This window comes from Oncorhynchus clarkii, chromosome 12 (assembly GCF_045791955.1).
Source record: "Oncorhynchus clarkii lewisi isolate Uvic-CL-2024 chromosome 12, UVic_Ocla_1.0, whole genome shotgun sequence".
In the NCBI taxonomy this organism is placed as follows: domain Eukaryota; kingdom Metazoa; phylum Chordata; class Actinopteri; order Salmoniformes; family Salmonidae; genus Oncorhynchus; species Oncorhynchus clarkii.
This window is the reverse complement of record NC_092158.1, coordinates 67,187,767-67,259,855: the sequence shown is the minus strand read 5'-3', so window position 1 is coordinate 67,259,855 and position 72,089 is coordinate 67,187,767. Positions and strand designations below refer to the sequence as shown.

General features: G+C 41.8%; 2 protein-coding genes across 3 annotated transcripts; both read right to left on the bottom strand.

Moving 5' to 3' along the window:
- Nucleotides 1-16,127: 16,127 nt before the first annotated feature.
- LOC139421083 (uncharacterized) lies at nt 16,128-33,358 on the bottom strand. Of its 2 annotated transcripts, XM_071171610.1 has the most exons (8): nt 33,084-33,358; nt 29,854-29,883; nt 29,161-29,481; nt 28,691-29,002; nt 28,094-28,390; nt 18,316-18,636; nt 17,998-18,135; nt 16,128-17,812 (listed from the first exon to the last, which is right to left on the bottom strand). In XM_071171610.1, exons 1-8 carry the CDS (start codon nt 33,112-33,114, stop codon nt 17,556-17,558), a joined length of 1,707 nt encoding a protein of 568 aa, XP_071027711.1. In that variant the 5' UTR covers nt 33,115-33,358; the 3' UTR covers nt 16,128-17,555. The 2 variants fall into 2 exon arrangements, with proteins under 2 accessions (XP_071027711.1, XP_071027712.1); XM_071171611.1 differs by lacking the exon at nt 28,691-29,002 and having other exon boundaries at nt 28,094-28,330; nt 33,084-33,352.
- Nucleotides 33,359-50,347: 16,989 nt separating this feature from the next.
- On the bottom strand, nt 50,348-71,778 carry LOC139421082 (uncharacterized). Its single transcript, XM_071171609.1, has 9 exons — nt 71,648-71,778; nt 67,282-67,311; nt 65,019-65,324; nt 64,543-64,851; nt 63,304-63,627; nt 56,747-57,070; nt 56,449-56,580; nt 56,030-56,165; nt 50,348-51,170 (listed from the first exon to the last, which is right to left on the bottom strand). Exons 1-9 carry the CDS (start codon nt 71,685-71,687, stop codon nt 50,936-50,938), a joined length of 1,836 nt encoding a protein of 611 aa, XP_071027710.1. The 5' UTR covers nt 71,688-71,778; the 3' UTR covers nt 50,348-50,935.
- Between the last annotated feature and the right edge of the window lie 311 nt (nt 71,779-72,089).

Below are 72,089 nucleotides of genomic sequence, written 5' to 3'. Positions count from 1 at the left end.
GTCTGTGGGTCAAAACATAAGAAAAGAGACACCTAATTCTGGAATCACCTAACACAATGTCACGGAAACATGGCTCACTCGAGAGACTCTATCGGAGTCGGTGCAGCCAGCTGGTTTCTTCACGCATCGCGCCGACAGAAACAAGCATCTTTCTGTTAAGAAGAGGGGCGGGGGGGTATGCCTTATGATTAACGAGACGTGGTGTGATCATAACAACATACAGGAACTCAAGTCCTTCTGTTCACCTGACTTAGAATTCCTCACAATCAAATGTCGACCGCATTATCTACCAAGGGAATTCTCTTCGATTATAATCACAGCCATATACTGTATATTCGCCCCCCAAGCAGACACATCGATGGCCCTGAACTAACTTTATTTGACTCTATGTAAACTGGAAACCACATATCCTGAGGCTGCATTCATTGTAGCTGGGGATTTTAACAAGGCTAATCTGAAAAGAAGACTCCCTAAATTCTATCAGCATATCGATTGCGCATCCAGGGCTGGTAAAACCCTTGTTATTCTAACTTCCGTGACGCATATAAGGCCCTCCCCCGGCCTCCTTTCGGAAAAGCTGACCAGGACTCCATTTTGTTGCTTCCAGCATACAGACAGAGACTAAAACAAGAAGCTCCCGCGCTCAGGTCTGTTCAACGCTGGTCCAACCAATCTGATTCCACGCTTGAGGACTGCTTCGATCACGTGGATTGGGATATGTTCCGCATTGCGTCCAACAACAATATTGACAAATTTGCTGATTCGGTGAGCGAGTTCATTAGAAAGTGCATTGACAATGTTATACCCACAGCAACGATTAAAACATTCCCAAACCAGAAACCGTGGATTGATGGCAGCATTCGCGCGAAACTGAAAGCGCGAACCACTGCTTTTAACCAGGGCAAGGTGACCGGAAACATGATCGAATACAAACAGTGTAGCTATTCCCTCCGCAAGGCAATCAAACAAGCTAAGCGTCAGTATAGAGACAAAGTACGGCTCAGACACAAGAGGTATGTGGCAGGGTCTACAGTCAATCACGGATTACAAAAAGAAAACCAGCCCCGGCGCGGTCCAGGATGTCTTGCTCCCAGACAGACTAAATAACTTTTTTGCTCGCTTTGAGGACAATACAATGCCACTGACACGGCCCGCTACCAAAACCTGCGGACTCTCCTTCACTGCAGCCGACGTGAGTAAAACATTTAAACGTGTTAACCATCGCAAGGCTGCAGGCCAAGACGGCATCCCCAGCCGGGTCCTCAGAGCATGTGCAGACCAGCTGGCTGGTGTGTTTACGGACATATTCAATCAATCCTTATCCCAGTCTGCTGTTCCCACATGCTTCAAGAGGGCCAACATTGTTCCTGTTCCCAAGAAAGCTAAGGTAACTGAGCTAAACGACTACTGCCCCGTAGCACTCACTTCCGTCATCATGAAATGCTTTGAGAGACTAGTCAAGGACCATATCACCCCCACCCTACCTGACACCCTAGACCCACTCCAATTTGCATACTGCCCAAATAGGTCCACAGACGATGCAATCGCAACCACACTAAACACTGCCCTAACCCATCTGGACAAGAGGAATACCTATGTGAGAATGCTGTTAATTGACTACAGCTCAGCATTTAACACCATAGTACTCTCCAAACTCGTCACAAAGCTCGAGACCCTGGGTCTCGACCCCGCCCTGTGCAACTGGGTACTGGACTTCCTGACAGGCCGCCCCTGTGGTGGTGGTGGTGAGGGTAGGTAACAACATCTCCTTCCCGCTGATCCTCAACACTGGGGCCCCACAAGGGTGCGTTCTGAGCCCTCTCCTGTACTCCCTGTTCACCCACGACTACGTGGCCATGCACGCCTCCAACTCAATCATCAAGTTTGCGGACGACACCACAGTGGTAAGCTTGATTACCAACAACGACGAGACGGCCTACAGGGAGGAGGTCAGGAAAAGAACCTCACACTCAACGTAAAAAAAAACAAAGGAGATGATTGTGGACTTCAGGAAACAGCAGAGGGAGCACCCCCCTATCCACATCGACAAGATAATAGTGGAGCGGGTCGTAGGTTATAAGTTAATCGGCGTACACATCACGGACAAACTGAATTGGACCACCCACACAGACAGCGTTGTGAAGAGGGCGCAGCAGCACCTCTTCAACCTCAGAGGGCTGAAGAAATTCGTCTTGTCACCAAAAGCACTCACAAACTTCTACAGATGCACAATCGAGAGCATCCTGTCGGGCTGTATCACTGCCTGGTACGGCAACTGCTCCGCCCACAACCGTAAGGCTCTTCAGAGGGTAGTGAGGTCTGCACAACGCATCACCGGGGGCAAACTACCTGCCCTCCAGGACACCTACACCACCCGACGTCACAGGAAGGCCATATTCTTTATCCCTTTACACTTGTGTGTATAAGGTAGTAGTTGTGGAATTGTTAGGTTAGATTACTCGTTGGTTATTACTGCATTGTCGGAACTAGAAGCACAAACATTTCGCTACACTCACATTAACATCTGCAAACCATGTGTATGTGACAAATAAAATTGGATTTGATTTGATGTGATCCAGAATAATCATCAGAAGGCCATAGAGTGAACCTTTAGAGCAACTGGACCAAAAGCAGCAGCTAAATTCAACCATTTAATCAATATCCACGTTGGCTGGATGTCCTTTGGGTGGTGGACTATTCTTGATACACACGGGAAACTGTTTAGCGTGAAAAACCTGAGTCAGTGTGCAGGGGGAAAGGGCTAGTTGAGGTAACCTACATGTAGAGATTACCTCAACTAGCCTGTACCCTTTCACACTGACTCGGTACCGGTGCCCCCTGTACATAGCCTCATTACTGTTGTTCTTATTGTGTTACTTTTTATTATTACTTTTTATTTTAGCCTACTTGGTAAATCGTTTCTTCTTCTTGAACTGCACTGTTGGTTAAGGGCTTGTAAATAAGCATTTCACGGTAAAGTCTACACTTGTTGTATTCGGCACATGTGGCAAATAAAGTTTGATTTGATTTTAAACTGTTGAGCATGAAAGACCCAGCAGCATTGCAGTTCTTGACACAAACCGGTACGCATGGCACCTACTACCATACCCCGTGCCTATAAATATTGAATTGAATTGAGAGAGAGAGAGAGAGGTTTGCCCCATCCTCCATGACAGATCACTTAAGATAGACAGAAAGCAGGCTGTGGCTTGACACCACTGTCAAAGGTTCAAGTAGTTTTACTAGTTCCAGTATGACTGTGGCTAGATACCTCTGTCAAGGGTTCCAGTAGTTTTAGTAGTGTCAGTATGACTATGGCTGGATACCGCTATCAAGGGGCAGGGTTTTAGCAGTTCCAGTCCTACTGTGGCTAGATAACACTGTGAAGGGGCAGGGTTTTAGCAGTTCCAGTACTACTGTGGCTAGATACCGTTGTCAAGGGGCAGGGTTTTAGTAGTTCCAGTACGACTGTGGCTAGAGACCGTTGTCAAGGGGTAGGATTTTAGCAGTTCCAGTACGACTGTGGCTAGATACCGTTGTCAAGGGGTAGGGTTTTAGCAGTTCCAGTACGACTGTGGCTAGATACCGTTGTCAAGGGGCAGGGTTTTAGCGGTTCCAGTACTACTGTGGCTAGATACCGTTGTCAAGGGGCAAGGTTTTAGCGGTTCCAGTACTACTGTGGCTAGAAACCGTTGTCAAGGGGCAGGGTTTTAGCGGTTCCAGTACAGCTGTGGCTGGATACCGTTGTCAAGGGGCAGGGTTTTAGTGGTTCCAGTACTACTGTGGCTAGATACCGTTGTCAAGGGGCAGGGTTTTAGCGGTTCCAGTACAGCTGTGGCTGGATACCGCTGTCAAGGGGCAGGGTGTTAGCAGTTCCAGTACGACTGTGGCTAGATAATGCTGTCAAGGGGCAGGGTTATAGCAGTTCCAGTACGACTGTGGCTAGATAATGCTGTCAAGGGGCAGGGTTTTAGCAGTTCCAGTACGACTGTGGCTAGATAACGCTGTCAAGGGGCAGGGTTTTAGCAGTTTCAGTACGACTGTGGCTAGATAACGCTGTCAAGGGGCAGGGTTTTAGCAGTTCCAGTACGACAGTGACTAGATAACGCTGTCAAGGGGCAGGGTTTTAGCAGTTCCAGTACGACTGTGGCTAGATAACGCTGTCAAGGGGCAGGGTTTTAGCAGTTCCAGTACGACTGTGGCTAGATAACGCTGTCAAAGGGCAGGGTTTTAGCAGTTCCAGTACGACTGTGGCTAGATAACGCTGTCAAGGGGCAGGGTTTTAGCAGTTCCAGTACGACAGTGGCTAGATAACGCTGTCAAAGGGCAGGGTTTTAGTAGTTCCATTACGACTGTGGCTGGATACCGCTGTCAAAGGGCAGGGTTTTAGTAGTTCCATTACGACTGTGGCTGGATACCGCTGTCAAAGGGCAGGGTTTTAGTAGTTCCATTACGACTGTGGCTGGATACCGCGGTCAAAGGGCAGGGTTTTAGTAGTTCCATTACGACTGTGGCTGGATACCGCTGTCAAAGGGCAGGGTTTTAGTAGTTCCATTACGACTGTGGCTGGATACCGCTGTCAAAGGGCAGGGTTTTAGTAGTTCCATTACGACTGTGGCTGGATACCGCTGTCAAAGGGCAGGGTTTTAGTAGTTCCATTACGACTGTGGCTGGATACCGCTGTCAAAGGGCAGGGTTTTAGCAGTTCCATTACAACAGGAAAATACCATCCTGTATTTGTTTCCATCCTACGTCATGGGGAGGCCAGGGATGATCCGTCGGCATGCCCAGTTTCCAAATGTTGAGCAAGGGGAAAGGGTGTAGAGTTTTACTGTGTGCTTTGTGGCCGTTAATCATGCTTGTGTGTGTTTGTGCGTGTGTGTGACAGAAGCCAAATTCAGTGGTCTGTTCCTAAAGCAGATTCATAATTTTAAAAAATACATTCCTGTTAGTGAGATGAAAGGAATTCATGTGAATTATACTGGAGGCTATGAGGACATCGAAATAAGACTTCATAAAGTGAAATCTATTAAACTATTGGGTTTCTGGCAAATAATTGCTTGTTGGACTTGATTTAAGTTGCATAATTCATATTTCTTGGTCTGTCAAACATAATTCAATATAATGAACACATTGTTAATTAAAAGTTGATATGTTCACGCAGACTTCATGTCACATGAAATAAACTCAGCAAAAAAAGAAACGGCCCTTTTTCAGGACCCTGTCTTTCAAAGATAATTTGTAAAAATCTAAATAACTTCACAGATCTTCATTGTAAAACGTTTAAACACTGTTTCCCATGCTTGTTCAATGAACCATAAACAATTAATGAACATGCACCTGTGGAACGGTTGTTAAGATACTAACAGATTACAGACAATAGGCAATTAAGGTCACAGTTATCAAAACGTAGGACACTAAAGAGACCTTTCTACTGACTCTGAAAAACACCAAAAGAAAGATACGACTGTGGCAGGGTCCCTGCTCATCTGTGTGAACATGCCTTAGGCATGCTACCAGGAGGCATGAGGACTGCAGATGTGGCCAGGGCAATAATTTGCAACGTTCTTACTGTGAGAAGTCTAAGACAGCACTACAGGGAGACAGGATGGACAGCTGATCGTCCTTGCAGTGGCAGACCACGTGTAACAACACCTGCACAGGATCGGTACATTTGAACATCACACCTGCAGGACAGGTACAGGATGGCAACAACAACTGCCCGAGTTACACCAGGAACGCACAATCCCTCCATCAGTGCTCAGACTGTCCGTAATAGGCTGAGAGAGGCTGGACTGAGGGCTTGTAGGCCTGTTGTAAGGCAGGTCCTCACCAGACATCACTGGCAACAACGTCGCCCATGGGCACAAACCCACTGTCGGTGGACCATACAGGACTGGCAAAAAGTGCTCTTCTCTGACGAGTCGCGGTTTTGTCTCACATGGGGTGATGGTCAGATTCGCGTTCAACGTTGAAGGAATGAGCGTTACACCGAGGCCTGTACTCTGGAGCAGGATCGATTTGGAAGTGGAGGATCCGTCATGGTCTGGGGCGGTGTGTCACAGCATCATCGGACTGAGCTTGTTGTCATTGCAGGCAATCTCAACGCTCAGAGCAAGAACTGGCAAATCTGGTTTAGTCCATGAGGAGGAGATGCACTGCAGTACTTAACTTCTTCGATATAGGGGGCACTCTTTTAATTTTTGGATGAAAAACGTTCCCGTTTTAAACAAGATATTTTGTCATGAAAAGATGCTCGACTATGCATATAATTGACAGCTTTGGAAAGAAAACACTCTGACGTTTCCAAAACTGCAAAGATATTGTCTGTGAGTGCCACAGAACTGTTGCAGAATGTTACAGAAAAACCCAGATAAAAATACAATCAAGAAGTGCCGCATTTTTTGAAACCGCCTCATGGCAATGACTCCTTATATGGCTGTGGAGGAGCTAGGAGTCAGCTTACCTTTTCCACGTTTTCCCCAAGGTGTCTGCAGCATTGTGACGTATTTGTAGGCATATCATTGGAAGATTGACCCTATGAGACTACATTTACCAGGTGGTCGCTTGGTGTCATCCGTCGCAATTATTGCGTAATCTCCAGCTGCAGTATTTTTCCGTTTTCTTCGGATGAGAAGCCAGCTGCCACCACCACTGATAGATTATCGAATAGATTTGTGAAAAACACCTTGAGGATTGATTCTAAACAACGTTTGCCATGTTTCTGTCGATATTATGGAGCTAATTTGGGAAAATATTTTGCCGTTGTAACTGACTGCGTTTTCGTTTTTTTTTTCTTAGCCAAACGTGATGAACAAAACGGAGCTATTTCTCTTACACAAATAATCTTTTTGGAAAAAATTAACATTTGCTATCTAACTGAGAGTCTTGTCATTGAAAACATCCGAAGTTCTTCAAAGGTAAATTATTTTATTTGAATGATTTTCTTGTTTTTGTGAAAATGTTGCCTGCTGAATGCTAGGCTTAATGCTATGCTAGGCTATCAATACTCTTACACAAATGCTTGTGTAGCTTTGGTTAAAGCATATTTTGAAAATCTGAGATGACAGTGTTGTTAACAAAAGGCTAAGCTTGTGTTTCAATATATTTATTTCATTTCATTTGCGATTTTCATGAATAGGAAACGTTGCGTTATGGTAATGAGCTTGAGGCTATGATTACGCTCCCGGATACGGGATTGCTCGATGCTAGAGGTTAATGCAGCTGGCTGCCACACCAGATACTGACTGTTACTTTTGATTTTGACCCCCCCTTTGTTCAGGGACACATTGTTCAATTTCTGTCAGTCACATGTCTGTGGAATATGTTCAGTTTATGCCTCAGTTGTTGAATCTTGTTATGTTCATACAAATACTTGCACATGTTAAGTTTGCTGAAAGTAAATGCAGTGAGAGGACGTTTCTTTTTTTGCTGAGTGTATTACCTGCAAAAATTACCTGTATTACCTGTAACCCGCCTCACCCAATCTGATACGGACCTTATAGCCAGAACCTCCATCAGAAGCTAGCCAACAGGGCCTCCCTGGTGGTGCAGTTGTCTAAGGCCACCAGAGACTCTGGGTTCGAGCCCAGGCTCTGTCGCAGCCGTCCGCGACTGGAAGGCCCATAGGGCAGTGCACAGTTGGCCCAGCATCGTTAGGGAGGGTTTGGCCGGCAGGGATATCCTTGTCTCACTGCGCACTAGCGACTCCTGTAGTGGGCTGGGCGAAGTGCACACTGACCAGGTCGCCATGTGTACAGTGTTTCCTCTGACACATTGGTGCGCCCGGGTTGGATGGGCATTGTGTCAAGAAGCAGTGCAGCTTGATTGGGTTGTGTTTTGGAGGACGCATGGCTCTTGACCTTTGTCTGTACGGGAGGTGTAGCGATGAGACAAGACTGTAACTGCTACCAATTGGGGGGTAAAATAATAAAAATAAAAAAAGCTAGCCATCAGAGGCTAATTAGCTACTAGCTATTTAGTCATTGTCAGCCACTGCTAGCGGCCGTTACCTTCTGCACAGACACCAGACGTTTTTTAGCCTGGATAATACTTTCCAGCCTGCCAGTATCAGACTGTTTTCTCCACTACAACGCTGGATTCCTGCCGTAAGCCCTGGACCATTACTCCTGCCACTGAGTGACCCAGCCCCGAAGCTAGCTCTGAGCTAGGCCCACCTCCCGACCTACTCAGTGATCACTCGGCTACACAGCTGATGCCTCCAGGACTCGACCCTAACACGTCTAGAATCCACTACTCCACCGGATCCTTGCTGTAAGCTCTGGACCTTTGCATCAGATCATCGCTGCTAGCTAGCTGCTACCGAGTGGCTATAAAACGCCCCTGCCCCGAAGCTAGCACCAGTTAGCCGCGAGCCAGGCGCATTTCCCAGCTAGCAAACGAAATCACTACAACTACAATACCTCTTTCGCCATCTGGCTTGGACCCTTTGTCGATACGGCGCCTCGTTGTACCACCACGACTGGTCTGCCGACGTAACTCCATCCGCTGTGCCCTCAACCGGCCTTTGCCAGACGACGGAGCAGACGCTTCTACTAAACCTGGCCTGCTAACTTTAAATGCAGTGTCTCCTGTGTGCTAGCTTGGTAATGACCACCCCCCAACTTCCTTGTTCCATCTAGTGCTGTTGACTGGACCCTATGATCACTTGGCTACATAGCTGATGGCTGCTGGACTGTTCATTAATCACGGTACTCCATTTTGTTAATTTTTTTGTTGATCTGTTGGCCCCAGCCTCGAACTCAGGCCCTGTGTGTAGTTAACCGACCCTCTCTGCCCATTCATCGCCATTTTACCTGTTGTTGTTGTCTTAGCTGATTAGCTGTTGTTGTCTTACCAATTGTTGTCTTAGCTAGCTCTCCCAATCAACACGTGTGATTGCTTTACGCCTCACTTTATGTCTCTCTCAAATGTCAATATGCCTTGTATACAGTTGTTTACGATAATTATCATTGTTTTAGTTTACTGCGGAGCCCCTAGTCCCACTCATCATGCCTCAGATGCCTCCTTTGTCCCACCTCCCACACATGCGGTGACCTCACTCAGCATAACTAGCGCGTCCAGAGATGCAACCTCTCTTATCACTCAGTGCCTGGGTTTACCTCCACTGTACCCGCACCCCACCATACCCCTTTCTGTATATTATGCCCTGAATCTATTCTACCATGCCCAGAAATCTGCTCCTTTTATTCTCTGTCCCCAACGCACTAGACAACCAGTTTTGATAGCCTTTAGCCATACCCTCATCCTACTCCTCCTCTGTTCCTCGGGTGATGTGAAGGTTAACCCAGGCCGTGCGTGTCCCCAGGCACTCTCATTTGTTGACTTCTGTAACTGAAAAAGCCTTGGTGTCATGCATGTTAACATCAGAATCCTCCTCCCTAAGTTTGTTTTACTCACCGCTTTAGCACACTCCCCCAACCCTGATGTCCTTGCCATGTCTGAATCCTGGCTGAGGAAGGCCACCCAAATACAACATTTCCCGTCAAGATAGAACTGCCAAAGGGGGAGGTGTTGCAATCTACTCCAAAGATAGCCTGCAAAGCTTCTAATTTAAAAAATTCATCTCTCCAGAAATAAGTCTCTCACTGTTGCCGCCTGATATAGACCCCCCCAGCTCCCAGCTGTGCCCTGGACACCATATGTGAATTGATTGCCCCCCATCTGTCTTCAGAGTTTGTTCTGTTAGGTGACCTAAACTGGGATATGCTTAACACCCCGGCAGTCCTACAATCTAAGCTAGATGCCCTCAATCTCACACAAATGATCAAGGAACCCACCAGGTACAACCCTAAATCCGTAAACATGGGCACCCTCATAGATATTATCCTGACCAACTTGCCCTCCAAATACACCTCTACTGTTTTCAATCAGGATCTCAGCAATCACTGCCTCATTGCCTGCATCTGCTATGGGTCCACGGTCAAACAACCACACCTCATTACTTTCAAACGCTCCCTAAAACACTTCTGCAAGCAGGACTTTCTAATCAACCTGGCCCGGGTATCCTGGAAGGATATTGACCTCATCCTGTCAGTCGAGGTTGCCTGGTTATTCTGCCCCATTCAAAAAAATTTAGAACTAAGAACAGATATAGCCCTTGGTTCACTCCAGACCTGACTGTCCTCGACCAGCACAAAAACATCCTGTGGCGGACTGGGGAGTTTGGTAGGTTATGAAATGTGTAAATGATTAATCAACATGCTTAACTGCCCGAGAAGCACCAGTACATCCAGTTCTAGGGAACTCTGTAGATTGCTTTATATACAGTGCCTTGCGAAAGTATTCGGCCCCCTTGAACTTTGCGACCTTTTGCCACATTTCAGGCTTCAAACATAAAGATATAAAAGAAGAATCAACAACAAGTGGGACACAATCATGAAGTGGAACGACATTTATTGGATATTTCAAACTTTTTTAACAAATCAAAAACTGAAAAATTGGGCGTGCAAAATTATTCAGCCCCCTTAAGTTAATACTTTGTAGCGCCACCTTTTGCTGCGATTACAGCTGTAAGTCGCTTGGGGTATGTCTCTATCAGTTTTGCACATCGAGAGACACATTTTTTCCCATTCCTCCTTGCAAAACAGCTCGAGCTCAGTGAGGTTGGATGGAGAGCATTTGTGAACAGCAGTTTTCAGTTCTTTCCACAGATTCTCGATTGGATTCAGGTCTGGACTTTGACTTGGCCATTCTAACACCTGGATATGTTTATTTTTGAACCATTCCATTGTAGATTTTGCTTTATGTTTTGGATCATTGTCTTGTTGGAAGACAAATCTCCGTCCCAGTCTCAGGTCTTTTGCAGACTCCATCAGGTTTTCTTCCAGAATGGTCCTGTATTTGGCTCCATCCATCTTCCCATCAATTTTAACCATCTTCCCTGTCCCTGCTGAAGAAAAGCAGGCCCAAACCATGATGCTGCCACCACCAAGTTTGACAGTGGGGATGGTGTGTCCAGGGTGATGAGCTGTGTTGCTTTTACGCCAAACATAACGTTTTGCATTGTTGCCAAAAAGTTCAATTTTGGTTTCATCTGACCAGAGCACCTTCTTCCACATGTTTGGTGTGTCTCCCAGGTGGCTTGTGGCAAACTTTAAACAACACTTTTTATGGATATCTTTAAGAAATGGCTTTCTTCTTGCCACTCTTCCATAAAGGCCAGATTTATGCAATATGCGACTGATTGTTGTCCTATGGACAGAGTCTCCCACCTCAGCTGTAGATCTCTGCAGTTCATCCAGAGTGATCATGGGCCTCTTGGCTGCATCTCTGATCAGTCTTCTCCTTGTATGAGCTGAAAGTTTAGAGGGACGGCCAGGTCTTGGTAGATTTGCAGTGGTCTGATACTCCTTCCATTTCAATATTATCGCTTGCACAGTGCTCCTTGGGATGTTTAAAGCTTGGGAAATCTTGTTGTATCCAAATCCGGCTTTAAACTTCTTCACAACAGTATCTCGGACCTGCCTGGTGTGTTCCTTGTTCTTCATGATGCTCTCTGCGCTTTTAACGGACCTCTGAGACTATCACAGTGCAGGTGCATTTATACGGAGACTTGATTACACACAGGTGGATTGTATTTATCATCATTAGTCATTTAGGTCAACATTGGATCATTCAGAGATCCTCACTGAACTTCTGGAGAGAGTTTGCTGCACTGAAAGTAAAGGGGCTGAATAATTTTGCACGCCCAATTTTTCAGTGTGGCAAAAGGTTGCAAAGTTCAAGGGGGCCGAATACTTTCGCAAGGCACTGTATGTGGTGCTAAGAAAGCTAATTTACCTAACTGAGGAGACCGAAGGGATTTCCCAGAACCGGCATGGTAACTTGTATGTCTAAAGGTTATTAATGATGTGTATTTACTGCGGGAGTTTTTGTAAAAAATATTGAAAAATAAAAAAAGAGCAAAGAATCGACCTACATGACTTCAAAAGATGGCCAGCCTACTTTCTGGGAAAAGAATGCAGTGTCACCCGTAATTAAACGAAGTGTGCTATGGTAAACTGCATCTAACTGCTTTAGTGAAGTGGCAGCGGCATTCATATTGTTGATGTCGCCATAGTCTAGGACTGGTAGGAACGTTGATCAAATGATCTGCTTTCTACTATAAGGGAGAGGCAGGACCTCTTTCTTGAGAAGGAGACCATTTTTATTCTCAGCTTCTTAAATCAATATATTTTTCAAAAGCTTGCTTATCGTCTATCCAGATGCCAATATATTTGTATGCAGGGACTCGATCAATTGGGGCACCATCATTAGACTCATTTTTAAAAAAAAAAACACATTCTGAGGTTTACCCGCATTAAATACACATTTAAGGTCAATAAAGTTTTTCTGCAAAACAATGAAAGTGAGAAGTAGCATACGGTCCACAATATTCTTTACTAATGATTGTAACGTCTGCTTCCAACTCACACTCTCAAACACATAGATCCGCTGAACGCAGCTCACTCTCCAGATGCCATTTACCTGAATTCTGATCACCTGTTCACACACCTGTATGTCATTATCACACTCTATTTAGTTCAGTTCTTTGCACCCCATCATTGTGAGGTATTGTTTGTTTTGTGACACACTTCTAGTTGGCGCTCTGGTTTTCCCCTATAATTTACTCCTCCCATGTAGGATAGTTTTTGCCTGCCTCACTTACGACGCCTATTCCCTGCCTGTACCTTAGCCTATTGGATTTCCTGTTATCAACCTATTGCCTGATCTCCTGGATGACGTTAATAGCCTTTTCCCTGCCTGTCCTGTTGCCGTTTTGGACCCCTGTGTATATGACCTTCTGCCTGCTCTTGGACCCAACTACCTACCTCTTCCTGTGACCCTTTACAATAAACACCTGCTGGGCTCTGCGCTTGAAACCAGCTCTCTGTCTCCCATCAAGTTCATTACAATGATTCATGTCTTCATTCACATCATGTGACACTGCAGGGTTCACCTCATGTTTCAGCTTGATAATGCATGGGCCCTTGTTGCAAGGATCTGTGCACAATTCCTGGAAGCTGAAAATGTCCTCGTTCTTCCATGGTCTGCATACTCACCAGACATGACACCCATTGAGCATGTTTGGGATGCTCTGAATTGACGTGAATGACATGTTCCAGTTCCCGCCAATATCCAGCAGCTTCGCGCAGCCATTGTTGAGGAGTGGGACAACATTCCACAGGCCACAGTCAACAGCCTGATCAATTCTATGTGAAGGATATGTGTCGTGCTGCATGAGGCAAATGGTGGTCCCACCAGATACTGACTGGTTTTCTGATCCAGGCCCCTACTTTTCTTTAACCCTTGTGTGGTGTTCGGGTCTGTGGGACCCATTTTCAATGTTTATTAAAATAAAAATTATACAACACATATTTTTTTATCCTGAGACTCATTGGCCTTGGCTAATTTCTGTGAAGAACATGTAAAATAACACATTTTGATTGAGTGCACACTGTGCACCCCCCTACACATTTATATTACATATGTGGTGTTCGGGTCCACTGTACCCCAGGGTAACAAAAGTGTGTGTGTAGGTGAAAACAAGTACAAATTAAACTAAAAGGTTTGGTGTGTGCGTTCACTCTGTCTTCCTCCTCCCTGTGCCTGCTGTTTCAACATAGCAACAAGAACCTGTCTCCCTGCCTCTCCCTGCCTCCACTCTTTACCCTTTGTAGTGTGTGAAACTACACAATGTCTCATGGGAACCTGCACAATGTTATTACAATACATTATTTCAATTCATTGTAAAATAATTCTGTATTTTCCCACACTCTACCCCAGCCAGGTGCAAATTGGGGGAGGGACACAACAAATAAATAGCTTTGCATGTGTGGCTCCTTAGCACAATCAATCAGTATGGCAAACATAATCTCTGCTCAGAGGGCCTTAGAATTTTTTTTGCAGAGTGGGAAACTAGTGTGGAAGGAGCGTCTTTCACTTTGGAAGAAGAAGAATTTTCCAAATACGAGGATCATGTCTCTGTCAATTCGAAGTCTGACAGTGAGTTGGAAGAAGAGGATGAGATTGACCCTCAGCCAGCCCCAGGACCAGCCCCAGGACCAGCCGTCAGCAGCCAGCCCCAGGACCAGCCCATCAGCTACCAGCTCATCAGCAGCCTGTAGGCGGAGAAATATGGATGTAAAAAAAATGCCCAAGGAATGAGCCACCCTGCATGGCTGCCAATGTTATAAGGATGCAACTAGGGCCAACGAGGATGGCGGTTAGTCGTGTGCAGGACAAAAAGTCTTCTTTTGAACTGTTCATCCCAGACACCATCCACAAAATCATTCTGGACTCTACTAATTTGGAGGGAAGGCATGTTTTGGAGAGAGATGGAAGGAGATGGACCAAACTCATTTACCTGCATACTTTGGGGTTTATATTATTGCTGGTGTTTTCAGATCCAATGGGGGAATCCACAGCATCTCTGTGGGATGCGGAAATTGGCAGAGAACTTTTCACCGCAACAATGTTTCTGGAAAACTTCCACATTATTTCCAGGATTATCTGCTTCGATAACCGAGACACCAGACCAGCTCCGCAGCAGAGAGACAAGCAAGCTGCAATCAGGTCAGTGTGGGACAATTGGGTGGACCACCTTCCCCTGTTTTATAACCCTGGGCCCAACGTTACTGTTGATGAGCAGCTTATGCCATTTAGAGACCGCTGCCTCTTCAGGCAGTACATACCATCTAAACCCGCAAAATATGGAATCAAGATCTTGGCTGCCTGTGATGCTGATTCATAATATGAGTGGAACTTGCAAGATTATATGGATAAGCCAGCTGGAGGAGTCCCTGAGAAGAACCAAGGGATACGGGTTGTCCTGGACGTGACACAGGGACTCCGTGGCCACAACATCACATGCAATAACTTTTTTTTTACTTTGCACAAGATGGGACAGGAGCTCCTCAAGAGGAAGCTGACGATGGTAGGAACAGTATGAAAAAAAGCCAGTTCTCCCATCTCAGCTGATGAATACACAGAAGAGACCTATCAATTCCTCTAAGTTTGTGTTCACGTCAGACACATCGCTAATTTCCTACGTGACAAAGAAAGGCAGAAATGTGGTAAACATGAACACACTGCATATGGATGGGAGAATCTGTGACCAGGAACATCAAAATCCAGAAATCATAATGGATTACAATGCCACAAAAGGAGGGGTTGGCAATTTAGACAAGCTGGTGACTGGCTACAGCTGCAAAAGAAGAACCCTACGCTGGCCACTTGTGATATTCTTCAACATCTTGGCGTACAATGCGTTTGTCATCTGGATGGCATTGAACCCAGATTAGAACAGAGGGAAGCTCCAGAGGAGATGGCTCTTTCTCCAGAGGAGGCAACATATCCCAAGGACCCCAGCTTCTGCAGCCGTCATGAGGAAGATTCAGGTGGAGGATGCTGGTGCCCCATTTGCCCGGCCCACAGAACCAACAACTCCAATACCAGAAGTAAGTGTGAGTGATGATGTTGTGTGTGTGCGTCTGACTCTCCTGCCTTAGCCTGCTGTAGCCATATATGTGAGTGAGTGAGATGTTAGTCAAATTCCTGAACTAAGTGTTTTCATCATTCTATATTGCAGCCGTTAGCAACAAGAAGAAGCGCGGCGATGTGTGTGGACCCAAGAAGGACAGGAAGACACAGTACACATGCATCAAGTGCAAGAAATACATTTGCAACACACACACACAGTAAAACTCTGTCCCTCATGTGGTGTGTAGATCGGCCTTAATTTGTGTTCAATAGGGCAATTTATAATTTCCATAAAATACTACGTAAAATTTGCCTTTCCAATTTGTTCAATTCAAAGCAGTAAACATGGATAGTGATGAAAACCTTGTTTCTTTTATGTTTGTTCAAGATAAACATGATTTATTCCACCAATGTCTTGATTATCTAATAAAACAAATCGCGCTGTTATTGATAAATGTGATCTACCAGGGATAAATGCCAAATTTGAACCATGTATGCTGTCTTTGTTTGTAAATGATATAAGTCAACATCTAAGTATTGAGTATTTTTACCTAAATTGTTATGGCTGTATTGTTTAAAAAAAACAATACCGTTGTGGGGCCATCAGACTCGCAAACGTTCGGTGAATAACAAAAACACCACACAAGGGTTAAAATATCTGTATTCCCAGTGATGTGAAATCCATAGATTTGTGCCTAATTCATTCATTAATTGCAATTGACTGTAACTCAGTAAAATCTTAGAAATTGTTGCATTTTTTGTTCAGTGTAATAAAGCGATTTCATGCATCTACTATCGCATTTGCGGACTAATGCAATATATGCTACTATTGCTAATGTGATGAGTAGATTTCAGTCATAATTTAGGTTAATCACATAACTCAATCACTGTAAGCAAAACAGATAATTCTGAACAGTGCATTTCTGAGCGCGTAATGACATAGTGTAGGATTAAACAGAGACGTTTCTTCTCCTTTCTTTGCACAGGAAAAATGTGGCCTTTTTCTAAACACATTTTATGCAATTCTAATACACTTTATATGACTGGAGGAATAAGCAACATATTTTTCAATACGACAAAATTTAGTAGCCTACTCTGCTGACACTCACAAACAGATGAGTAAAAACAACTATCAACTATGTAACTATCTAATCTAGGCCTAGAAAAAGGAGAGTCACAAATTCTACAATATGACATCCATCTAGCCTGGAGGAGGGAATTAGTCTCCCCAAATGTTTGGGGATCCAATGATAAAGGCAAGTGAATATGGTGCACTCATTGGGGATGTGGTTGATGCTCTCCTCTGGTGCCAATAAGATGCTACTGTTTACTAAGATGAGTTGAGAAGACAAATTAGAGCCTTTTCTTCTCAGCAATAGCCATTTGCTTTCTAAACTATGTTTTTCCCGTGATTGTATTTTGAAATATTGAGATCGGCCTAAGCCTACTAAACTTCTTTCCACGGACTGCTGCAACTCAACAATCAACTATTTTGTAGGCTATTTTCCGCCTGCTGCCCAAATGACTCATTTCAATAAAAACAGCTCATTTTTAAAAGAAACTAATGAATCTCTATGGTCAAATCATATTCTCTGGTGTAGTATTTGTAATGTTATTTATTTCTGTATAAGGCACAAGTAATTATGTAGCTAATTTTGGAAATGTCATTCTATTGACATTAGGCGAAGCTTATCTTCCCCTAGCCTACCGGATGCGCCGCTTATGCCGACATCAATGTATAAGTAGCAGGTGCATAAAACTGGCTGTGAGGCTTACAAGGCCGAGTTCAAATGCCGACATCAAATTCAAAGCAATCGGCGAACTGCCGAAATAGGGTGACCTCAAGCAAGCTGTTGGGTACTGTCTCTGCTCAATGCTGAGAGAAAGGCACACAGGCCCTCCGAGCTAATTGCTGCGTAGTCCTAAAGCCAGCCCATAGATACGCTAAACAGCCGTTGCATTTTAATGGCGGATTTGAATGATTTTAGTCAACTTTTTTTGTAGCCTACTTTTAACTTTTTGGTCTTAAAGCTATACCCAACTGACACACCTGCCTGTGCTACAGCATTGTCCTAAGCAGAGACATTAACATAATCATTTTCATCATCTTCACTGTTAATTTTCTCATGAGACCCCCCACAAACACCATTTCTTTGAGTGTTTCCGTCCTCGTTGTCATAGACGTCCTCTGATTTCCCATAGCTGTGCCCTTTTTCCTTCTCATTTTTCTTTGCACCCTCCAGACCTCTCTGGTAACAGACGTTTTCAACATTAACATAGTCCTCTTCCTCTTCGTTGTCCTCCCCTCTGTTGTGTCTGTTGTCAATACCTGTTGCATAACAGTTCGCTCATGAATATTCGTTACAGGAAACTCAAGGGGGAAAAAGACTTAAAAAGAAAATGATTTCAAAAGTATTTCGGCCAAATTTGAGATGCTGCTTAACTTGTCAGGCTCAAGGCATAAATCAAGTTCATATTCAGCCTTTGAGTTTACAGTATAGTGATATCACTTACATTCTCCCTGGCCAGTCTCTATAGATGGCTTTCTGTTCATCCTCGTCCTCCAGCTGACTAGACACATGACTAGAAGAAGCAGAATTAGCAGTCCTACCCCACCAGTCCCTCCAGAGACAATGATGGGGACCATGAACGCTGAAGAAAATGTAGGTATTTCAAGGTTTAGATCTACAGATCAAGACTTGTAGATGGCAAATTCATAGGATATAAAAACAAACAAAAAAAAGTGACATGAAGGATTACAAATCTTACAATACTATGATTCTTCTCTCACAATTTTAAATATGTTTTTTTTTAAAGCATGTTTTACTTTACCTCTAATGGTGACAGCTAGTTCACTATTATCCGACCTGAATGACCAGGTGGAGACATTGACTACATAGCTGCAGCTGTATTTCCCCTGGTCTTTATACTCTGCAACAGGGAAGTGGAAGGAGGCAGAGTGGTTCACTGCTGGCTTAGTTTCAGTCCTGTTGGACCCAGAGAAGTCCAGATAGAAGAGGCCTCCAGGATACTGTGGCTGAATGGAGCAGGTGATGGAGAAGCTGTGGCCCCTGACCACCTCTGGGCCCTGAGATTCCCAAAACACCCCTCCATTTGGAGGACTGAGAGAGATGTTGGGCTGTAGCAGGACCACTGGGAAGGAAGTAAACAGCAATTTGAAAGTCATGTGATTCCATATTCACACCTTCTGAATGAGAAATATGTGTGTGATGGACAAGGTAATCAGTCTCTCGTCCCTATCAAGGCTCTGAATTGTATATATATATATAAATATATATAGTGAGCTCCAAAAGTTTTGGGACAGTGACAAATGTTTTGGCTTTGTATGTTATGTTTGTGTGCGTGTTTGTTCTATTGTTCAGGCTGTTACTGACTGCCGAAATTTTGTTGCCGGGTTTTGTTATTACGCCCATTTATTTCGTGATACCGCTATTTTTCCCGCACCGTAGTATTGTGTTTATACCTGTGTTGTCTTGTATTAAATACCTTGTCCACGCATCTCAGTTCTCCTGCGCCTGACTCCTTTCACCAGTTACCCACAGCCTTGACAATAAGCAAATAGGTAAACTGTGATATGACTAAAGAGTTAATCAGGGTGATTTTTCCACAAATAAACAGGTATTTTCCCTTCCATGGTAGCAAGATCTTATCTATTTTTGCTAACTTTATATAAAATGTATTGGAGTGAGATCATTTCTTTCTTTCGGGATATGTATACCGAGTATGTTCACATCCCCGTCAGACCCGTTTATTGGGAAACTACATGGTAATGTAAAAGTTGTCTTTTTTAGTGATTCAATACGTAATATCAAAATTTGGTTTTAATCCAGGGAGGTTAGCAAAAGTATCTAGATCCCCTTTGAGGCTGTGGAGGGATTCTAATTGTGGGTTTAAAAGAAAATATGAATCATCAGCGTACAATGACACCTTTGCCACGGCTATCTAATCCATTAATATTATTGTTAGATCCTATTCTAACAGTTAACATTTCAATGGCAATAATAAATACATGTTGATAGTGGACAACCTTGTTTTATTCCTCTTGACAGTTTAAAACTTTCTGAGATGTAGCCATAATTGACTATTTTACACCTAGGGTACATGCATAACTTTAACCCATTTTATAAGCGATTCTCCAAAATGTAAATATTCTAGGCATTTATATATACAATCCAATCGTACTTTATCAAACGCCTTTTCAAAATCAGCTATGAAAACCATGACTGGTTTCCCCGAAATGTCATAGTATTCTATTGTTTCCAGTGCTTGTCTTACATTATCTCCAATGATTCGTCCATGAAAAAAAAAAAATCTGATTAGGATGAATAATATCTGACAATAACTTCTTAATTCTATGCACCAAATACAGTGCCTTGCGAAAGTATTCGGCCCCCTTGAACTTTGCGACCTTTTGCCACATTTCAGGCTTCAAACATAAAGATATAAAACTGTATTTTTTTGTGAAGAATCAACAACAAGTGGGACACAATCATGAAGTGGAACAACATTTATTGGATATTTCAAACTTTTTTAACAATTCAAAAACTTAAAAATTGGGCGTGCAAAATTATTCAGCCCCCTTAAGTTAATACTTTGTAGCGCCACCTTTTGCTGCGATTACAGCTGTAAGTCGCTTGGGGTATGTCTCTATCAGTTTTGCACATCGAGAGACTGACATTTTTTCCCATTCCTCCTTGCAAAACAGCTTGAGCTCAGTGAGGTTGGATGGAGAGCATTTGTGAACAGCAGTTTTCAGGTCTTTCCACAGATTCTCGATTGGATTCAGGTCTGGACTTTGACTTGGCCATTCTAACACCTGGATATGTTTATTTTTGAACCATTCCATTGTAAATTTGGCTTTATGTTTTGGATCATTGTCTTGTTGGAAGACAAATCTCCGTCCCAGTCTGATGTCTTTTGCAGACTCCATCAGGTTTTCTTCCAGAATGGTCCTGTATTTGGCTCCATCCATCTTCCCATCAATTTTAACCATCTTCCCTGTCCCTGCTGAAGAAAAGCAGGCCCAAACCATGATGCTGCCACCCCCATGTTTGACAGTGGGGATGGTGTGTTCAGCTGTGTTGCTTTTATGCCAAACATAACGTTTTGCATTGTTGCCAAAAAGTTAAATTTTGGTTTCATCTGACCAGAGCACCTTCTTCCACATGTTTGGTGTGTCTCCCAGGTGGCTTGTGGCAAACTTTAAACAACACTTTTTATGGATATCTTTAAGAAATGGCTTTCTTCTTGCCACTCTTCCATAAAGGCCAGATTTGTGCAATATACGACTGATTGTTGTCCTATGGACAGAGTCTCCCACCTCAGCTGTAGATCTCTGCAGTTCATCCAGAGTGATCATGGGCCTCTTGGCTGCATCTCTGATCAGTCTTCTCCTTGTATGAGCTGAAAGTTTAGAGGGACGGCCAGGTCTTGGTAGATTTGCAGTGGTCTGATACTCCTTCCATTTCAATATTATCGCTTGCACAGTGCTCCTTGGGATGTTTAAAGCTTGGGAAATCTTTTTGTATCCAAATCCGGCTTTAAACTTCTTCACAACAGTATCTCGGACCTGCCTGGTGTGTTCCTTGTTCTTCATGTTGCTCTCTGTACGGACCTCTGAGACTATCACAGTGCAGGTGCATTTATACGGAGACTTGATTACACACAAGTGGATTGTATTTATCATCATTAGTCATTTAGGTCAACATTGGATCATTCAGAGATCCTCACTGAACTTCTGGAGAGAGTTTGCTGCACTGAAAGTAAAGGGGCTGAATAATTTTGCACGCCCAATTTTTCAGTTTTTGATTTGTTAAAAAGGTTTGAAATATCCAATAAATGTCGTTCCACTGCATGATTGTGTCCCACTTGTTGTTGATTCTTCACAAAAAAAATACAGTTTTATATCTTTATGTTTGAAGCCTGAAATGTGGCAAAAGGTCGCAAAGTTCAAGGCGGCCGAATACTTTCGCAAGGCACTGTATTTAGCTAGATTTTTTGCAGCACAGCACTGTGGTGTAAGAGGCCTCCAATTTTTTAAATGGACTGGATCTATCTATATATATATATATATATATACAGTGGGGAGAACAAGTATTTGATACACTGCCGATTTTGCAGGTTTTCCTACTTACAAAGCATGTAGAGGTCTGTAATTTTTTATCATAATTACACTTCAACTGTGATAGACGGAATCTAAAACAAAAATCCAGAAAATCACATTCTATGATTTATGAAGTCATTCATTTGCATTTTATTGCATGACATAAGTGTTTGATACATCAGAAAAGCAGAACTTAATATTTGGTACAGAAACCTTTGTTTGCAATTACAGAGATCATACGTTTCCTGTAGATCTTGACCAGGTTTGCACACACTGCAGCAGGGATTTTAGCCCACTCCTCCATACAGACCTTCTCCAGATCCTTCAGGTTCCGGGACTGTTGCTGGGCAATACAGACTTTCAGCTCCCTCCAAAGATGTTCTATTGGGTTCAGGTCTGGAGACTGGCTAGGCCACTCCAGGACCTTGAGATTCTTCTTACGGAGCCACTCCTTAGTTGCCCTGGCTGAGTGTTTCGGGTCATTGTCATGCTGGAAGACCCAGCCACGACCCATCTTCAATGCTCTTACTTAGGGAAGGAGGTTGTTGTCAAGATCTCGCGATACATGGCCCCATCCATCTTCCCCTCAACATGGTGCATTCGTCCTTTCCCCTTTGCAGAAAAGCATCCTCAAAGAATGATGTTTCCACCTCCATGCTTCACGGTTGGGATGATGTTCTTGGGGTTGTACTCATCCTTCTTCTTTATTTTTGTCTCATCAGACCACATGACCTTCTCCCGTTCCTCCTCTGGATCACCCAGATGTTCATTGGCAAACTTCAGACGGGCCTGGACATGCCCTGGCTTGAGCAGGGGGACCTTGCGTGCGCTGCAGGATTTTAATCCATGACGGAGTGTGTGTTATTAATGGTTTTCTTTGAGACTGTGGTCCCAGCTCTCTTCAGGTCATTGACTAGGTCCTGCCGTGTAGTTCTGGGCTGATCCCTCACCTTACTCATGATCATTGACGCCCCACGAGGTGAGATCTTGCAAGGAGCCCCAGACCGAGGGTGATTGACCGTCCTCTTGAACTTCTTCCATTTTCTAATAATTGCGCCAACAGTTGTTGCCTTCTCACCAAGCTGCTTGCCTATTGTCCTGTAGCCCATCCCAGCCTTGTGCAGGTCTACAATTGTATTCCTGATGTCCTTACACAGCTCTCTGGTCTTGGCCATTGTGGAGAGGTTGGAGTCTGTTTGACTGAGTGTGTGGGCAGGTGTCTTTTATACAGGTAACGAGTTCAAACAGGTGCAGTTAATACAGGTAATGAGTGGAGAACAGGAGGGATTCTTAAAGAAAACTAACAGGTCTGTGAGAACCGGAATTCTTACTGGTTGGTAGCTGATCAAATACTTATGTCATGCAATAAAATGCAAATGAATTACTTAAAAATCATACAATGTGATTTTCTGGATTTTTGTTTTAGATTCTGTCTCTCACAGTTGAAGTGTACCTATGATATAAATTACAGACGTCTACATGCTTTGTAAGTAGGACAACCTGCAAAATCGGCAGTGTATCAAATGCTTGTTCTCCCCACTGTATATCTATCTATATATATATATATATATATATATATATATATATATATATATACACACACACACAAACACCCCTTGGATCCTGTTTCAGTAATAATGAAACCAGACCTTCTTGTTGTGTGCTCAATAATCTAACGTTTATATAGGAGTGGTTATAACATGCTAATAATGGTCCTCTGAGTATATCAAAAAGTTTGGAGTTTTCCTAGCCTTAAAGGCTTTAATTGCATCAAGACGTTCCTCTGTAATTTGGCTTTCACATGAGTATTTCTGTACAGATGTTAATTTTACATTATTAATAGGAAGAAAATCCATACAATTAGCTTCGGTTAGCGGAAACTGAAACGAAAACATATTCTTAAAGTACTTTACTTCCTCTTTCAAAATATCATTCGGTGAATCATGTGTGACGCCTTCATTTGTAATACGTTTCAATAAAAACGTTGGTAGCATTTCTATGTTGAAGATTGAAGAAGAATTTGGTTAATTTTCCCCCATATTCTATCCAGTTCGCTTTATTTTTATAATATATTACACTGGATCTTTCTTGAATAATTTCCTCCATTTCTTTTTCCTCAAACTTATTCTGTGCCTCTATGGTACAGTTTTTATTGCTGTCTAACTGTACTGTTAGATCTAAATTAATTTTGTTTTATAGATGAGTACTGAATTGCATGGCCCCTAAAGGCACATTTAAAAGTGTCCCATACAATAAGGGGATCTGCTGTACCTATGTTATGTTGGAAAAAGTAAGTTATAAATTCTACTGTCCTAGTTATAAACAAGTTATCATGCAGTAGGCTTTGGTTCAATTTCCAAAATCCTCGCCCACGTGAAAATTCTGTAAGAGTGATAAATATACCAACTATGTGATGATCCGGCCGCATTCTGTCCCCTATCAACACTTTTTTAAACGTTTGGTGCCAGAGAGAATGACATAAGAAAGTAATCAAGACGACTAGCTTAATTAAGCCTCCACCATGTGTATCTCACTAGGTCAGGGTATTTAAGCTTCCATATATCCACTACTTCCAAAATGACAATCACGATTTCCTTAAGTGTGTCACGGCCGTTGAAAGAACTGGACCAAGGTGCAGCGTGGTGAGCGTACATATTCTTTTATTTAGAAAAGACGCCGAACAAAACAATAAACACTACAAATCAAACCATGAAGCTAGAGGATATGTGCCATAAACAAAGTCAACTTCCCACAAAGACAGGTGGAAAAAGGGCTACCTAAGTATGGTTCTCAATCAGACAGACAGCTGTCCCTGATTGAGAACCCTACCCGGCCAAAACATAGAAATACAAATAATAGAACATAGAATACCCACCTCAATTCACACCCTGACCAAACCAAATAGAGACATAAAAAGGATCTCTAAGTTCAGGGCGTGACAGTACCCACCCCCTAAAGGTGCGGACTCCAGCCTTAAAACCTGAACCTATAGGGGAGGTTCTGGGTGGGCATCTTTCCCCTGTGGCTGCTCAGGTGCGGGAAGCAGACCCCGCTGCCTCGTTGCGGACCCTGGACTGGGGACCCTTGTAGCGGGCCGCGGACTGGGTTCCCTCGTTGCGGGCCCTGGACTGGGCACCCTCGTTGCGGGCCCTGGACTGGGCACCCTCGTTGCGGGCCACGGACTGGGCACCCTCGTTGCGGGCCACGGACTGGGCACTCTTGTTGCGGGCCCCGGACTGGGCACCCTCGCTGCGGGCCCCGGACTGGAGGCCGTCTCTGGAGGCTCCGGACTGGAGGCCGTCGTTGAAGGTTTTGTGCCATAACTACTTACTGGAGGCTTCGTGCCATGGATCATCACTGGAGGCTTCTTGCCATGGATCATCACTGGAGGCTTCGTGCCATGTATCATCACTGGAGGCTTCTTGCCATGGATCATCACTGGAGGCTTCGTGCCATGGATCATCACTGGAGGCTTCTTGCCATGGATCATCACTGGAGGCTTTGTGCCATGGATCATCACTGGAGGCTTCTTGCCATGGATCCTCACTGGAGGTTTCGTGCCATGGATCATCACTGGAGGCTTCATGCCATGGATCATCACTGTAGGCTTCTTTCCATGGATCACTGGAGTGGAGAGACACACGGGAGGCCTGGCTCTGGGAGCAGGCACAGGACTCACCAGGCTGGGGAGACATACAGGAGGCTTAGTTCTTTGCAGAGGCACCGGATAGACTGTTCCGTGGAGGCGACTGGCGGTCTCAAGCGCAGAGCTGGCACAACCCGTTCTGGCTGGATGCCCACTTCCACCTGGAAAATGCGGGACGCTGGCACAGTGCACACCGGCCTGTGAATGCTCACTCGAGGCACCGTGCTATGGGGTGACGTGCACATCACCCCATAGCACGGTGCCTGACCAGTCACATGCTCGCCACGGTAAGCACGGGGAGTTGGCTCAGGTCTGAATCCTGACTCTGCCACACTCCCCGTGTGCCTCCACCCAAACATTTTTTTGGGCGTGGCCTCCCGGTCTTCAGTGCCAGCTGTGACCCTGTGTAAACCTGGGCCTTCTTTCTCGCTGCCTCCACCTTCCTTTCTGCTTCCAGCTGCTCCCACGACAGGCGATCCTTTCCCGCCAGGATCTCCTCCCATGTCCAGGATCCCTTGCCATTTAGGATGTCCTCCCATGTCCAGTCCTCCTGAACACGCTGCTCCTCCTTACCACGCTGCTTGGTCCGTTTGTGGTGGGAAGTTCTGTCACGGCCGTTGAAAGAACTGGACCAAGGTGCAGCATGGTGAGCGTACATATTATTTTATTTAGAAAAGACGCCGAACAAAACAAACACTACAAAACAAACCGTGGCGCTAGAGGCTATGTGCCATAAACAAAGTCAACTTCCCACAAAGACAGGTGGGAAAGGGCTACCTAAGTATGGTTCTCAATCAGAGACAATGATAGAAAGCTGTCCCTGATTGAGAACCCTACCCGGCCAAAACATAGAAATACAAATAATAGAACATAGAATACCCACCCCAAATCACACCCTGACCAAACCAAATAGAGACATAAAAATAATATCTAAGGTCAGGGCATGACAAAGTGCCTGAGGGTGATAGTTTGTAGGGTGATTTCCTTTACGGTCCATAGAGGTATTTTAAAACCCTATTAAAATCCCCCACCATGATAATAGAGTCTACTGTTGCTTGTAGAGTTGATACATTCTTATATATATTTTCAATGAAGCTTGGATCATCATTGTTTGGACCATATAGGTTAATAAGCCAAATCTGTTTACTGTCCAATAACATTTAAAATAATCCATCTACCTTGATGATCTGTTTGGACAATTTGCAAATTTGGATCAAAATTACTGTTATTTAATATCATCGGCCCTTTTGAATATCTTTGCCCATGGGAGAAATATATTTCGCCCCCCAGTCCTTTTTCCACAAAACTTCAAATTGTTGAATGAGTTTCCTGTAAACAATAGGTATTATATTCCTTCTCTTTTTGCCAGGTAAATACCGATCGTCTTTTCTTATTATCTGCTAAGCCATTATAACTGGCTATACTTATTTCACCACTTACCATAATGAGTCACAAGTTTCAATTCTATTTATCAAAATATATGTTTGTAAACGTACCATTAAAAAGTAACATGATGAATGAGTGTCTGTGTACCACGATATTTGCATTGCTAATAAATAAACCTCCAATTCCACCCTCCATCCCAATGCCCGGCAGACCAACCCCCGGATCCCACAGCCCCGGAGAGACTGGGACCTATCCTTCAAAAAGAGCACAGTGCCACCTGCAGAAGAGAGGCAGATCAACCGCCAAATGCATTTCCATCGCCCTCACCTCGATTTGTATTATATATAGCCATCAAAAAAATCTAAATATATTTTAAAATCCTGTTTCTTATTTTCCATAATTAGCTATTAATAGTTGTAGTAATGTAGGTAATTTATGCAAAGGATTTTTACCTCTCACCAGTCTCACCATTACCAAAATTACAGTATGGCAAGCGGTTATTATATTAGCTAACAATTATTGTGAATCATCCTGTATTGTCTCTAACATCTTTTACTCCCTCGCAAGAGTTGTGGGATACACACTCACACACTCAACCCCTTTCCCCCACAACAATCATAGACTCAGATTCTCAGCAGTTGCACCATCCCAGAGCCCAAATCAAGAAAGGTCTTGATTTGCAAATGCATATACAGTTGCAGCTGTATGAAACAAATGGGCAGAAATGGGGAGATTTAATTAACCATTGTCACGTCCTAGATGATGGAGGTCAGATATACCCCCTTCCCCTGAAACACACACAACATGGTCCCCTGTAGTGACCATTTCCCAAGCATCTCCATGCAGTCAGACCTTTGATTTTGTGCCACCAGGGCCACAATAATACGCCCAATAGAAATGAATGGTAAGTGCATTGTGTCATTTTGGATATACCTTTATTTTAAATAAGAATAGAATATGTTTCTAAACACTTCTACATTAATGTTCTACCATGTTTACGGATAGTCCTGAATAAATTGGGAATAATGATGAGTGAGAAAGTTAGACACAAATATCATACCCCACATAATAATCTGAAACACAACCAAAACAAACAGCAAATGCGTGATCACAAGCGTGATGTAATCATTGCATGCTAGGAATATGGGACCAAATACTCAACTTTTGATTACTTTAATACACATACTGTATAAGTGAATTTGTCCCAATACTTTTGGTCCCGTAAAATGCGTGGACTAGATCCCAAAAGTACTGTAATTTCTAAATGGTTCCCTGATATGAATAAACATACCCTCAAATGAAAGCTGACAGTCTGCACATTCACCTCAGTCATTGTATCATTTCAAATCCAAAGTGCTGGAATACAGAGCCAAAACAAAATATTTGTCACTGTCCCAATACTTTTGGAGCTCACTGTAGATTAAGCAACACTTGTTTCCCAACTACCACCTCACCTTTAGTAATGTTGCTGTAAGGGGAGCTGATGGCTTGGCTGTTGGAGAGGGTTCTGTAGAGACAGCGGTAACTGCCCTGGTGTGAAGCATCCATCTTAAACTTTGTTAAAGTAGCCCTGGGCTGTGAGGATCCAACGGTCACAGTCATGATGGAGTCTCCATTCAGATAGAAGATGAACTCCACAGCATTACAGAGGATACGGGATGGAAGAGTGCAGGTGAGTTGGACCTCCTCTCCTTGCAAGAAGGAAGAATATGATTGGTTTGTGGAGAGTGAAGGCGTCTGCAAGACAACACCTGTTGGTCAAAGACATGTAGTTTAGTTAGGCAACAGTAATCACAACCTATCTACTGGGTCTTCATACTGTATTAGACACCTGCTCTGATCTAGGCTGCCCCCATCTGGTCACATAGCACCAAGTCTGGCATGGGTTAAGATTCTTTATGCAACAGTCAAGTCTCCACTAGGTGGCAGAACAGTCTATAATACTGCAGTAATATGCTTTTTAGGATTTTCTCTCTGATGAGACATTTTTGTACAATTCAAACCATTCAAACCAAAACTCAAGTCTAGACAAGGAAAAGAGACTCCCTTACCTGAACAAATAACACCTGCGTCGTTACCATGACGACAGTTATGTGTTCCTCCTGTGTGTGGGCACTGTGTGATGGAGCACTCACTGCCAGAGCAGCCAACATCATCCTGCCAGATGGGCCCACTGCCCTGACCAAAGTAAGCCCTCTCTGTGGAACTAACAGCTCTCCCACAGCCAAGCTGTCTGCATGCCACAGCAGAGTCATTCAAATCCCATATGTCATTACACACGGTTCGCCAGTGACCAATTTGATAGACCTCCACCCTCCCAGAGCAGAGGTCACTCCCATTGACCAGTCTGATATTATGTTTAACTAGGAATTAAAGAAAAATGTAAAACATTTGACAATGTGGGAGAAAATAAATGCATTTCAGTATCATATTCAACTAAATCAATGCGAAGTTGACACACGTATAATCAATTGTATTTTGACTTTCATTAACCACAATAGCAACACAGAGGGGCTTTTACCTGAGCAGACAACTTTGGCATCTTGAGACTGTAAACAGTCATGGTGTTTCAATCCTCCATGTGAGCATTCTGTGAGGGAGCTCTCACTGCCTTTACACCCAACATCATCCAGCCAAGTCGGCCTGCCACCACTACCCTGACCTAAGTGGACGCTACCTTGGGCACTCACAGCCCTCCCACAGCCCAGCTGGCCACACACCACATTGGCATCGTCGACGTCCCACTTCTGACCACACACTCTTCCCCACTGGCCCTCGTAAAGAATCTCCACTGTCCCAGAGCAGCGACTAGTGCCATTGACCAGCCTGATCTCTTCACCAACTCACAAAGAGGAAAAAAGATCATAGGAAAAATTATGAATGATTAATAAGCAAATATGCAATTTAACACTGCCAGTTGTCAAAAGTGTTATATTAAAAGTTGTTTCAAACGTGTTAATTAACCTTTTTGGACTGTTAACAGCACCTCTGAGACTTGTGTTCACATATATATTATTTATTTAACTAGGCAAGTCAGGTAAGAACAAATCCTTACTTACAATGACAGACTAGGACCAGTGGGTTAACCGCCTTGTTCAGGAGCAGAATAACATATTTTTACCTTGTCAGCTCAGGGATTCGATCTAGCAACCTTTTGGTTACTGGCCCAACGCTTTAACCACTAAGCTACCTGCCGCCCCACAGGAATACTTACCAGCCAATGAAGATTTTACCATTTGATGAGCTGTTGGGGAGAAACACAGACAACCAAAACATTTCAATTAAACACACATTTACTGAAGTTGCCATTTGTAAATGGATAACAGCTTATAATAATGTCAATTAAAAAATCCTACATTTTTTATATGTAAGTTTTCTCACCATTTATGAATTGTTATTGCTACATTTGTAAATGTTAGTAAGCTGTATATAGACATTTATTTACATATTTATAAACAATATTAAACATAAACCAGGCAAGCTAACATTATTTGCATCTGCTGTTGTGGTATTTACACCATCTGTAAAGCCAGATAGTGGGTCTATATCGAGTTCAAGGATTTCCTTTATGAAACTGCCCTGAAACTGCCCTGAAACTGCCCTGTGTCTCATGTACATTAGTGAACTTGTTGTGGTTGACATTTGCCCGACTCTCACAGACTTCTGTTTAGTATACAGATAAAAGAATGTATCAGTTTCACACAAAATGGCCTAATTCCTTTGTTTAAAAATCAGCTAGTCCTGCTTTCTGCTAAATGCTATTAATGACTCTCAATACTTTATTTTGTGAAATTGTTTCTCCACTTGATGTTGACTTATGTTATTTCCTGATATAAAATGTCAGCAGTGTTGAGGAAGCTACTCTGAAAATATAGTTTAGCTTGCTACCAGCTACTTCACACTGGAGTAAAAAATTCAGCTTACACTATAGCTACCTGTGAGGATTGACGCTGGAGACACGAAGCAGGTACAGGGAGAACATTTAATAAATAACGGACAAGAAACAGGACAGGAACAGCGTCTGGACAGGGGACAAAATAACGACATCAATGCCAACACAGAGAATAAACAGAGGAAGCAGACAGATAAAGGGGAGCCAATGAAATAATGATGGAGTTCAGGTGGGTCCAATAAGGCTTAGGTGCGCGTAATGAAGGGGACAGGTGTGCGTAATGATAGGCAGTCTGGCGCCCTCGAGCCCAGGAGAGGGAGAGCGGGAGCAGGCATGACAGCTACCATTGGGAGAATCAATTTTACAGACTCGGTCAGGGACAGGTTGAAAAAGTCAGTGAAGACAATTGCCAGTTGGTCAGCGCATACTCGGAGTACACGTCCTGGTAATCCATCTGGCCCTTGGGCCTTATGAATGTTGACCTGTTTAAAGGGTTTAGTCACATCGGCAACGGAGAGAGCAATCACACAGTTGTTTGGAACAGCTGACGCTCTCATGCATGCTTCAGTGTTGCTTGCCTCGAAGCGAGCATAGAAGTAATTTAGCTCATCTGGTAGGCTCGTGTCACTGGGCAGTTCTCGCCTGTGCTTCCCTTTGTAGTCTGCAATAGTTTGCAAGCCCTGCCACATCCGACGAGCATCTGAGACGGTCTAGTATGATTCAATCTTAGTGCTGCATTGACGCTTTGCCTGTTTGATGGTTTGTCGGAGGGCATAGCGGGATTTCTTATCAGCTTCCGAGTTAGAGTCCCACTCCTTGAAAGCGGCAGCTCTACCCTTTAGCTCAGTTTGGATATTGCCTGGAATCCATGGCGTCTGGTTGGGGTATGTACGTACAGTCACTGTGGGGACGATGTCATCAATGCCCTTATTGATGAAGCCAGTGACTGATGTGGTGTACTCCTCAATACCATCGGAAGAATCCCGGATCATATTCCAGTCTGTGCTAGCAAACCCGTCCTGTAACTTAGCATCTGCATCATTTAACCACTTCTTTATTGACAGAGTTCAATCTTGGTTTTATCAAACCAGAGAATCTTGCTTCTCATAGTCTTGTAGTCCCTTAGGTGCCTTCTGGCAAACTCCAAGCGGGATGTCATGTGCCTTTTACCTCCCTGCGTTTGGCTCTAGAAAGTGTTTTAGTGGTTCTAAACTTTTTCAGTTTAAGAATTATGGAGTCCCTGTGTTCTTGGGGACCTTCAATTCTGCAGAAATGTTTTGGTACGCTTCCCCAGATCTGTGCCTCGACACAATCCTGACTAGGAGCTGTACGGACAATTCCTTCTACCTCATGTTTTGGTGTTTGCTCTGACATGCACTGTCAACTGTGGGACCTTATATAGACAGGGGTGTGCCTTTCCAAATCATGTCCAATCAATTGACTTTCCCACAAGTGGACTCAAATCAAGTTCTAGATACATCTCAAGGATGATCAATGGAAACAGGATGCACCTGAGCTCAATTTAGAGTCTTATAGCAAATGTTCTGAATACTTATGTAAATAAGGTATCTGTTTTTTACTTTTTTATAAATTTGCAGAAATTCTAAAAACCTGTTTTCACTTTTTCAATATAGTGTATTCTGTGTAGATTGATGAGGAAAATGTTTTATTTAATACATTTTAGAATAAGCCTGTAACGTAACAAAAGGTGGAAAAGGGGAAGGGGTCTGAAAACTTTCCCATTCATTCAATTAACTGGAAAATGTAAAAAAATTGAATTCTAATTGAATTCCAATTCAAAACAGTCCAAACACTTAAATTCCAATTCTAAAACTTGAAGATTGAATTCATTTCAAAATTTCAACAATGTAAATTCTCCACTTCATGAGTGAATTCAAGAATTGAAATTGACCCCAACCCTATGCCTGTTTAACTTTGGTTTGCCGTGTCAAATAAAAAAATATTGTGTGACTTGAAAGACGATTCTAGACCATTAATAAATATGTCAACTATGATATCACTAGGGAATTAATCAGTGTAATTTATTGCGTTGATGGACCGGAGTTATCCTCTCCGCAGTTTCAAGATCCTATTTTGCTACATTTTCTATCAAAGTTAATAATTGCAAAATTGCTCAACTTTTACAGTATAGGTCCACAAAGCACACATATATTTAACTTTGAAGTCACAGTTGAGTGAGCAAAGAAAGCAGACATGAGAACTGGAAATTAGTCCATTGTTATAGGTCAGTTTGATTTTGTGACTGTCTACCAAGTCACTCGTGAGCAATATCATCAATTCAAAATCCACAAATTTAGTTAAAATTAAACGTAAAATTCCATTGCAGACATTAGTATATCCAGTACATAAATCATAGCCTATTGAAACAAGGCTAAGCTAGAAAGAAACAATATAATACTGCACTTGGATATAGCAGAAGTCACAGAGACAACAGATACCAATCTATATATAGAGTATATTCTTATTCATGTGAGGCACTTGAAAGACTTTCCTTTATGACAACTTAGTTATTGTAATACACAAAGACTCACCTAATGCCATAAAGAGTAGAATTGTCACCATCTTGATCCTTGAAATGTCCTCCAAAATCAGGTATGATTCTCACCAATACTTGGCAGTAAATTGCAATTTTTACCCCAGATGTAACTATTTCCAAGTTACAATGGACTCAACAAACAACACAACCAAAATTCTGCTAAACCGAAATTGAGAGTTAAATTACCATGGTCTGGCAATGCTACATCCATGTAAAAAAGATCAATGCGTGATCTTCTACACACTTTCAGAGTCACACAGCCACAAAACAGGAAATCCTGGCCCACTACTGTATTTAGTCTCTGGTCTGGCCACCAATTCCACTAAACTGAGCTCAACACTGAGCTCAAAGCCACAAACATCATTTGTTTCATTTTTTTTTACAAATAATATGAAACCCATAAAACACGAAAATTAACTGAGGGGTCAAAAAGAAATGCACAGAAAGTCAAAAATAAGTCAAAAACAACTTATTGTAGTATAACCCTTAAATGTTCTCTGAATCTTGTGTTTGTTTTTGTAACGTGATCTAGCATAGTCCCAGGTCCACTGAAATGCTGCTCTTAAAGTGTACAGGTATCCTAGTGGTTAGGGCATTGGGCCAGTAACCTAAAGGTTGCTAGATTGAATCCCTGAGCTGAAAAGGTAAAAATCTGTCATTCTGGCCCTGAATAAGGCAGTTAACCCACTATTCTTAGGCTGTCATTGTAAGTAAGAATTTGTTCTTAAGTGACTTGAATATTTAAATAAAGGTAAAAACTCCCCCGGAGTTAAGAAACAACATTTAAAAACACACAATGTGTGTTAATGCTAATGCCGGAAAGTATGTCGAAGATCACACAATGATCTTGAAAAATCAAAACAGTTGTTTATGTATTTTATCCCCAAATGCTGGTTGTGCATCCGATTGCAGTACAAGATCAAGGTGTGATCTTCTACACACTTTCTGGTATTAGCATTAACACAACAGAGAAAAGCAGTACACTGTAATGGAACAGGAAATCCCAGCCCACTAACCACTTATGTGGTTAGTCTCTGGTCTGGTCACTGATTCCACAAAACTGCGGCGGCACACCACACTGAGCTCAACACCACAAACCCCATTTCATTTATTTTTTAAACCAAGAATATCAGACCCATAAAAAACAATGATGGAGCTATACATACAATTATATATATGTATGTTTTTTTATATACATACAGTGCCTTGCGAAAGTATTCGGCCCCCTTGAACTTTGCGACCTTTTGCCACATTTCAGGCTTCAAACATAAAGATATAAAACTGTATTTTTTTGTGAAGAATCAACAACAAGTGGGACACAATCATGAAGTGGAACGACATTTATTGGATATTTCAAACTTTTTTAACAAATCAAAAACGGAAAGATTGGGCGTGCAAAATTATTCAGCCCCCTTAAGTTAATACTTTGTAGCGCCACCTTTTGCTGCGATTACAGCTGTAAGTCGCTTGGGGTATGTCTCTATCAGTTTTGCACATCGAGAGAATTTTTTTCCCATTCCTCCTTGCAAAACAGCTCGAGCTCAGTGAGGTTGGATGGAGAGCATTTATGAACAGCCGTTTTTAGTTCTTTCCACAGATTCTCGATTGGATTCAGATCTGGACTTTGACTTGGCCATTCTAACACCTGGATATGTTTATTTTTGAACCATTCCATTGTAGATTTTGCTTTATGTTTTGGATCATTGTCTTGTTGGAAAACAAATCTCCATCCCAGTCTCAGGTCTTTTGCAGACTCCATCAGGTTTTCTTCCAGAATGGTTCTGTATTTGGCTCCATCCATCTTCCCATCAATTTTAACCATCTTCCCTGTCCCTGCTGAAGAAAAGCAGGCCCAAACCATGATGCTGCCACCACCATGTTTGACAGTGGGGATGGTGTGTTCAGGGTGATGAGCTGTGTTGCTTTTACGCCAAACATAACGTTTTGCATTGTTGCCAAAAAGTTCAATTTTGGTTTCATCTGACCAGAGCACCTTCTTCCACATGTTTGGTGTGTCTCCCAGGTGGCTTGTGGCAAACTTTAAACGACACTTTTTATGGATATCTTTAAGAAATGGCTTTCTTCTTGCCACTCTTCCATAAAGGCCAGATTTGTGCAATATGCGACTGATTGTTGTCCTATGGACAGAGTCTCCCACCTCAGCTGTAGATCTCTGCAGTTCATCCAGAGTGATCATGGGCCTCTTGGCTGCATCTCTGATCAATCTTCTCCTTGTATGAGCTGAAAGTTTAGAGGGACGGCCAGGTCTTGGTAGATTTGCAGTGGTCTGATACTCCTTCCATTTCAATATTATCGCTTGCACAGTGCTCCTTGGGATGTTTAAAGCTTGGGAAATCTTTTTGTATCCAAATCCGGCTTTAAACTTCTTCACAACAGTATCTCGGACCTGCCTGGTGTGTTCCTTGTTCTTCATGATGCTCTCTGCGCTTTTAACGGACCTCTGAGACTATCACAGTGCAGGTGCATTTATACGGAGACTTGATTACACACAGGTGGATTGTATTTATCATCATTAGTCATTTAGGTCAACATTGGATCATTCAGAGATCCTCACTTAACTGCTGGAGAGAGTTTGCTGCACTGAAAGTAAAGGGGCTGAATAATTTTGCACGCCCAATTTTTCAGTTTTCGATTTGTTAAAAAAGTTTGAAATATCCAATAATTGTCATTACACTTCATGATTGTGTCCCACTTGTTGTTGATTCTTCACAAAAAATACAGTTTTATATCTTTATGTTTGAAGCCTGAAATGTGGCAAAAGGTTGCAAAGTTCAAGGGGGCCGAATACTTTCGCAAGGCACTGTATATAAAACATACAGTACCAGTAAAAAGTTTGGACACACCTACTCATTCAAGGGATTTTCTTTATTTGTACTATTTTCTACATAGTAGAATAATAGTGAAGACATCAAAACTATAAAATAACACATATGGAACACATATGGAAATCAAAATGTATTTTAGATTTTAGATTCTTCAAAGTAGCCACCCTTTGCCTTGATGACAGCTTTGCACACTCTTGGCATTCTCTCAAAAAGCTTCACCTGGAATGCTTTTCCAACAGTCTTGAAGGAGTTCCCACATATGGTGAGCACTTGCTGGCTGCTTTTCCTTCCCTCTGAGGTCCAACTCGTTCCAAATCATCTCAAACCATCTCCATCACTCTCCTTCTTGGTCAAATAGCCCTTACATAGCCTAGAGGTATGTTGGGTCATTGTCCAGTTGAAAACAAATTATAGTCCCACTAAGCGCAAACCAGATGGGATGGCGTATCGCTGCAGAATACTGTGGTAGCCATGTGTTAAGGGAATTTTTATCAATAATGACTAATTATGTATACATTTCAATCAGGACTGACTAATCAGAATACTATTATATTACTGTATATTTATGAATTTTCCTTATAATCCTAGTACTGAATCTAATGTGTGTAAATATAATCAAGAATTAGAACAATGACTGTCTGTTCCTTGGTAGAAATTAATGAACTTATAGCCAGACTGTCTAGAAGGCTTATCTACACAGGCAGACCTTGGCTCTGATCGTAAATTATCTTAGTAGGGAGAGACGATGTGGGAAAGCTTGAGAACCATACAGCCATTGTACTGGAGCGGAGATGAGACGGGCTAGTACAAAAACCAATGACGTCATTTTCAGTTTATAACCTGTGGTAAAATGTATCATGGGCAGTACTCTCGAGAATAAACGCTGCTGGCTGATTTTAAAGACTGGTCTCTGTCCATTTTATACAAATAAGAGTCTTACAAATTCGTATGAATTGACAGAGTGTTTAATTTTAATTGGGTATTAAAACATAGAGGAATTTAATTCCTGTAACACCATGCTGGTTAAGTGTGTCTTGAATTGTGTGCCTTGAAATGAATCACGACAGTGTCATCAGCAAAGCACTCACACCTCCTCCTCCATGCTTCACGGTGGGAACCACACATACAGAGATAATCCACCCACCTACTCTGCGTCTCACAAAGACACGGCAGTTGGAGCCAAAAAATCTCACATTTGGACCAAACGACAGATTTCCACCAGTCTAATGTCAATTGCTCATGTTTCTTGGCCCAAGAAAGTATCTTCTTATTGATAATGTCCTTCAGTAGTGGTTTCTTTGCAGCAATTCGACCATGAAGACCTGATTCACACCATCTCCTCTAAACAGTTGATTTAGAGGTGTGTCTGTTACATGAACTCTGTGAAGGATTTATTTAGGATATGATCTGAGGTGTAGTTAACTCAAACAAACTTATCCTCTGCAGCAGAGGTAACTCTTGGTCTTCCTTTCTTGTGGCAGTCCTCGTGAGAGCCAGTTTCATCATGGTGCTTTATGTTTTTTGCGACCGCACTTGAAGAAACTTCAAACGTTATTGAAATGTTTCGCATTGACTGATGTCTTAAAATAATGATGGACTGTCGTTTCTCTTTGCTCTTTCCAAGAAACAAAGAGATCTTCTGTTGAATCTGACAATTAATCTTAATGGTTGTACAGTCGTCTCAAATAAAACTGTGAAGGACCTCGGCGCTACTCTGGACCCTGATCTCTCTTTTGACGAACATATCAAGACTGTTTCAAGGACAGCTTTTTTCCATCTACGTAACATTGCAAAAATCAGAAACTGTCCGTCCAAAAATGATGCAGAAAAATGAATACATGCTTTTGTTACATCTAGGTTAGACTACTGCAATGCTCTACTTTCCGACTACCCGGATAAAGCACTAAATAAACTTCAGTTAGTGTTAAATACGGCTGCTAGAATCCTGACTAGAACAAAAAAAATGTATCATATTATTCCAGTGCTAGCCTCCCTACACTGGCTTCCTGTCAAGGCAAGGGCTGGTTACAAGGTTTTACTGCTAACCTACAAAGCATTACATTGGCTTGCTCCTACCTATCTCTCTGATTTGGTCCTGCCGTACATACCTACACGTACGCTATGGTCACAAGACGCAGGCCTCCTAATTGTCCATATAATTTCTAAGCAAACAGCTGGAGGCAGGGCTTTCTCCTATAGAGCTCAATTTTTATGGAATGGTCTGCCTACCCATGTGAGAGACGCAAACTCAGTCTCAACCTTTAAGTCTTTACTGAAGACTCATCTCTTCAGTGGGTCATATGATTGAGTGTAGTCTGGTCCAGGAGTGTGAAGGTGAACGGAAAGGCTCTGGAGCAACAAACCGCCCTTGCTGTCTCTACCTGGCCGGTTCCCCTCTTTCCACTGGGATTCTCTGCCTCTAACCCTATTACAGGGGCTGAGTCACTGGCTTACTGGTGCTCTTTCATGCCGTCCCTAGGAGGGGTGCGTCACTTGAGTGGGTTGAGTCACTGATGTGATCTTCCTGTCTGGGTTGACGACCCCCTTGGGTTGTGCCGTGGCGGAGATCTTTGTGGGCTATACTCGGCCTTGTCTCAGGATGGTAGGTTGGTGGTTGAAGATATCCCTCTAGTGGTGTTGGGCTGTGCTTTGGCAAAGTGGGTGGGGTTATATCCTTCCTGTTTGGCCCTGTCCGGGGGTATCATCGGATGGGGTCACAGTGTCTCCTGACCCCTCCTGTCTCAGCCTCCAGTATTTATGCTGCAGTAGTTTATGTGTTGGGGGGCTAGAGTCAGTTTGTTATATCTGGAGTACTTCTCCTGTCTTATCCGGTGTCCTGTGTGAATATAAGTATTCTCTCTCTAATTCTCTCTTTCTCACTTTCTTTCTCTCTCTCGGAGGACCTGAGCCCTAGGACCATGCCTCAGGAATACCTGGCATGATGACTCCTTGCTGTCCCCAGTCCACCTGCCGTGCTGCTGCTCCAGTTTCAACTGTTCTGCTTGTGGCTATAGAATCCTGATCTGTTCAACGGACGTGCTACCTGTCCCAGACCTATTATTTGACCATGCTGGTCATTTATGAACATTTGAACATCTTGGCCATGTTCTGTTATAATCTCCACCCGGCACAGCCAGAAGAGGACTGGCCACCCCTCATAGCCTGGTTCCTCTCTAGGTTTCTACCTAGGTTTTGGCATTTCTAGGGAGTTTTTCCTAGCCAACGTGCTTCAACACCTGCAATGCTTGCTGTTTGGGGTTTTAGGCTGGGTTTCTGTACAGCACTTTGAGATATCAGCTGATGTACGAAGGGCTATATAAATGTTATTCTCTTCGCCCAATGTTCTGGCATAATCAAAACAGTTAAACAATGTAAAAAGTGTTTGATTCAATTTGGCATGAGGGTCTGCTATTCAATTTTATGGAAAGTGGTGTTGGGGGGAAACATACGATATTATAAAATTAACGTACACAAACAACAATTGTGACTCACCACCTGGATTCGGTTTGGAAATTGGGTTTCTTACAAAGTATATATATATTTATATATACAATACAAAATGACAAATAATACACAGCATTTTTTTAAAGGAACAATGGGAATTTAATTCTGCTTTTAAAGTTGATAAACTTGTGAACTCACTTTTGAGAAAAGGGTCTTTGAATGTTTTGATACTTACTCGAGAGCTCTCCTTTGTCTACACCCATACAGCATTGTTCACACCCTCTTATGCCAGCCCCACCCGTCTCATTAAGGATTCACATGGGAAGTCATGTGCTAAACAGTGAGCAGTTTAGTAAAGAATAAGACTAAAAGTGGTAGTAGCCTACAATAAGGACAAATTCCAGGAAAACAGAAAGTGTCCAGATGTAAAGATACCTTAATAGAAAATGACTGAAGTAAAAGTAAAACTCACCCAGTAAAATACTACTTGAGTAAAAGTCAAAAAAGCATTTGGTTTTAAAAATGATTAAGTATCAAATGTAAATGGAATTGCTAAATTATACTTAAGTATCAAAAGTAAAAGTATAAATAATTTCAAATTCATTAAACCAGAAGGCTCAATTAAATTATTTATTGACGGATAGCCAGGGGCACACTCCAACCCTCAGACATAATTTACAAACAAAGCATTTGTGTTTAGTGAGTCGGTGTGATATGTCACAAATCATGTTACGACCACACATATCAATATTCATTTAAAAAAATCTATATTTTGCTAAGTCTTGCTGTGGAAGGGTCTTTACAGAAGGTGTAAACTGTACAGCCAATGGTTACTTGCATAGTAGCAATATCAGAAATAGATCATGTCAATATAAATAAAATAATATACAGTATGTACACGAACAACTTCAATAACAATAGTGACAAATGAGGTAGTTGTATGCACACAATCAGGGGTAAAGTGGCTGAGCAGCAGGATAAAAAATTTATAGTAGCAGCAATGTATGTGTTAGGAGAGAGCAGATAGTGCTGATGACTGGTCAGTCCGGACCACGCATGGACAATGGAATCTATATTCGGAGAGCCTGTTTCTGTCCTGCCCTTGACTTTAGTACAGGGCATGTGATGTCTATAGCCTCTTTGTCACAAAACTCCCTGATCTTCTCAAAAATATACGTTTGTCTAGCTGTGTCCAGGCCAGGTGGTCCTTGTACAGGCAGACCATCTATGGGGGGAAGGATGTCAGCGTTGCATTTTGAAGACATTACAACCTTGCACAACATCAATTCACCTCCCAAGTTTAGATAAGAATTACCTCATACAATGCAATGAAAATGATATTCACCTGAAGTGCTGGTACTGCTTGATCTGTGGAAGGGGCCTGAAGTACGGAGTCAGGTGTTGTTGTCAGCCATAGCTTTCCACCAGCACCGTCCTCCAGTCCAACCTGCTGTGGGATGTTGACCCCTGTCACAGTGCTGTCCTTCACAACACCAGCAATCTCAGACAAAGTGTTCCCTCTGGTCTTTCTGAAGCGCTGCTTGATGAGGCCTCTGCGTAGTTGTTGATGAAGTTCACCACTCGCTGCAAGTCCTCATGCTTCAGGTGTAACCTGTGCTTGGGCCAGCTCTCTTTTTGATGGGATGCATTAGACCATTCTCCTTGTATGACTGGTGGAGGAGAGTCAGGCATGTTCTACTGATGCTGAAAGACAAATTCTAATGATACTAATGTTATAAACACTTCATACATGTAAGTCAATGTCAGCTAGCAAGTCAGCCATCTAACCTTTGCTAACATTAGCTAGCTAACAGCAAGCTTTAACTTGGGGTCTTTTGTTTAGACGTAACGTTAACGTTAGCTAGCGAACAAAGGAACTAAAATCCCAATCCAGAGTAATGTTAGTAAGCCAGCCATTGAAGTCCAGCTGGCTAGCTAACAGCAAACTTTAACTAGCAATACAAACCGATTGTCATAGCTAGCTGAAGTTAACCAAAATATGTTCAATGTTAGCTAGCAAGCCAGCCATCTAACTTCCACTAATTTTAGCTAGCTAACAACAAACTTTAACTTGGGGTATTTTATTTAGACCTGTAAAATTAACGTTAGCTAGCTAGCAAACAGCAAGCTTTAACTAGCAATACACACCAATCGTTATAGCTAAAGTTTACCAAAATAAGTTCAATATTAGATTCTTACTCGTACACATGAGTGAAAGATTCACGGTAGACTGCAACCCCTTTTATTAAATAAGACATCTTGTGCCGTTTCCATTTAGTTTGAACAGCTTGTTTGGCCCATTGTGTCAAGTCACTGGTTCACACTGACCGTGTGCAATGCCATAAGAATCATCAGATTTTTCTCCCTCTCTGTCACCGATGCCATGGTTGCCCATAGTTTGAAGAATCCGGAGAGATTTTATACAACAGTTTTATACAACAGCCCTATGCATTTGCAATCAAACGCCAGAATTCTATTTATCTCCTTATCATACGCTGCTTCTACCAGACATTCCAGATTTCAAAACTCGGTCAACTACATCCGTGACAACAACACTGTTGATTGTCACCATTTCTTCTCCATCACTGTCTTCACAAGACTCTCCAATGTCTTCTTCAATTAAAAGGTTTTTACCTAAATCACGGATTTCCTGATTCATTTTCAGAGTCAGAGCGAGTCAACATGGCACGATCGTCCTCCAGAAAGTAGTCCATCGCAACTTTTTCCCACTGACCTTTGTCGACTGTGCCTGATAAATTCAGGGCAGCAATGTTATTGAGAGCAGTAACAACATATTTGCAACTCTCCATGGCTAAGGTTATATCTTTAGAAAAAGTTGCAGTAGAAAGGATTATTTACGCATTACGAGCAGCTCATTTTATAGACAAAAAGATGCTACACCGCAGACAAATCCAAACTTATCTCTCGGCATGTCCAGTCCACTCATTATCTCAGCCGATCATGGCTAGAGTGATGGTGGCTCTCTTTTTCTGTGGCTAAACCAACTAGACTCATAATTTAATATTGTATTCGTGTTTACAGATGACTTACAAGTTTGATATTAAGGCACATGAAAGTTCACATGTTCGAGAGGGCATTTCTGCCCAAAAACACACTTTGATAAAAAAATATATGTTTTAGGTTCAAACGGCTCTCCTGTGAAGTCGTGACTTGAGACATACGCCTAGTTTCCTGAATTGGGTCACAATTGTGCTGTTAAAATTGGCAGGGATGCAACTTAATCCCAACCCTTTTCAACATACCGTACAATGTTTTCAGAAAGTATTCACACCCCTTTACTTTTTCCACATTTTGTTGTGTTACAGACTGAATTTAAAATGGATTAAATCTAGATATTTTTGTCATGGGCTACACACAATACCCCATAATGTCAAAGTGGAATTATGTTTTAGACATTTTTTCAAACTAATTAAAAATGAAAAGCTGAAATGTCTTGAGTTAATAAGTATTCAACCCCTTTGTTATGGCAAGCCTAAATAAGTTCAGGAGTAAAAATGTGCTTAAAATTCACATAATAAGTTGCATGGGCTCCCTCTGTGTACAATAATAGTGTTTAACATGATTTTTGAATGACTACCTAATTCCTGTACCCCACACATACAATTATCTGTAAGGTCCCTCGGTCGAGCAGTGAATTTCAAACAGAGATTCAACCACAAATACCAGGGAGGTTTTCCAATGCCTCGCAATAAAGAGCACATATTGGTGGATTGGTAAAAAATATCAAAAAGTAGACATTGAATATTCCTTTGAGCATGGTGAAGTTATTAATTACATTTAGGATAGTGTATCAATTCACCCCGTCACTTAAAAGTTACAGACGTCCTTCTTAACTCAGTTGCCGGAGAAGGAAACCCATAAAGCCAATGGTTACTTTAAAACAGTTACAGAGTTTAATGGCTGTGATAGGAGGAAACTGAGGATGGATCAACAACATTGTAGTTATTCCACAATACTAACCTAAAATGATAGAGTTACAAGAAGGAAGCCTGTAAAGAAGAAAACATATTCATCCTGTTTGCAATATGTCACTAAAGTAAAACTGTAAAAAAAGAAGAAAAAAAATAAGAAAGTGTGGCAAAGAAATTAACTTTATGTCATGAATACAAAGCGTTAAGTTTGGGCCTAATCCAACACAACACATCACTGAGCGCCACTCTTCATATTTTCAAGCATGGTGGTGACTGCATCATGTTATGGGTATGCTTGTCATCTGAAAGGACTAGGAAGTGTTTTGGGGATAAAAATACATTGAGTACTGGTAAGCACAGGCAAAATACAAAAGGAAAACCTGGTTCAGTCTGCTTTCCAACAGACACTGGTAGATAAATTCAACTTTCAGCAGAACAATAACTTAAAACACAAGGCCAAATATACAATGACCTTGTTACAGTTTTGACTTAAATCGTCTTGAAAATCTATGGCAAGACTTTAAAAAGTGTCTGTCTAGCAATGATAAATAACCAACTTGACAGAGTATAAAGATGTTTTAAATAACAATGTACAATCCAAGTGTGCAAAGCTCTTAGAGACTTACCCAGAAAGACTGACAGCTGTAATCACTGCCAAAGGTGATTCTAAAACGGGGTGGAATACTTATGTAATCAAGATACAAACAACTACAGTGACCCGGAAGAGTAACACTGCATATGCCCTTATGTCCACATGCAGTGTTTACTTTTTCACTCTTAACTTTAATTGCTGTTTGATCTGGCTTACGAATTTTGCGCTTTTACCGCATCTTGGTCTTGTTTAACGTTTTTCGTTAAGCTTTTCACTTTGGATGTTTTTATCTGCCCCACCACGCACCGGTATGGTAAGGTTGAACTCTTCCTCTCCTACTCAGCTTCCTGACAAAAGCTTCTCCCTCATTGCCTGCTGCACTGCTGCTTGGATCCCACCCGCCGATCTGCACCCCGTCTGCTCTGGCCTGTCTCCCCCTGTCTGGCACAGGTACCCCCACCACACTCCCCCCTCTTTCACAAGCTTTCGCTCACCTCCAGCACACACACACCTACATATAGACACACACACACACACACACACACACACACACACACACACACACACACACACACACACACACCACAGACGTTTGGATTGATCTGAATTTTATGTAGGCTAATTAACTGGTGAATCTTATTGTGTGAATTTACAATGGCTAGCCCCAATCCATTTTTTTCTTGTGCTATTTGTTCCATGACTCCATGACTTGCTCATTCACCCGACCGTGGGACAGATCATGTTTGTCCCACACTAGCGACTGACTTTCTATTAGTTACACGGACTCTTTGCGTCCCATCATAAGCCCACATCGCCCGCTTTGTATTCATGTTACCTGATGAAATTTCTGTACAATATGATCTTGTTGCCATCTGATGCACATTCAAATGTCATAAAAAACAACATTGCCAAGCTCTTACTGTCTTCTGCCATACACTGATTATATTACTGCTGATGATATTTGGAAATATGCATGTATACCCTGGCCTGTTGAATGTTGCTAGCCCCAATTCTGACTTGTGATCTAAATTCTGCTTTGCTGATTCATGCTCTCATAAAAGTCTGGGTTTTCTGCACACTATAATCGTATTACCTAAAATGTATGAATTGAATGTGTGGGTTCACAGCTCCAATCCAGATGTGTTGGTCATGACTGAGACATGGTTAAGAAAGAGTGTTCTGAACACTGATGTTAACCTTTCTGGTTATAACCTTTTTTGGCTAGACAGATCTTCCAAAGGTGGTGGAGTGGCAATCTTTACCAAGGAACACCTTCAGTGCTAGATTGTCTCCACCAAGTCTGTTCCCCAAACAATTGATTTGCTGGTTTTAACTATTAAGCTTTCAAATAGCTCTTTGTTGATTGTTGCTGGGTGGTATTGTCCACCATCAGCGTTGGTCTGTACCCTACATACCCTAAGCTCTCTCCTGGCACCCTACTCTAAGTCTGAATTTGTAATGCTAAGTGACCTAAACAGTGTCTTAAAACAATGGAACTCCCTAAATCTCTCTCAGATTATTACCAATCCCACAAGGTATTACCAATCCCACAAACACCCAGAAAAGGCGACTCTCCTTGATATTATCCCCACAAATAATCCTGAAAGGTATCAGTCCGGTGTTTTCTGTAATGACCTATTTGATCACCGTTTTACAACCTGTGTTCGTAATGGCTGCTCAGTTAAATGACTTGTCCTGATTTGTCATAGATGCTTGCTGAAAAACTTTAATGAGCAAGTCTTCCTTCATGACCTGGTCTCTGTAAATTGGTATAGAATCTGCTTTATCCCCTCTGTCGAAGTTGCTTGGACCTTCTTTTTTTCCCCAGTGGTATTGTTAATAAGCACTCCCCTATAAAGAAATCGCTAATTAAAAACAGGTTCAGCCCCTGGTTTAACCGTGATCTGTTAGCGTTACTCCACCTTAAACTCGACACACAAAAACTCAGGCTGACTGGCTCTCGTTCAGGCAAATGAGAAATAAGTGCACTCAGACTATTCGGAAGGCCAAAGTTAGATACTTTAAGGACAAGTTCTGGAAACAATGAAAGACCTGGAGAATAACCCTCCTTCTCACAGCTGCCCATGTCCCTTAATTGTCTTGTCTAGTAAAAAAGGTTAAATAGATAAAATAAAATAATTAGACTTTTACTTTTCATATTTATTTTTACAAATGTTATAATTTTTCTTCCACTGTGACATTACAGAATATTTTGTGTAAATCATTGACAAAAAATGACAATGAAATTAAGTTTAAAATGTCAAGGGGTTTGAATAATTTCTGAAGGCACTGTATATGAAGATGAAAACTGCTGCTGCACAACTAAGTTTCTAAATTTCACCTATTATATTCTACTATTCCTACTCTCAACAGTCATTTGAGACCCAGTTTGAGACATATGGAGATGATAAGAAGTCGACCTTCAGCTAAACTGTCTGTCAGCTATCGTAAAATAGGCCGAAAGAGTCCAATTGTAGGCAAAGTAAAGACTCAGTTCTCAAAGGCTATGATCTCCAAGAGAGAGCAACATGTTTGATGTCTGATATGGTTGAAATAGAAGGAGGAATCTCCAAAACGTAGAAGAATTGTAAATGTGTTTACAGAGGACATCCATTAAGTAGAGTGGAGAAGAGAGATGGATAGAGAGAGAAGACTCACTTGCACCTTTCTCATTAAACAGAACAAAAGAGGCATGAGGATAAAACACTATTTAATGTAGCTCTGCTTACTTACTGAGAAAACAGATAGAAGCGTGACTAAAGGAAGGTTAGCGACAATATAATTCAATGACATTAGATGGAGTGCACACAAGTACAGCGATAAAATAATATATTTGAAGGAATTGTAAACAACCTCTGAAGAGAAGGTGTGAAAGGCAGGGAAGGAAGGAGGGAGAGGAGGGTGAAAATGAAAAGGCTGTTGATTTCAGGCCAAACTAAAGGCCTACCCAGAACAAGAGAGAGGGGAAGAGCTGTCAAATTCTTACTTTCTTCCTCCATCCTTGTTCCTCAATTCCTCTGAAAGCTCATTATGTCAGTCTGATTGCTTACAATAGGTTTTTTGATGGTAATGGTTGTATTAATTTGGGATCTATCGCATCCCACAACTGTACCAGACTATGTTTGGAATATTTATTTTTCATATAAAATAGAATGGGTCAACTTTTATACTATGGGGGATAGTAGATTGACATAAGCTAGTGCTTTTGCTGTTTGTTAGGCCTAATCATCCTGTTGGCTGAAGATGAATAAACGTGCACAGTTCTTCCAATTTCTTCAATATGGGCCTCGGAAATGGATAAGGACACGCACAGTTGCGTCCCCAATGTGTCTGTCTTCACCTGAAGCCTGTGAGAAAGACTCAATCATGTGATGGACATTGGCTAATGAGAATTGAGCTATCTGAGAGAGCCATGTGAATAAGAGGTACTTTGGAGCATGCAGCCTGGAGAAGGGAATTATAATTATTCAGCCCAAGGGTACAGCGGCCACTGGCCACAAAAGGCATGGATTTTTTTAAGGGGCACACAAGGGGAATGACGCCGGAAACTTTGAGGCATTATCAAGTGCTTGTCAAATTGTGAATGAGAGACTGATGAAGTATGTGTAGCCTGAGCTAAAAACTAAGCAGAGCTCATGCCATTCATGCAGCTTCTTTCAAATCATCATTGGAATCTCATAATGCAGCATTAGAATACATAAGAAAATCTAAACATATAGCTAATGTTGCATAAATAACTCTAAATTAAGCATTTCTTTGTTAACCACTCAACACCGAATAGCCGCATGTGCGTGCTCCCTAAAATTGTTTAGAGGAAACCTCAGTTCTATTTTATTCAGCTATGTTCAATTTAATTCTTAAATAATGCTATAAAATAATGCCACGGAATTCTAGGAAAATCTTGTCTGCTAAATTAACTAGTGTAATCCTCAGACAAATGGCACAGCCAGATCAGGGCCTAACATAAGGACAACTCAGAGTATGCTGTTCTGTTCTTCTGAAATAGACTACATTTTCTTCATATCATGTTTCTTTAAACCTGTCTAAAATGTATTTATTGCGATGGCGTAGGCTATGTATTGGCTTCCTATTTCGCAACAAAGCATCCTTCACTCATGCTGCCTAACATACCTTCGTAAAACTGACCATCCTACCGATCCTAGACTTCGGCAATGTCTTTTACAAAATATCCCCCAACACTCTACTCAACAAATTGGATGCAGTCTATCACAGTGCTATCTGTTTTGTCACCAAAGCCCCATATACTACCCACCAATGTGACCTGTACGCTCTCGTTGGCTGGCCCTCACTTCATACTCGTCGCCAAACCCACTGGCTTCAGGTCATCTACAAGTCTCTGATAGGTAAGGCCCCGCCTTATCTCAGCTCACTGGTCACCATAGCAGCACCCACCCGTAGCACGCGCTCCAGCAGGTATATCTCTCTAGTCACCCCCAAAGCCAATTCCTCATTTTGACCACCTTTCCTTCCAGTTCTCTGCTGCCAATGACTGGAATGAATTGCAAAAATTCTCACCTCCCTCACTAGCTTTAAGCACCAGCTGTCTGAGCAGCTCACAGATCACTGCACCTGTACATAGCCCATCTGTAAATAGCCCATCCATCTACCTCATCCTCATACTGTATTTATTTATTTATCTTCCTGCTTTGCACCCCTGTATCTCTACTTGCACATTCATCTTCTGCACATCAATCACTCTAGTGTCTAATTGGTATATTGTAATTACTTCGCCACCATGGCCTATTTATTGCCTTTACCTCCCTTTTCTTACCTCATTTGCACACACTGTATATAGATTTTCTTCAACTGTATTATTGACTGTATGTTTTGTTTATTCCATGTGTAACTCTGTGTTGTTGTATGTGTCGAACTGCTTTGCTTTATTATTGGCCAGGTCGCAGTTGTAAATGAGAACTTGTTCTCAACTTGCCTACCTGGCTAAATAAAGGTGAAATAAAATAAAAACAAAATATTACATGAATTTATTATGATGATGTAGGCTATGTTACATGGATTTATTGTGAAGGCGTAGGCTATATTACATGGAGTAATTGTGATGGCGTAGGCTATATTACATGGATTTATTGTGATGGCGTAGATTATATTACATGGATTTATTGTGATGGCGTAGGCTATACATGGATTTATTGCGATGGCGTAGGTTATATTACATGGATTTATTGTGATGGCGTAGGCTATACATGGATTTGTTGCGATGGCGTAGGCTATACATGGATTTGTTGCGATGGCGTAGACTATATTACATGGATTTATTGTGATGGCGTAGACTATATTACATGGATTTATTGTGATGGCGTAGACTATATTACATGGATTTATTGCGATGGCGTAGGCTATACATGGATTTATTGCGATGGCGTAGGCTATACATTGATTTATTGCGATGGCGTAGGCTATACATGGATTTATTGCGATGGCGTAGACTATATTACATGGATTTAATCGACTTTTTCAAATGTTGCAAAGGTCTGCATCGTTGGCTTGTAGGCTATACGTGGAATCCAGGAGATCCTACATGTGTTTATGTTAATTAACAGTCAATTACTGTGAGAATGGCAGTTATTTGCTTGACAATCACCAGCTGACAAAATGTCATGACCACCACAGCCCTACCCCCTGTCCCGTCAGCCTTGGTTAGCCTCTGAGCGAGGCCAGCTAGTTTTACTGGGTGCTTCTGGATGACAGGTGCCCTCACACATTAAAGTCCCACTCACCTCTAGCCAGGCACACATACACACACTCGGGTATAATCAATGACACTCAGGAGAAAGCAGGTACACACACACACGCACACACAAACGTTTGTCTATCTTTGTGGGGACCAAATAATTGATTCCGATTAAAAATCCTGTTTCCTAACCCTACACTTAACACCTAACCCTAATAGTAACCCTAACCCTAAACCTACACTTAACACCTAACCCTAATAGTAACCCTAACCCTAAACCTACACTTAACACCTAACCCTAATAGTAACCCTAAACCTAACCCTACACTTAACACCTAACCCTAACCCTAAACCTAACCCCTAAGCCTAAAATGGCTTTTTTCCTTGTGGGGTTCCCACAAATGTCCTCCATTTTCCTTGTTTTAATATCGTTGTGCGGTCCCAAAACCACACACACACACACACGTGTTGGACATAATGAATGATGTGACACAATTTCCTCCTTGTGGTGATAATAAGATCTGCATCATCAAGTCCTTTGCTTAATAGTTTTTTTCTAAATGAAAGTTGTTAGTCGGGGTCGATTTTGGCCTCCTGCGTCCAGAGATCTATTTCTAAATGTTGACCATATAGTTGTACAATATTTAAATCTCCAAATATTTTTAAGACCATATCTGTATCTAGTGAAGTCTCACATCAACAATAACAATTTAACAATGTAAAAAGTAGTCAGGGTTCATGGATTTCATGTTCTTTAAAGCCATACACACAATAATTGAAAATGTACACTGAAATCAAATGATTGTTAGATTTACACACACAGTACAAATGTTTTTTGTTTTTTACAGTTTGTCATACAGTAGATCTCAAGTTTAGCACATCACAACCAGTCATTGCTACAGACTATTCTTTGACAGCACACTGAACGTTATAGAAGAGAAATAGTATTAATATATACTTAAAAAATGAAATAATAGATTATGTTCAATGCTTTCAGCCAATTCATCAAGACAATCACTCTTTTTAAACTGAAGTAAATAATGTCATAATATAATGCCATTATTTTAAAATATATATAACATAGTCAAGTCAGAAAACTCATACAAGTACCTGGAAACAATACAACTAGAAATAATATACCCAAACTATTTACGTTGAAATTCTAATTAATATTCAAACAAAGCCTTTGCTCTTATCTACTAAGTGAACATTTTGATGAAAAAGTTGTTTTTTTTAAGCCCTTATAATTCAACTCACAAAGCTAACCTTTCATGCCTTTCCTGGCATCAGTATCTCTGCATCAGCATTCGTATTACAAGGCCTTCACTCATAGTTTGTGTATATGTTGTCATCCTCTTCATAGTCATTCTCCCTTCCAGATTTACATGAAGTGAGCTGCTCCAGGTCTAAAGACTCACTGTCTTCATCGTAGATGTCTTCAGCAAAATCTCTCTCTGTGAAGATATCTGCATTTTCATAGTCGGCCTCATCTTCCTCACTTGCCTCTGGCCCTTCACCTTGGTTGTTTCCAAACTTGTTCATGGCTCCTGGAGCATTCCTGAGGATGAATACAAACATTTGAGTTACATGCCTAGGGCCAGATTCACCAAACATTACCTACGAAAAAACTCAGGCTAGGGTCTATTATTCTCCACTTCCTGTCTGACTGATGTGCCAAAAGTAATCTGCCTGTTACTCAGGCCCAGAAGCCGGGATATGCAGATAATTGGTACCATTGGATAGAAAACTCTTTGAAGTTTCTAGAAATGTTAAAATAATGTATACGACTATAACACAATTGAGACGGTAGGAGAAAATCCAAAGAAAAACCAACCAGACTTTTTTTGAGAGAGAGCCCATGCTCTTACAATGAAAGCTATGAGTCATATGCAATTCCAGAGACCAGATTGCAATTTCTATGGCTTACACTAGATGCAAACGGTCTTTGTTCAAGTTTTCAGGCTTGTTTCTTCCCAAACGAGGAAGAATTGTGAGTTTTGGTACTGGGAGTCAGAGTTGGAAATCAGTGTGTGCACGCGCAACGAAGAGGACATGCACCTGATAATTCTACTTTCCTATTGAACATACTTCTTTCCGTATGAAATATCATAGTTTAGTTACATTTTAGGGTACCTGAGTATTGGATAGAAACGTATTTTGACTTGATTTAACCTCTCTGAGCACGGAACCCGGTAGCGGGCTGAAATTCCACAACATACGGTGATCGCTACATAAATAGTCATATTAACCATTCATGAAAATACAAGTGTCTCACATGTATCAAAAGCCTAGAATCTTGCTAATCCAACTGCGTCGGATTTAAAAAAGGATTTACTGTGAAAGAATACGATGCGATTATCTGAGGATAGAGCCCCCCCCAAAAAAACAATTTCAACCAGCACAGGCGTAACAAAATCACATACTGCATTAAAATAAATAGTTTACCTTTGACGATCTTCGTCTGTTTGCAATCCCAATGCTCATTGTTACACAATGAATTATCTTATGTTTGATAAAATCCGTTTTTATAGCCTAACACGAAACATTTTGTGAACCGCTTGTGTCGTGAATTCCGTCTCATTCCATTTTCGACGACACATTCCAGGTAAATAACCCACACAAAACGTGACTTTTCCAGTCATGTTTGGTTTCATTGCAATCAACTGGTTTGTTTGTAACACAACCAAACCTGATGGGCCATTTCGCGGGACGTATTGACTGAAAGAAACCGTTTTGAAGACAACAAGTAATGACATCACTGTGCACCAATGATATGACCACTGTTTCGTTGAATTTTAACCCAATGACCACTGATCGTCTTGAAATCTAGCTGGGTAGATAGCCAATGAGCTGAGGTAAACGGCAATATGCAGTGGTTGTGTGTTGGAAGAGGAACCCATGTCGTAAACTTCGGAGTAAAGAGAGTCATTCGCTATTGAAGATTTATTCCGGAAGGAGCTACGCATTTTACGCACAGCGTTGTTTTGGTAAACGCGCAGATTCAGCTGTTTATATATCAATCAGTATGGCAAATAAGTCAGGGAAAGCTAAATCTAAGTCTAGATATACAGATGTACACACAATTTTAGAAGAAATAGATCGGAAATGTGAGACAGAGATTGTTGTAGGACGATTCATTTAGCGATTCCCAAGTGGAGGAATATTTTTTGAACAGAGAGGACACCGTTGTAGCCACTGTGCATAATCTGTAATGGTGCCTGCAGAAGAGGAAGAATGTCACTGCTTTGGACTGGTAAGTTATTCTCATGCTAATGCCCTTGTTTGAAATTAATAATATAAAATATTATTTGTGATTTTTTCAAATTTTAGAAGCAATATATAAAAATGTAATGTAATGAAATTATGTAATGAAATGTACTGAAAAGTGATGAAATGTGCCCCACCCCAACCCACATGAAATAGCCTATTTGAGGCTGTTGAGGGGAGGGCAGGCCCACAACAATGACCAAAGTGAAATGGAGACAGTAGATACAGCTGGTCTGTTGTAATATAATAAAGACAGTAGATCTAGCTGGTCTGTCATAATATAATAGAGACAGTAGATCTAGCTGAAATGTCATAATATAAAAGAGACAGTAGATCTAGCAGGTCTATAATAATATATTCAACCTTATGTTCCCTGTACTCTATATATATATCTGTATATTATACCTCAGCAGCACAATATTGTGTAGAGCTTTGGCAAAGTGGGTGATGTTATATCCTTCCTGTTTGGCTCTGTCCGGGGTCTTATCGGATGGGACCACAGTGTCTCCTGACCCCTCATGTCTCAGCCTCCAGTTTTTATGCTGCAGTAGTTTATGTGTCGGGGGGCTAAGGTCAGTTTGTTATATCTGGAGTACTTCTTTTGTCTTATCCGGTGTCCTGTGGGAATTTAAGTATGCTCTCTCTAATTCTCTCTTTCTCTCGGAGGAGGACCTGAGCCCTAGGACCATGTGTCAGGACTACCTGGCATGATGACTCCTTGCTGTCCCCAGTCCACCTGGCCTTGCTGCTGTTCCAGTTTCAACTGTTCTGCCTGTGGCTATGGAACCCTAAACTGTTCATATTTACTCTTGAGGTGCTGTCCTGTTGCATCCTCTACAACTACTGTGATTATTATTATTTGACCCTGCTGGTCATCTATGAACATTTGAAAATCTTGGCCATATTCTGTTATACTCTCCACCCGGCACAGCCAGAAGAGGACTGGCCCTCCCTCATAGCCTGGTTCCTCTCTAGGTTTCTTCCTAGGTTTTGGCCTTTCTAGGGAGTTTTTCCTAGCCACCGTGCTTCTACACCTGCATTGCTTGCTGTTTGGGGTTTTAGGCTGGGTTTCTGTACAGCACTTTGAGATATTAGCTGATGTACGAAGGGCTATATAAATCAATTTGATTTGATAGAGGACTGAGGGTCTTCCAAATATTGAAAGTATGTAAATAGTTACCCATGTTATTTTGTAAATGTATATATTTTTTTCTCCATTTCTTGGGGGCGTGTGTTAGAATACCATTTTGGCATTTTGTATATAGTTATTTGTTTCAAAATGTATACCTTCACCAATTTGGCCACTTGGTACATTTGGACTACTTGTGTGGGACACCTGGGTGACTTCATGATAAATGTCATGTAGCACACTCATTTTGGAAATTATCATTCTGAAACTTTGCACAAGTACTGTTGCCCTCTTGTATTTTTCACTGAAATTGTCCCCATCATCCTATCTGAATGTTTGTTTTATCTTGTTCATTTTAAAGATGATGATACAACAATAAAAATAAAAAACGTATATATTTTTTCATTGTATTATCTAAACCAGATATATTGTGTTATATTCTCCTACATTCAATTCACATTTACACAAACTTCAGAGAGTTTTCTTTCAAATGGTACCAAGAATATGCATATCCTTGCTTCTGGGCCAGAGCTACAGGCAGTTAGATTTGGGTATGTCTTCAGGCGGAAATTGAATAAAGTAGGGGGGTAGCGCTAAGAGCTACCTCTTGAAGCTAGGGGGCACTATTTTTATGTTTGGAAAAATAACGTTCCCAAAGTAAACGGCCTATTTCTCAGGACCAGATGCTAGAATATGTATATAATTGACAGATTAGGATAGAAAACATTCTAAAGTTTCCAAAACTGTCAAAATATTGTCTGTGAGTATAACAGAACTAATATTGCAGGCGAAACCATGAGAAAAATTGAACCAGGAAGTGACTTCTATTTTGAAAACTCCATGTTCCATAGCCTCCCATTGCTACATTTAACGGGATATCAACCAGATTCCTTTTCCTATCTCTTCCTCAAGGTGTCAACAGTACTCAGACATAGTTTCAGGCTTTTATTTTGAAAAAATGAGCCAGAACAATAATATCGCGTTAAGTGGTCACATGAGTTTTGACCCCGCAACAGAGTTTGGATAGGTATAGCTTTTCCCTCTCCCACTGTGAAAGACATTTGCGGTTGATATATTATCGATTATATATTTTAAAAACAACCTGAGGATTGATTATAAAAAACGTTTGACATGTTTCTGTGGACATTACGGATATTATTTGGAATTTGTCTGCGTTGTCGTGACCACTCTTTCCTGTGGATTTCTGAACATAATGCGCCAAACAAACGGAGGTATTTTGGATAAAAAAATAATCTTTATGGAACAAAAGGAACATTTGTTGTGTAACTGAGAGTCTCGTGAGTGAACACATCCGAAGATCATCAAAGGTAAACGATTAATTTGATTGCTTTTCTGATTTTCGTGACCAAGCTACCTGATGCTAAGTGTACTTAATGTTTGTCATGTGATCGATAAACTTACACAAACGCTTGGATTGCTTTCGCTGTAAAGCATAATATTTGACTGAGGAGCTATGTTATTCAGCGGTTGCCGATGACAATTATCCCGCTTAAGGGATGGGTAGCATCAAGAAGTGGAAATGAATTACTTAAAAATCATACAATGTGATTTTCTGGATTTTGTTTTAGATTAAATCTCTCATAGTTGAAGTGTACCTATGATTAAAATTACAGACCTCTATATGCTTTGTAAGTAGGAAAACCTGCAAAATCGGCAGTGTATCAAATACTTGTTCTCCCCACTGTACATTCCTGCATGGCATCCTTCTTTCATGTCTTCATCTTTGCTCTTGTTGACAAAGGTTTCTGCGTTGACATAGTCTTCTTCATCATTTTCCTCCCTCGCTGACACACATCACGACAAGAGAGACAACACAACACTACATAAAGAGAGACCTAAGACAACAACATAGCATGGCAGCAACACAACATGACAACAACATGGGAGCAACACAACATGGCAGCAGAACAATATGGTAGCAGCACAAAATAGGGTACAGACAGGATTGGGCACGGACAACAGCACAAAGGGCAAGAAGATAGAGACAACGCATAACTTACTCATTATTTTTACTGGTAAGCAACTCCTTTTTCATATACATTTCTGCATCGCATCCTTTTTTCAGGTCTTCATATTTTCTCTTGTTGACAAAGGTTTCTACGTTGACATAGTCCTCTTCATCATTTCCCTCCATCGCTGCAACCACAGTGTTGGGATTGATCAGTTTAATTCATATAAATAACGTCAGTGAATATATGCAGGAATAGATATCATAAACAGTACAAAACCACAACAAAATTAGGGTTGAAAAATTCCAGTAATCAAAATGTCCAGGTTTTCAAAATATCCTGGTTGGAGGATTCCATATATTCCTGATGAATCCTTCCTGATTTTCAGGAATCTTCCAACTGAGTGTTCTTGAAAACCTGGGTATTTTGCAGCCCGAACCTGAATCCTGTTTAGAGCAGCTAGATCTTACTTTCTCTTGGGTTTATCATAATAGACTGCTCTCTGCTGCTTATCTTCCTGCAGACTAGACAAGGGATGAGCAGCAGGAGGAGGAGCAGTAGCCCACCTATTGCACCAGAGGCAATAATGGGGACTATGGATGCTATGGAGAGAAACACCATATTCAACATCTTTCAGAAGACCACATTTTATAATTCGTATAGCTATCAAATTCTTCTGCAAAGTAAAACATTTTTGTCTACTCACAATCCTTACATATGGCCTTCATGGTAATGCACTTGAAAACATAAAAATAAAATGTATTTTACCTCGAATGCCGACTGTCAGCAACTCTGTCTTGGTAGAATGGAATGACAGGGTGGAGACATTAACTTCATAAACACAACTGTAGTTCCCCTGGTCTGTATAGTCTGCAACAGGAAAGTGAAAGGAGGCAGAGTGGTTGACTGCTGGCTTAGTTTCAGTCCTGTTGGACCCAGAGAATTCCAGGCAGAAGAGGCCTCCAGGATACTGTGGCTGAATGGAGCAAGTGATGGAGAAGCTGTGGCCCCTGGTCACCTCTGGCCCCTGAAGTCCCCAGAACATCCCTCCATTTGGAGCATTGAGAGAGATGTTGGGCTGTAACAAGACAACTAGCAAAAGACAAGAGCAGGTTGTTAACGTGTGCACTTAACTGCAGCATAACAGTAATCTTTCTCGACAAGAGAACACTATGTTAGAATACATTATGAAGAGATATCCAAACTCTTGCATTAAAGAACGTATAATCTCGGAACCCAGTGTTCCTCTTGCTGATGGTGTTAACCCATTAATGTTTAGTTGCTCACCTATAACAGATAATTCAACAGAGTCACTTTGAGGGGAGCTGAAGTCTCGACTGGATACCCTCGTCTCATACTGAAATTGGTATGACCGCTTATTTTATTTTATTTTTTATTTAACCTTTATTCAACCCGGTAAGCTAGTTGAGAACAAGTTCTCATTTGCAACTGCGACCTGGCCAAGATAAAGCACGGCAGTTCGACACATACAACAACACAGAGTTACACATGGAATGAACAAAACATACAGTCAATAATACGGTAGACATTTAAAAAAAGAAAAATCTATATACAGTGAGTGCAAATAAGGTTCAGTGATTTTTGCAGTTCGTTCCAGTCAGTGGCAGCAGAGAACTGGAAGGAAAGGTGACCAAAGGAGGAATTGGCTTTGGGGATGACCAGTGAGATATACCGGCTGGAGTGTGTGCTACGAGTTGGTGCTGCTATGGTGACCAGCGAGCTGAGATAGGGTGGGGCTTTACCTATCAGAGACTTGTAGATAACCTGTAGCCAGTGGGTTTTGCGACGAGTATGAAGCGAGGGCCAGCCAACGAGAGCGTACAGGTCGCAGTGGTGGGTAGAATATGGGTGACAAAACGGATGGCACTGTGATAGACTACATCCAGTTTGCTGAGTAGAGTGTTGGAGGCTACTTTATAGATGACATCGCCAAAGTCAAGGATCGGTAGGATGGTCAGTTTTACGAGGGTATGTTAGGCAGCATGAGTGAAGGAAGGTTTGTTGTGAAATAGGAAGCCGATTCTAGGTTTCATTTTGGATTGGAGATTCTTAATGTGAGTCTGGAAGGAGAGTTTACAGTCTAGCCAGACACCTAGGTATTTGTAGTTATCCACGTATTCTAAGTCAGAGCCGTCCAGAGTAGTGATGCTGGATGGGCGGGCAGGTGCGGGCAATGATCGGTTGAATAGCATGCATTTAGTTTTATTTGCGTTTAAGAGCAGTTGGATGCCACGGAAGGAGTTGTATGGCATTGAAGCTCGTCTGGAGGTTAGTTAACACAGTGTCCAAAGAAGGGCCAGAAGTATACAGAATGGTGTTGTCTGCGTAGAGGTGGATTAGAGAATCACCAGCAGCAAGAGCGACATCATTGATGTATACAGTGAAGAGAGTCGGCCCAAGAATTGAACGCTGTGGCACCCCCATAGAGACTGCCAGAGGTCCGGACAACAGGCCCTCCGATTTGACACACTGAACTCTATCAGAGAAGTAGTTGGTGAACCAGGCGAGGCAATCATTTGAGAAACCAAGGCTGTTGAGTCTGCCAATAAGAATGTGGTGATTGACAGAGTCGAAAGCCTTGGCCAGGTCGATGAATACAGCTGCACAGTAATGTCTCTTATCGATGGCGGTTATGATATCGTTAAGGACCTTGAGCATGGCTGAGGTGCACCCATGACCAGCTCGGAAACCTGATTGCATAGCGGAGAAGGTACAATGTGATTCAAAATGGTCAGTCATCTGTTTGTTAACTTGGCTTTCGAAGACCTTAGAGATGCAGGGTAGGATAGATATAGGTCTGTAGCAGTTTGGGTCTAGAGTGTCTCCCCCTTTGAAGAGGGGAATGACCGTGGCAGCTTTCCAATCTTTGGGAATTTCAGACGATACGAAAGAAAGGTTGAACAGGCTAGTAATAGGGGTTGCAACAATTTTGGCAGATAATTTAAGAAAGAGAGGGTCCAGATTGTCTAGCCCGGCTGATTTGTAGGGGTCCAGATTTTGCAGCTCTTTCAGAACATCAGCTATATGGATATAGGTGAAGGAGAAATGGTGGGGGCTTGGGCGGGTTGCTGTGGAGGGTGCCGGGCAGTTGACCGGGGTAGGGTTAGCCAGGTGGAAAGTATGGCCAGCCATAGAGAAATGGCTAAAGACCTCTTTAGGAATGTTGAAGATGACAGAGTTGCTACTTGTGGTTTTGTCCATTCTGTACGAGCCTAAAGTCTTCTGAAATTTGAATGCTCCACCCAAGTGTTGTGTTGTGACGGAGCAGATGATGTCAACTCCGTCACCGCAGGCAACCTCTGTGGCAGATCTCAGATTTATTTGGGGCTTTGAGAGGGTCACTTGCTGTTCCCAGTCCACCTGGTCATGCTGCTGCACCAGTTTCAACTGCTCTGCTGGTGGCTATGGAACCCTGACCTGTTCAGCAGACGTGCTACCTTGTCCCGGACCTGCTGTTTTCGATTCTCTCTCTCTACCGCACCTGCTGTCTCTAACTCTGAATGATCGGCTATGAAAAGCCAACTGACATTTACTCCTGAGGTGCTGACCTGTTGCACCTTCTACAACCACAGTGATTATTATTATTATTTGACCCTGCTGGTCATCTATGAACATTGCATATAACTGACTCAACACATTTAAATTCACTAGCAATGGTATTCAAAATTAATTTTGTTGTGCTTCTACCCCATTGTTCATTTCTTTTTTTATATTAACGTTTTTTCTTTTCCGAGGATCTCAAATTGTTTGTGCATCACTCGTCACAAGATGCCAATAGCACAATAAAACCTCCTACCTGAGAGGCAGACAACACCAGCATCTTCACCATGATTGCAGTTATGTGTTGTAGTGTGTGAGCACTGTCTGAGTGTGCTTTCACTATCAGAGCATTCAATATTATCCATCCAGATCTGCCCAGTACCCTGACCAAAGCGGACAGACCCTGGGGAACTCATAGCACTCACACAGCCCAGCTGTTTACAGACCACCTTAGCATCATTCATATCCCAGTTGTCATCACACACTGTTCCCCTCTGGCTGTTGTGATAGATCTCCACTCTCCCAGAGCAGGGACCATTCCCATTGACCAGCCTGACCTGGGCACCTTGCAGGTTTGGGGGAGGGAGACACAAATGAAGGCCATGGACATTCAAGTCATGGAACTGGACATTTTTTTTTATCTCATCACCCATTACATGATATCAACTAAAGCAATGGAAATGTGTCAGGCAGGAGAGAATGGCAGAACAAGGTGAATTCCTTACCTGAACAGACAACACCAGCATGGGTTAACTTAACCATAATTTGTGATGACCGAACAGCTAGGTCTTTTTTAACGTAATCCATAGGTTATTTATTTTCAGGAGGTGTGAACTATCATGGGCTTGGCTTTCATATAGTTATTTTTGGCCACCCATGAGAGTAAATGTCATTCCTGTTTATCATTTTAAGTTTGTACATCACAAATGTTCTATATTTTTGCACATGACATATTCTATTATAAAATTCACAACATTATAATTTACATATCCCAACATTGAGAAAAAAAAATTGGGATGTGTATTATGTTATGTACCAGTGGCGGTTAGTGCCGTTTAAGATGAGGGAGGAGGACTTGATTTCATGAGCATGGCCATATTTCTAATACAGCATATTGGATGACTCATTCATAGTCCATTCACCCAGTTCAATGTAACTTTAATTTTCCCTATACCCATCATGAGGTTGCTACAACCGAGCCTATGAAGAAAAGTTTACAATGTAGCTGCACACAGGTTGAGAGACAAATTTGAGGTGACAGACAGTGACACATGGACAGACAGGTTTTTTAGCCTGGTCACATACAGCTGATGTGTTGTGCATTGAAGTCCACAAGCGAACGGAAGAGGAGAGATGCGAGAAGGACCCGGTGGCAATATACAGTGCCTTGCGAAAGTATTCGCCCCCCTTGAACTTTGCGACCTTTTGCCACATTTCAGGCTTCAAACATAAAGATATAAAACTGTATTTTTTTGTGAAGAATCAACAACAAGTGGGACACAATCATGAAGTGGAACGACATTTATTGGATATTTCAAACTTTTTTAACAAATCAAAAACTGAAAAATTGGGCGTGCAAAATTATTCAGCCCCTTTACTTTCAGTGCAGCAAACTCTCTCCAGAAGTTCAGTGAGGATCTCTGAATGATCCAATGTTGACCTAAATGACTAAGGATGATAAATACAATCCACCTGTGTGTAATCAAGTCTCCGTATAAATGCACCTGCATTGTGATAGTCTCAGAGGTCCGTCAAAAGCGCAGAGAGCATCATGAAGAACAAGGAACACACCAGGCAGGTCCGAGATACTGTTGTGAAGAAGTTTAAAGCCGGATTTGGATACAAAAAGATTTCCCAAGCTTTAAACATCCCAAGGAGCACTGTGCAAGCGATAATATTGAAATGGAAGGAGTATCAGACCACTGCAAATCTACCAAGACCTGGCCGTCCCTCTAAACTTTCAGCTCATACAAGGAAAAGACTGATCAGAGATGCAGCCAAGAGGCCCATGATCACTCTGGATGAACTGCAGAGATCTACAGCTGAGGTGGGAGACTCTGTCCATAGGACAACAATCAGTCGTATATTGCACAAATCTGGCCTTTATGGAAGAGTGGCAAGAAGAAAGCCATTTCTTAAAGATATCCATAAAAAGTGTCGTTTAAAGTTTGCCACAAGCTACCTGGGAGACACACCAAACATGTGGAAGAAGGTGCTCTGGTCAGATGAAACCAAAATTGAACTTTTTGGCAACAATGCAAAACGTTATATTTGGCGTAAAAGCAACACAGCTGAACACACCATCCCCACTGTCAAACATGGTGGTGGCAGCATCATGGTTTGGGCCTGCTTTTCTTCAGCAGGGACAGGGAAGATGGTTAAAATTGATGGGAAGATGGATTGAGCCAAATACAGGACCATTCTGGAAGAAAACCTGATGGAGTCTGCAAAAGACCTGAGACTGGGACGGAGATTTGTCTTCCAACAAGACAATGATCCAAAACATAAAGCAAAATCTACAATGGAATGGTTCAAAAATAAACATATCCAGGTGTTAGAATGGCCAAGTCAAAGTCCAGACCTGAATCCAATCGAGAATCTGTGGAAAGAACTGAAAACTGCTGTTCACAAATGCTCTCCATCCAACCTCACTGAGCTCGAGCTGTTTTGCAAGGAGGAATGGGAAAACATTTCAGTCTCTCAATGTGCAAAACTGATAGAGACATACCCCAAGCGACTTACAGCTGTAATCGCAGCAAAAGGTGGCGCTACAAAGTATTAACTTAAGGGGGCTGAATAATTTTGCACGCCCAATTTTTCAGTTTTTGATTCGTTAAAAAAGTTTGAAATATCCAATAAATGTCGTTCCACTTCATGATTGTGTCCCACTTGTTGTTGATTCTTCACAAAAAAATACAGTTTTATATCTTTATGTTTGAAGCCTGAAATGTGGCAAAAGGTCGCAAAGTTCAAGGGGGCCGAATACTTTCGCAAGGCACTGTATTAGTAATACCAAAAGCTTACCTTGACTTGGAAGAATACCAGTGTTATTTTGGAAAGTCATAGCCAGCTAGCTAACATAGCATCCCTCTGTTTGAGCAGGGTGTTTCAGTAGGAAAAATCTGCTAGCTAAGTAAGTGAAACTGAAATTACGAAATCTCTCTCTCTATTTCTCCTTGATTCGGGACTAAATTAATTTGTTCAAAACTGTTCAACTATTGTCGTTCTCTCTGGTTGAGTCAACAACTCACCACATTTTATACACTGCACTGCACTGCTAGCTGTAGCGTACGCTTTCAATACTAGATTAATTATTTGATCCTTTGATTGGGTGGACAACATGTCAGTTCATGCTGCAAAAGCTCTGATAGGACATCCTGCAGCCTCCAGAATTTGTCATAATTACTGTGTAAGCCTATGGAAGGGGGTGAGAACCATGAGCGTCCTAGGTTTTGTATTGAAGCCAATGTGCCCAGAGGAGGACGGAAGCTAGTTGTCCTCAAGCTACACCATTGTGCTACCCTATAGAGTGCTGTTGAGGCTACTGTAGGCCTTTGAAAAATAGTGTGTTTTAAGCAATTATTTGGTGACTGTAACCCAGCATAAACCATCCAGCACCCAGTGGGTCAAGGAGGTGTGGCTTGATACTAATTGTTGTCATTCCGGTTAATACGTTCTGTTGTATTGTTATCACATATTAAGGTTGAACATTGATGGCCTTCATGGTAATGCACTTGAAAACATAAAAATAAAATGTATTTTACCTCGAATGCCGACTGTCAGCAACTCTGTCTTGGTAGAATGGAATGACAGGGTGGAGACATTAACTTCATAAACACAACTGTAGTTCCCCTGGTCTGTATAGTCTGCAACAGGAAAGTGAAAGGAGGCAGAGTGGTTGACTGCTGGCTGAGTATCAGTCCTGTTGGACCCAGAGAAGTCCAGATAGAAGAGGCCTCCAGGATACTGTGGCTGAATGGAGCAGGTGATGGAGAAGCTGTGGCCGCTGGTCACCTCTGGCCCCTGAAGTCCCCAGAACATCCCTCCATTTGGAACATTGAGAGAGATGTTGGGCTGTAACAAGACAACTAGCAAAAGACAAGAGCAGGTTGTTAACGTGTGCACTTAACTGCAGCATAACAGTAATCTTTCTCGACAAGAGAACACTATGTTAGAATACATTATGAAGAGATATCCAAACTCTTGTAATAAAGAACATATAATCTCGGAACCCAGTGTTCACCCATTAATGTTTAGTTGCTCACCTATAACAGATCATTCAAAAGAGTCACTTTGAGGGGAGCTGAAGTCTCGACTGAATACCCTTGACTCATACTGACATCGGTATGACCCCTCATGGCTAAAGACCTCTTTAGGAATGTTGAAGATGACAGAGTTGCTACTTGTGGTTTTGTCCATTCTGAACGAGCCTAAAGACTTCTGAAATTTGAATGCTCCACCCAAGTGTTGTGTTGTGACGGAGCAGATTATGTCAAATCCATCACCCTAGGCAACCTCTGTGGCAGATCTCAGATTTATTTGGGGCTTTTAGAGGGTCACTTGCTGTTCCCAGTCCACCTGGTCATGCTGCTGCTCCAGTTTCAACTGTTCTGCTTGCGGCTATGGAACCCTGACCTGTACCTTGTCCCGGACCTGCTGTTTTCGATTCTCTCTCTCTCTACCGCACCTGCTGTCTCTAACTCTGAATGATCGGCTATGATAAGCCAACTGACATTTACTCCTGAGGTGCTGACCTGTTGCACCCTCTACAACCACAGTGATTATTATTAATTTTTGACCCTGCTGGTCATCTATGAACATTGCATATAACTGACTCAACACATTTAAATTCACTAGCAATGGTATTCAAAATTAATTTTGTTGTGATTCTACCCCATTGTTAATTTCTTTTTTTATGTTAATGTTTTTCTTTTGCGAGGATCTCAAATTGTTTGTGCATCACTCATGTCACAAGATGTCAATAGCACAATAAAACCTCCTACCTGAGAGGCAGACAACACCAGCATCTTCATCATGTTTGCAGTTATGTTTTGTAGTGTGTGAGCACTGTCTGAGTGTGCTTTCACTACCAGAGCATTCAATATCATCCATCCAGATCTGCCCAGTGCCCTGACCAAAGCGGGCAGACCCTGGGGAACTCATAGCACTCCCACAGTCCAGCTGTTTACAGACAACCTTAGCATCATTCATATCCCAGTTGTCATCACACACTGTTCCCCACTGGCTGTTGTGATAGATCTCCACTCTCCCAGAGCAGCGACCATTCCCATTGACCAGCCTGACCTGGGAACCTTGCAGGTTTGGGGGAGGGGAGGGGGGACAAAAAATGAAGGCCATTGTCATTCAAGTCATGGAACTGGACAGTTTTTTTTATCTCATCACCCATTACGTGATATCAACTAAAGCAATGGAAATGTGTCAGGCAGGAGAAAATGGCAGAACAAGGTGAATTCCTTACCTGAACAGACAACTCCAGCATCTTCACCATGATTGCAGTCATGTGTGGTAGTGTGTGAGCACTGTCTGAGTGTGCTTTCACTACCGGAGCATTCAATATTATCCATCCAGATCTGCCCACTGCCCTGACCAAAGTAGGCAGACCCTAGGGAACTCATAGCACTCCCACAGTCCAGCTGTTTACAGACCACCTTAGCATCATTCATATCCCAGTTGTCATCACACACTGTTCCCCACTGGCTGTTGTGATAGATCTCCACTCTCCCAGAGCAGGGACCATTCCCATTGACCAGCCTGACCTGGGCACCTTACAGGTTTGGGGGAGGGGGGGGGGGGGACAAAAAGGAAGGCCATTGTCATTCAAGTCATGGAACTGGACTCTAGGAGGTTAAAAGGCATGGACAGTTATACATCCAAATTCATGGCTGTGATGAACGAAAAAACAAATTGTAAAAAATAACACAGAGAATTCATCTGCACTCTATAAAATGATGGGCAAATTGTTTTCGTAACCCAGAGCTGGTTAAATAGTGGACAGAGCACACAATGGGTTATTTGGACCCACACAGTTGTGCTGCATGGATAACCCAACATGTCGGGTTGTTGGGATACACCAAACATGGGTTAATTAAACCATCAGTTGTTGTTTTTTAACCATCATTTGTGTTGACCGAACAGCTAGGTCTTTTTTAACGTAATCCATAGGTTATTTATTTTCAGGAGGTGTGACCTATTATGGGCGTGACTTTCATATAGTTATTTTTGGCCACCCATGAGAGTAAATGTCATTCCTGTTTATCATTTTATGTTTGTACATCACTCATTTTCTATATTTTTGCACATGACATATTCTAATATAAAATTCACAACATTATAATTTACATATCCCAACATTGAGAAAAATGTTGGGATGTGTATTATGTTATGTACCAGTGGCGGTTAGTGCCGTTTAAGATGAGGGAGGAGGACTTGATTTCATGAGCATGGCCATATTTCTAATACAGCATATTGGATGACTCATTCATAGTCCATTCACCCAGTTCAATGTAACAGCGATAGGTTAAGGCTACTACATGATACTCAAATTTTCCCTATACCCATCATGAGATTGCTACAACCGAGCCTATGAAGGAAAGTTTACAATGTAGCTGCACACAGGTTGAGAGACAAATTTGAGGTGACAGACAGTGACACATGGGCAGACAGGTTTTTTAGCCTGGTCACATACAGCTGATGTGTTGTGCATTGAAGTCCACAAGCGAAGGGAAGAGGAGAGACGCGAGAAGGACCCGGTGGCAATAAATTAGTAATACCAAAAGCTTACCTTGACTTGGAAGAATTACAGTGTTTTTTTGGAAAGTTGGCTATTACTGATTAATTATTTGATCCTTTGATTGGGTGGACAACATGTCAGTTCATGCTGCAAAAGCTCTGATAGGCTGCAGGATGTCCTCCAGAATTTGTCATAATTACTGTGTAAGTCTATGGAAGGGGGTGAGAACCATGAGCGTTTTTTTGTATTTTTTGTATTGAAGTCAATGTGCCCAGAGGAGGACGGAAGCTAGTCCTCAAGCTACACCATTGTGCTACCCTACAGAGTGCTGTTGAGGCTACTGTAAGCCTTTGCAAAATAGTGTGTTTTAAGCAATTATTTGGTGACTATATTTAGTATAGTTTTATCTAAATAGGATAACTATGTAAATGTTTAAAATTTACATTTTTTTATGAATTTCACTGAGGAGGATGGTCCTCCCCTTCCAACTCTGAGGAGCCTCCACTGAAATGTACATATCCCAACATTGGGATGTACATAGGCTTTTAACGAACTCATAGACTTTTATGAGCTTCATTAAAGTTAGAAACGTATCAATGTTCAGCCTTAATATGTGATAACAACAGAACATATTAACCGGAATGACAAAAATGATTATCAAGCCACACCTCCTTGACCCACTGGGTGCTGGATTGTTTATGCTGGGTTATTGAGATATACTCAATAACCCAGCATAAACAACCCAGCATCAATAACTAGCCTGCAACCCAGCAGTTGGGTCATCCAAACAACCCAGCATTTTCTTTTGTGATATGTGCAGCATACTATGAATGCGGTATAGTATGAACTACTACCGATTCTAATGTTAAAGTTAAGACATCTTAATATCAATATTTGGATGTCAAAAAGATGTCTTTGCTAAAGATATTGTTTTCTTTCACGCAATGGTTTCAGGAATTAACATGACTAAAACCAAAGGAGATTCACTTACCTGCAGGTAGAGGTCCATTCCATAGATAGACTAATAAAGAAAAACAAATTGAAATTGAAATTAGTGGTAGTCAATGTCTCAAAATATTCACACAGCTGAGACAAAAACTTTTCAGTAAGACAAAATTGAAGATGAGCCAGCAGGCAATATTCTGTGGTTCACCACAAACTGTCACGAGAAGCATGCTGTGTGATTGGTCAGTTCAGTATGTGAAAGGCAATGTCTATTTTAGTGAGGATAGTGAGAATGTTTAGTTAGCACAAACTAAATTCAATCAAACATGAATGATGTACTAATCAGAGTTCTGCCCAAAGAATGTAAGAGTGGCGCTGCACCACATGTGGACCTTATTTGACTCTATTTGTTATCATTTAAGGCCAGGCAACACACCCTAACAGGGTACTGTTTGCTCTAGACTACAGGAAATGGCAGTTACGGCGGTTAAAAAATGACAAAATATCCATCTGCTTCCAGGACCTTTTTTCTCTCGTTTGTCTATTACTGTATTCCTAATTGTCCACTACAACTACGTAAAGGCCCAGTGCAGTCGAAAACTGTATTTTCTGTTGTTTTATATACACTCAGGGGCCAGTTTATTAGGTACGTTCATCTAGTACCGGGTAGGACACCACTTTGCCTCCAGAACACCTTGAATTATTCAGGGAGTAGATGATACAAGGTGCAGCATTCCAACCTGGTCTCAGAGCATTTCGTATTATATTATGGAAAGTTGCTAATTAGCTAAAATGCTAAAGTTGTCCGTGATGAGATTCGAACTCGCAAACTTTGGTTTGCTAGACATGTGTTGTTCCATGATGAGATTTTAACTAGATGTTTGCGTTAGATGCCTACCCATCCACCTCAACCAACCACCCTACTTTTGTTTTTGCCTTAAGTAACCATCTATCTTCTGTAACCATACCAAATGTAACATGTCATACTAATTTGAGTGTCCCAGACCAGGCTGGGCTTCAAACGTTGCTCAATTGGCATACAAGGAACTAACGTGCCAGGAATACATTCCCCACCCCATTACACCACCACCACCAGTCTGTACCGTTGACACCAGGCAGGATGGGGCCATGGACTCATGGTGCTTACGCCAAATCCTGACTCTGCCATCAGCATGATACAACGGGAACAGGGATTTGTCAGACCAGGCAATGTATTTCCACTCCTCAATTGTCCATTGTTGGTGATCCCGTGCCCACTATCAGCTAAAAACAAGAAGAGTTTTTAGCTGATAGGACTGGAACTTGGTATAGTCATCTGCTGCCCATCCATGACAAGGACAGTATAACGTCTAGAAATTCTAGAAATCCAAAGGTTGTGAGTTCGAATCTCATCACAGTCAACTTTAGCATTTTAGCTAATTTGCAACTTTTCAACCACTTACTACTTTTTAGCTACTTTGCAACTACTTAGCACATTAACTAACCCTTCCCCTAACCTTAACCCTTTAACCTAACTCCTAAACGTAATCTTAACCTTAACCCTAACCTCTATCCCTAGCCTAGCTAACATTAGTTGTTGATCGTGTTGTTGTTGATGTGCATAGGCGGGAGAGAGCCTACCTGTTCATAGTGTTTGATCAATAGGACTGTAAAAGTTTTCAAAAGTAAGAGGACTCCTGTGGTATTTATACTGAACAAAAATATAAAAGCAACATGCAACAATGTCAAAGATATTACTGAGTTACAGTTCAAAGAAGGAAATCAGTCAATTTAAATCAAATCCTTAGGCCCTAATCTATGGATTCCACGTAACTGGGGAGCCAAGCCCAGCCAACCAGAATGATTATTAACCCCCCCCCCCCCCCCCCCCCCCGAGAGTATCACACAAGTGAAGAAGCTACCCAGACTACTTGCATTGCACCCCCTCTTTTACACTGCTGCTACTCTCTGTAATTATATATGCATAAGTCACTTTAATAACTCTACCCACATGTGTATATATTACCTCAATAACCTGGACTAACCGGTGCCCCCGCACATTGACTCTGTACCGGTACCCCCTGTATGTAGCTTCGCTATTGTTATTTTACTGCTGCACTTTATTTCTTATTTATTTTAGGTATTTATCTTAAAACTGCATTGTTGGTAAAGAAAGGGCTTGTAAGTAAGTATTTCACTGGTCTACACCTGTTCTATTCGTCACATGTGTTTTTTATTTTATATAAATCTGCAAAAGTATCTAAAAACCTGTGTTTGCTTTGTCATTATGGGGTATTGTGGATAGATTGATGATTTTTGATTTATTTAATCCATTTTAGAATAAGGCTACAATGTGACAACATTTGGAAAAAGTGAAGGGGTCTGAATACTTTCCGAATGCACTGTATGTGTGAGCAGCAGCATCAGAAGCCTATCGGCAGCAGCATCAGAAGCCTAGTTACCGTGACTAAACGGTCGGTTTGGCTGTAATACAGTCACTGTAACAGCCCTGTCTCCACCCCTCCTGCCACATGACTGCACCTGTCCTCACCTGTAATGCATTACATAGATGGAAGGGACTTCTTCACCCCCTGGCGACTTAAAGCCAGAACCTCACCCACAGAGCTGAGCATGTCTGTGTGTGGTTAGACAAATCCTTAGATTTGACCAAATAGAATACCATTGTACTTAGACAGCTGAAGTTGTACTCTACACGCAACTTACATATATTTGCTAGGTAAGAGTAGAAATATTGTCTCCATAAGCACACCAATATGATATTTACAGGATATGTTTTGTCTTTGTAACAAAAACACAATCGCCAATTTTTAGTTGATAAAAGGTATCCAGACTTAAGCTGGGCGATGTTTGTGTAATCTCCACGTGTAGCCTACACCAGTCGAGATACTAGTAGTTCTGGGATTTGTCCTCCGGGCAAAGGTCTAAGAGTGGACATAAGGAGAGACGAGCCAAGACTAGCCAGCGAGGCTATAGAGCATTGTGTTGTAGGCAAGCTGAGCTGACTCATGACTGGGCATTCAACTCGCAGTTGATACTGTTTCCACAGTTCCACTGTCTTTACATCTTGTTGAAACTACATTGCAAGCTACTTTCATAGCAAAATGTTGTATATATTTAGATTTTATCTTCATTTAACTAGGCAAGTCAGTTAAGAACACATTCTTATTTACAATGACGGCCTAGGAACAGTGGGTTAACTGCCTTGTTCAGGGGCAGAAAACGACTGATTTTTACCTCGTCAGCTCAGGGATTTGATCTAGCATCCTTTCGGTTACAGGTCCAACGCTCTAACCACTAGGCTACTTGCCGCCCTCGTTGTGGAACGAGTGTATTATGAAACACATTCCAAACCACTGGCTTCCTTTCTATTACTGATTTGACAGGGGAATTTCAGCTTGATTGGCTAGCCAGCTTCAGCTATCCCCAAGCTTTGCTAGCAAGCTGCTGCCAGCTTGGTTAAACACAAGGTCAGTGCAGGCTTTAGCCTACACATTTGGAACTGGAGCTCAAGCTGATCTTGAGATGGGCGAGAAGTCCTCGACTTCAAAACGTTCTTCTCTCCATAGCAAAGATAACTTAGCTTACCTTTGTACTCACTACTTCCAATGTTTCTTGTGATTGAATGTCATAAACAAACCCAAGAAACACCCACGTCAAAACCACACCTCCAAGAAAACTGTTGTTTGGTTTCAATCATGAGGCCAGAAGTGTTTCATAATGACTAAGCTTCAAAACGAGGCCAAATCAGGAAGTAAGTCACTCTTAAAATACATCTACTGGTAATTGTTATCATTATTTTAAGTTGAATTATTATTGAAATCAGTTTTAAAACTCAATCTCAATGTAGTCAAATATGTAAATTCTATGAAAATATAAATTGCTTGCATCAATTATCTGGCAGAAGTCAGCATATCAATCCCTTTACTAAACATTGACCGATCATTTGACTATTGGCTAGTGATGTATGATAGTCTGGAGAGATTACTCCTAGTTCTTCCCCATTACTGACAGAGATCCAAATCTTTACTTGAGATTGAACTCAAACTCATTACATGGATGGCCTAGCGTCTGCAGGTTTTAGATTCTTCCTTTCAATTAAGACCTATAGGTGAGGGGAGTTCCTTATAAATCAGTTACCTTCATTAATCAACCAAGCTCAAGGGAGGAGAGAACCTGCAGACACTCAACCCTCTGTGGAGGTTTGACAGTGCAAGTATAAAGCTTCAAGCAAATTTACCATTCCAATAAATGAATGATGAACATGATACACTTTTCTCAATTTGAAGTAGAATCCATCCCTGAGTACTTGTATCCAATATGCAGCCCTTAAAAATATTAAGTTCAAGATATTACTGTTTTCTCTATTTTCTGACATATTCCAGTAGATTGGACTTTTTGGAAATTAAACTCACCCATTGTCAGACAGAAGATATTCCATATTTGGGTCTTCATGTCAGAAATAAAGACAGGTGTTTTCTCTAGTCGACCTGAACAAGCGTTCTGGTGAAAAGTGTGTTGACCAGTCTCTGTCGCAAAATGTCTTGTGAATGTAGATGCTACTATATAAGTATGCATTTCCAGTTCACAGCTCAGTGTTACTTCCCCATGTGTGCTGTGGCTGTATTTACTGCAGAGTAGACAGTTCTGTGGTCAATATAGCCCTTGTATGATTGGTGGAAAACCAAAAGAGACTCAAAAGAGAATGCATAGATTGATGGTCTTGACTTAGGAGACGTGGATCAGAGTCACGCCTTTTCCTTCCTAAAGAAGAAGTGGAGACATAAGTGGAATTCCAAATAATGCATTGGGGATCCAGTTCAGTTTAGTGCAAATCACTCAACAGTTGGACCACAC

Coding starts and splice junctions, on each gene's coding strand:
- LOC139421083 (XM_071171610.1), bottom strand. CDS start 33,114: ATGGTGACAATTCTACTCTTTATGGCATTAG. Junction 29,884..33,083: donor TCTACTCTTTATGGCATTAG/GTGAGTCTTTGT, acceptor TCTCCCCAACAG/CTCATCAAATGGTAAAATCT. Junction 18,637..28,093: donor TTACAGCAACATTACTAAAG/GTGAGGTGGTAG, acceptor CTTCCTTCCCAG/TGGTCCTGCTACAGCCCAAC.
- LOC139421082 (XM_071171609.1), bottom strand. CDS start 71,687: ATGAAGACCCAAATATGGAATATCTTCTGTCTGACAATGG. Junction 67,312..71,647: donor TATCTTCTGTCTGACAATGG/GTGAGTTTAATT, acceptor TTTCTTTATTAG/TCTATCTATGGAATGGACCT. Junction 63,628..64,542: donor TGGTGTTGTCTGCCTCTCAG/GTAGGAGGTTTT, acceptor GTCTTTTGCTAG/TTGTCTTGTTACAGCCCAAC.